Raw genomic sequence first — 72089 nt, 5'->3', positions numbered from 1 at the left:
GGTAAATCAACTATATAAAATATTCTACAAGCCCGCAAAACAGAAGTGATCTCAAATCACATTGGCTTCTCGTTAATTACAGCAGTTTTGCAACCACTAGTATACTGAACTCCAGAACTTTTCAGGTTGAACAATGGCATCGCACTCTGTAACTTCAACCCCTAAACTCTTCATGTTGAAAATAGAGCTGTTGAGATAGTCAGTTTTATTCCTTTTCTAACTTTAAAAACATTGGTGCCTGTCGATAGCTCTGATTGAGACATGTGATTAAATATTCACACGTTGATGCACGTGGAGCAGCGTCAGTCAGTACTGTCCACCCATCCTCATCCCAAGGCATTATCACATTCTGTAACAATAGAACCACGCTATTAATGATTAGATTTTTGACTCATAGCATCAGCCAGGAAATATAAAGATGAAATTTTTCATCTAGGTGGTCTTGCGTTGCATCATTGTACAGATTAAATGCCCTCCTGTTATTTGGTTTTTGGAGCATGATGTTGTAGCTGGTACCTCATTGGGACAGATCATGGGCTGTCTTGATTTTGTATTTTGTTAGGGTGGCATGGCTTTTTAAGAGTTCTTGTGGGAAGGGCATCCATTTCATATTGCTGGCCTAGTGCTCAAGCTACTACATAGGTTTGAGGCTGGAGAATTCAGCTGCGACTCAATAAGTGGCACTCTCACATCTGAGTCAGAAGGCTGTGGGCTCAAGTTCCACTCCAGAGACTTGAGCACAAAAGTTAGCCTGACACTCCAGTGCAGTACTGAGGGAGTGCTGGAGTTGCTCATCTTTTGGGTGAGACTGTGAACTGAGACCCCCATCTGCCCTCTCAGGTGGTTGTAAAAGATCCCATAGGGTTTTTACAGGAGCAGAGGAGATCTCTCTGGCGTCGTGATTAATATTTATCTTTCAAACAACATAACTAGAATGTATTATCTGGTTATTATGCATTGTTATTTGTAGGAGCTTGCTGTGCATAAATTGTGTGCCATTTTTCCTACATTATAACAGGGGCAACACTTAGGAACTTTGGCTGTGAGACGCCAACCTGATGTATAAAAAATGCTGTATAAATGCAAATTGCTTATTTATTTCTAAGTCCAGCTTCAAACATGGTCCTTAGTATCACTGACTCTTAAAGGGAAAAATCAGATGGCCATCCCATACAAGTATTGACTATAACCCTGCAGACTAACAGTCAAAGCAACACCGACTGGGGGTACATTGCAACCGTTTACAAAAGGTGAAAACTGAGGGTGCATTCTACCTCCTAACCAGGTGGAGATTTTGTTCAGAGATGGGACTGAAGGGTAGGGGAAGGTAATCAAACTGCCAGGTACTATCAATGAATGCCAATCACTGGAAAACCAGTTTTATAATTAAAATCCTTTGGAAGACATTTCTAGGAACATTGAGTATTTCAGTGGATGCTTGTACTGCCCTTTAAGACCTGGGTTTGTATCCCACCTGGATCAGGAGGATGAAAGCCACATTGTTGAGCTGCAAGGTTCCTTTGTTTCGGCAGAGTGAACCTAGTTCCCTCTCATTCAAAGAAGCCACAGGCTTGTCGCTCTGGGAAACAGAGAAAACCATAAAGATCCAATGAGAGGCATCCCTCTTAGCCACATTGTTAAGCTGGGATAAATTAGACTTTACACTGAAGCTGGTTGAGCTATACCTGACCCACAGTGTTCAAAGTTGACACTGGGTTAAAAAAAAACACTTGTGACGCTGTCTTAAGCCCAGCAATACCTTCTGATTAGCAGACACCTTGGAGCTCTCAGCCAAACTCAAATGGCAGAGGATATGGGAAACCAGCGAGGTCAAGAATCGGGTTCTGATCATTGACTTCTTAGATCAGCCGCCTGTCTTCACCATGGCACAGAGAATAACCACCACTGCAAACAGTATCCGAATAGATCAGGCTCGAGGGGCCGTATGGCCTAATCCTGCTCCTAATGCTTATGGGTGGAATTTTATGGACCCACCCGCCACTGGGATTTTCCGGTCTCGCCCAGGTCAATGGACTTCTGAACAGCTCGCTGCGTTTTGTGGCACCACCACTGCCACAATGGGGCTGTATAATTTTGCCCTACTGCAACCAGCTGCTACATTAATGGAAAATGAAGGATAGCCCCATTCTCAGCTGTGGAGAAGATTTCTACACCATGGACCATCTTATCAAACATTGCCCACTAAGTTTTACTCCCTGGAAACATCACATGGGCACTGCAAACGCTTGCTGAAGATGAATTGGTGGCATCTATTATTTCCTGGTGGAATAGATTCTATTCATTCCAGGCCACAGAGAGGATTTTTAAAATATTTATTCATTCATGGGATGTGGGCATCACTGGTGAGGTCAGCATTTATTGCCCTTCCCTAGTTTCCCTTGAGAAGGTGGTGGTGAGCTGCCCTCTTGAACCACTGCAGTCCATGTGGTATAGGTGATGACATATAATGCTGCTTCTCAAATTGGCACAAGTAAGAAGAAAAGTAGGCCATAATATCTGGGGGGAAATGATACATGTGTTGTTTTCTTATTTTAACAAATTCACAATTCATGCAAACATTTAAAAAATATAATAGGCCTGTGCTTCAGTAATCTCTCACTTTCCCTAACACAATTTTTAAAAATTCATTCACGGGATGTGGGCTTCGCTGGCTGGGCCAGCATTTATTGCCCACCCCTAGTTGCCCTTCAGAAGGTGGTGGTGAGCTGCCTTCTTGAACCGCTGCAGTCCATGTGGTGTAGGTACACCCACCGTGCTGTTAGGGAGGGAGTTCCAGGGTTTTGACCCAGTGACAGTGAAGGAATGGCAATATATTTCCAAGTCAAGATGGCGTGTGACTTGGAGGAGAACTTCCAGGTGGTGGTGTTTCCAAGTGTCTGCTGCCCTTGTCCTTCTAGATGGTAGAGGTCGTGGGTTTGGAAGGTGATGTCCAAGGAGCCTTGGTGAATTCCTGCAGTGCATCTTGTAGATGCTACACACAGCTGCTACTGTGTGCCAATGGTGGAGGTCGTGAATGTTTGTGGATGTGTTACCAATCAAGCGGGGCTGCTTTGTCCTGGATGGTGTCAATCTTCTTGAGTGTTGTGGAGCTGCATTCATCCAGGCAAGTGGAGAGTATTCCACCACACTCCTGACTTGTGTCATGTAGATGTGGACAGGCTTTGGAAGTTCTCTAAGTCACTCACCATGGGTGACACAATGGGTGTACCTACATGGACTGCAGCGGTTCAAAAGGGCAGCTCACCGCCACCTTCTGAAGGGCAACTAGAGGTGGGCAATAAATGCTGACCCAGCCAGCGAAGTCCACATCCTGTGAATGAATTAAAAAAAAGTATGTCAGGGAAATTGAGAGATTATTGCATCACACACCTATTATCTTTTTTAAATGTTTGCATGAATTATGAATTTGTTAAAATAAGAAAATAACATATATATGGGGAGTCAGGAGTTACTCACCGCAAAATTCCTTTTCTGACCTGCTCTTCTAGCCACAGCATTTATATGGCTAGCCCAGTGCAGTTTCTGGTCAATGGTAATAAGAGGATGTTGATAGTGAGGGATTCAGTGATGGTAATGCCATTGAACAATTAAAAGAATAAGCGCAGTCCACTAGGGACCTGACAACTAAGCATGTCAAAGTGAAAGATGAGAATACAAGTGGAGTCTGTCAATCAATCCTGTGATCAAGAGTTCTCCAATATACTGTGGATGGAGTCTGCTATTTCTGAGGTCTTTAATGTGAGCAAAATGCAGACATAATCAGTGGTTTGTTCTTTCAGAGATTTAGCCCATTGACCGATCCTCTAGGTTGCATTTGTGCTGTGAGCTCCTAGTGTGAAGGAACAGGAGCAATTTCCACATCACACAGCTCCCAACTCCCTGCCCCAGCACACTGATGTGCATCTGTCAGAATTCCTGGTATTCTTTCATTTTTTGAGTTTTCACTCCTGGAGACTTGATTCATACTAGTACAAATTTTTACTTACACGTTACATAGGATATACAGTATAGAAACAGGCTATTTGGTCCAACCAGCTCATACCAGTGTTTGTGCTCTACTCAAGCCTCCTCCCATTTTTTTTCTCATCTAAATCTAACACCATAACCCTCAATTCCCTTCTCCCTCAGATGTTTGTTTTGTTTCCTCTTAAATTCATCTATGTTATTTGCTTTAACGATTCCCTGTGGTAGCGAGATCCACATCCTCACACTACTTTGGGTAAAGAAGTTTCTTCAGAATTTCCTATTGGATTTCTTGGTGACTATTTTATATTAATGGTTTCCAGTTATGCTTTCCCCACAAGGGGGAACATTCTCTCTGTATCCACTCTATCAAAACCTTTCATAATTTTAAAACTTCAATGAGGTCACCCCTCACCCTTCTTTCTTCAAGAGACAAGAAACCCGGTCTATCAGTCCTTTTCTACTATGTATACCCCAGCATTTCTGGTAGAATCCTTGTAAATCTTCTCTGCACCATCTCCAATGCCTCTTTATCCATTTCATAAGTGAGTGCTTAGTTTTCCAATTAGCATTATTTTCAATGAGGTAACCACCAGTGTTGATACAATACTGATTGGAAATGCTAGGCTTCAATCTCAGAGGTCGTTCCACAAAGGGGTTAACACCAGTCAAGTCCAAACCCATCCTCACTTGCCACCCACACACGATGGCAGGATTCACTGGATGTTGCCAAGAGTAGGAGCAATAGTGGATTTGTTTTGATCCCTAACCTGATCAATGCTAATGTCAATTGTAGTATCCTTATTGCTGCTCATACTGAATTCAACACCATTCGGGAGATCCAATCTAGAACCTTCCTGTCTAGATAACCTCTCACTCATTAGATAGTACACTACCAACTCAACCATCAGGGAGCTTCATACATCACAGAATCACAGAAATGTTACAATGCAGAAGGAGGCGATTTGGTCCATCATGTCTGCACTGGCTCTCTGATCAAGCAGTTCACTTAGTGCCATTCTCCCGCCTTGATGTGTGTGTTATTTAGGCTTCTTAAAATATCCTTTAAGAGCTCCTAGCACAGCACAGATCTCAATATCTCATAGAATCTTATGGTGTAAAAGTAGGCCATTCAGCCAATTGTGCTGGTGCTGGCCCTTTGAAAGAACTATCCAATTATTCCCAATCCTTTGCTTTGCCCATAGCCCTGCAATTTTTCCCCTCTAAGTATTTATCCAATTCTCTTTTGAATGTTGTTATTGTATCTGCTTCCGCCACCCTTTCAGGCAGTGTTCCACATCATGGTAACTCAGTTCATAAAACAAATTCTCCTCATCTCACCTTTGACACTTTTGACAATTGCCTTACATTTATGTCCTCTTGTTACTGACCTTTTTGCCAGTGGAAGCAATTTATCCTCATTAACGACATCTGAAGCTTAAATATATAAAATTTTCTGCTTTACCTCTCCTATTATCTATTGCATAAGCTTCTCTTTCTTAGATTAATGCAATTACCATGACCCCTGATACCTAACGTATTATTCTATCTATATCCCTTGGCTTGTTTTTATTAAAGATTGATGCTCAAATGCAACTCACTTAATATTTATCTGGTTGTACTTTGATAAAGCCCACTCTGATAATAAAATGTTATGACATGCCAGAAATTCATCATACAATGAGATTGCATCATTGCTAAAACTAGCTCCACCCAGCACAGCTATACTCAGCTGGTTTGACAGTCAAACTGTGCCATAGTTAGACTCACTGCTTAATTGTATTTGTGGCATAATATCTTGGAACAAAATATTAGTTTTGGACTCGTAACTTCATGACAGGAAAAGAAACATTTTGGGACCTAAAATGATCTGTGGATTTATGGCTTATTTTGCAGTTCAGAGAATTTCTAAAATGTCATATCTGGCATATTTAGAAATGGATAAAAAAATATTGTATTTATATAATGCATTATCATGTCTTTCCAAAAGTGCTTTATAGACAATGAATTTCATTGAAGTATACTATCGATATGTAGACAAGCATTGTGGTCTGTTTTGTTTTATCATTATCACATGCCATACCATGGAAGTGAATCGGTATTGCGCCCTCTTTATTGCCTCAACATGCTTCCTATCACGTGGACCACATAACAACACACCACTTTAAAAATATTTTCTTAGGATGTTGGCATCGCTGGCAACGTCAGTGTTTTTTGCCCATCCCTGATTGCCCTTGAGAAGATGGTAGTGGACAGCCTTCTTGACTGCTGCAGTCCACCTGGTGCAGGTATTCCCACAGAGCTTTTTTCTGTCGTGGTTTGATATAACTGGGTGGTTTGCTATGCTATTTCAGAGTGCAGTTAAGAGTCAACCACATTTCTGTGGGTCTAGAATCACATTCCTGGCAGCACATTCCAAACCTGTGACCTCTACCATCTAGAAGCACAAGGGCAGTAGATGCTTGAGAACACCAGCATCTGCAAGTGCCCCTCCAAACCACTCACATTTCAGACTTGGAACTATATCGCTGTTCCTTCATTGTCACTGGGTTAAAATCCCTAACAGCACTGTGGGTGTTCCTACACCACATGGACTGTAGCAATTCAAGAAGGCCTTCTCAAGGGCAATTAGGGATGGGCAATAAATGCTGGCCTAACCAGCAACACCCACATCCCATGAAAGAATGAAAAAACACATATAGGTCAGACCAGATAAGGACGATAAACTTACCCCCCTGAAGGACTTAGTAAACCACATGGGATTTTATGAAAATTCAGTAGTTTCAAGATTATTATTAAAGAGATGAGCATGTAATGCAGAATTATTAATTAATTGAATTTAAATTCCCAGCACAAGATCACCTGGTTCCTGAAACTTTTCAAAAACAGAATTACCTGGAAAAACTCAGCAGGTCTGGCAGCATCGGCGGAGAAGAAAAGAGTTGACATTTCGAGTCCTCATGACCCTTCGACAGAACTAGGTGAATCCAAGGAAGGGGTGAAATATAAGCTGGTTTAAGGTGTGTGTGTGTGTGTTGGGGGGGGGGTGGGGGTGGGTTGGGTGGGGGGGAGAGAAGTGGAGGGGGTTGGTGTGGTTGTAGGGACAAGCAAGCAGTGATAGAAGCAGATCATCAAAAGACGTCACAGACAACAGAACAAAAGAACACATAGGTGTTGAAGTTAGTGATATATTATCTAAACAAATGTGCTAATTAAGAATGGATGGTAGGGCACTCAAGGTATAGCTCTAGTGGGGTTGGGGGGAGCATAAAAGATTTTAAAATATTTAAAAATAATGGAAATAGGTGGGAAAAAGAAAAATCTATATAATTTATTGGGAAAAAAAGGAAGGGGGAAGAAACAGAAAGGGGGTGAGGATGGTGGAGGGAGGTCAAGACCTACAGTTGTTGAATTCAATATTCAGTCCGGAAGGCTGTAAAGTGCCTAGTCGGAAGATGAGGTGTTGTTCCTCCAGTTTGCGTTGGGCTTCACTGGAACAATGCAGCAAGCCAAGGACAGACATGTGGGCAAGAGAGCAGGGTGGAGTGTTGAAATGGCAAGCGACAGGGAGGTTTGGGTCATTCTTGCGGACAGACCGCAGGTGTTCTGCAAAGCTGTCACCCAGTTTACGTTTGGTCTCTCCAATGTAGAGGAGACCACATTGGGAGCAACGAATGCAGTAGACTAAGTTGGGGGAAATGCAAGTAAAATGTTGCTTCACTTGAAAGGAGTGTTTGGGCCCATGGACGGTGAGGAGAGAGTCTGTCCGCAAGAATGACCCAAACCTCCCTGTCGCTTGCCATTTCAACACTCCACCCTGCTCTCTTGCCCACATGTCTGTCCTTGGCTTGCTGCATTGTTCCAGTGAAGCCCAACGCAAACTGGAGGAACAACACCTCATCTTCTGACTAGGCACTTTACAGCCTTCCGGACTGAATATTGAATTCAACAACTGTAGGTCTTGACCTCCCTTCTCCATCCCCATCCCCTTTCTGTTTCTTCCCCCTTCCTTTTTTTTCCAATAAATTATATAGATTTTTCTTTTTCCCACCTATTTCCATTATTTTTAAATATTTTAAAATCTTTTATGCTCCCCCCAACCCCACTAGAGCTATACCTTGAGTGCCCTACCATCCATTCTTAATTAGCACATTTGTTTAGATAATATATCACCAATTTCAACACCTATGTGTTCTTTTGTTCTGTTGCCTGTGACACCTTTTGATGATCTGCTTCTATCACTGCTTGTTTGTCCCTACAACCACACCCCCCCTCCACTTCTCTCCCCCCCCACCCCCCCTCCCCCCGACACACACACACACACACCTTAAACTAGCTTATATTTCACTCCTTCCTTGGATTCACCTAGTTCTGTCGAAGGGTCATGAGGACTCGAAACGTCAACTCTTTTCTTCTCCGCCGATGCTGCCAGACCTGCTGAGTTTTTCCAGGTAATTCTGTTTGTGTTTTGGATTTCCAGCATCCGCAGTTTTTTGTTTTTGTTTTTATCCCTGAAACTTTTCACTGCATAAAAAGAGACTTGACTTCTCCCTGCATTGAACCCGACAGCTATACATTGAAGTGAACCAGCCTGTTCAAGTTCACTGAATTCACAATTGAAAGTTGTGTCCTTGCCCTTTCTGGCCCATGAACAAGCTTCTCAAGGAGCTTAATGGGCCTTAGTTGGGGACGAGTGGGTTTCCTGTTCCCCCCGTCTTGCCCTCCCTTTGAAAATTGGATCAGGCCCTGGAGTTGTCGGGTTGCAGAGATGTACTCTAGGAACGTGATTTTTAAATTATGCCCACTCCCATTCCTGACCCTGCCAGCAATTGAAAATGGAGCATGAATCCAGGCCTCCGAATCACTAGCCCAGTAAGATTACAACTAAACTGCTATCCCCATTCACCCCGGAGCATGATGCAAAATATCAGCATTGTGAAGCTTTACATTTTAATCAGCATAACTGCCTGTGCCCCATCAAAGTTAAAGAATATTCCATACAGGATATATGGGTGAAACACCATGACATTTTCTTACATCTGCCTCAAACATTTATATACTTTTCCCTAAGAGATGCAATGGTCACAATAATAGTCATTCCCTATGTTAAAACAAGTTCAAACAGCTTGTTGTTTAAAAGGATTTATCCTAACCATGCTCCTTCCTTTCTTAGTAACATTTGCAAACTGTCAACCACTGCCATGCAACCCCCCCCCCCAAAAAAAAAACAAAATGACTCCTCCAAAAAGGAGCAATTATTTTAAATGCCTCCATTAAATCCTCTTTTGGCCTTTGGCAATCCAGTGAAAATAATCCCAGTATGTCAAGTCTCTCCTGGAGTTTGCTACCTGAAAGGATAGTGGAAGCAGGTTCAATAGTAACTTTCTATAGGAAATTGGATAAAAATTTGAAGGGGAAAAATTTGAGCAGGGAAATGGAACTAATTGAATAGCTCTTTCAAAGAGCTGGCACTGGCGCAATGGACTGAACTGCCTCCTTCTATGCTCCCAGATTCTATGTATTACACTGATGAAATGAAAAAAAAAACAATTTGCAGCTTTGTTCAAAATAGATTTATAGAATTATTACCTTTTAACAAAGTATAGACTGTACAAGTTCCACTGTTCAAGAAAGCAGTTCACCACCACCTTCACAAAGGCAATTAGGGTTGGGCAATAAATGTTGGCCTAGCCAACGACACCCACATCCCATGAATAAAAATGAGAATGTTCACTCTGGTGCCATCGTTTCCAACAGACCACGTTCAATTTTCAAAGTTATACTCACTTCAATTCTAATAACTACAGCTGAATCTTCCCTGAAGATATAACTGTGCGTGATTCTTCCTTGACCCCAACAAACATACTCATCTATGCAGTGATCAGGCTGCACTGGACTGATTTTCCCCTTTGTCTGCTGACTTTGATCTGACAACAGAGGTCATAACAAAAACCTGCCCAGTTGCAATTCATTGGTTATATATCCACAGTCCTAATAGGACTTTACCGACAATTGGGAACATTTTAAAAATCAGCAAAGGATGACCAACAAAAAATAAAGAGGGAGAAATTAAAATATGAGAGTAGACCAGCAAGACATATAAAAACTGACAGTAAGAGCTTCTACAATATTTTGTAAAGGAAGAGAGTAGCTAAAATACATGTTGGTCCCTCAGAAGATGAGACTTGGGTATTAATAATGAGAAACAAAGAAATGGCAAAGACTTTGAACAAGTATTTTGTATATGCTTTCACAATAGAAGTAACTGAAAGCAGTAGTAGAAAATCAAGGGACCAAAGGGAGGGAGAAGCTTAAAACAATCACTATTGCTAAAGAAAAAGTACTAGGAAAACTAATCAGACTAAGGGTTAACAAGTCCCCTGGACTTGATGACCTGCATCCTGTAGTGGATACGTTGGTTATAATCTTCCAAGATTCCCTAGTTTCTGGAAACATCCCAGCAGTCCAGAAAGCTGTAAATATAACAAAATGATTCAAGAAAGGAGGGAGACTGAAAGCAGGAAATTATAGACCAGTTAGCTTATCAACTGTCATTGGAAAAACACTGGAATTCATTACTAAAGGAGTACTAGCAAGACATTTAGAAAACCATAACACAATCAAGCAGAATTAACATTGTTTTATGAAAGGGAAATTGTGTTTCACAAATTCATTAGAGTTCTTTAGGGATAAAACAAACTGAGTGGATAAAGGGGAACCTTTAGATGTGCTGTATTTGGATTTCCAAAAGACATTCGATAAGGGACCACATAAAGGTTAGTACACAAGATAAGAACTCATGGCTAAGAGTAATATATTAGCATGATTGGCTAATGGGAAACAGAGTCAGGATAAATGGGTCATTTTCAGGCTTGTGAACAATAACCAGTGGGGTGCCACAGGAATTACTGCTGGGACTCAACTATTTACAATCTGTATCAATGACTTGAACGAAGGGACTGAGAGTCTTGTAACCAAGTTTTCTGATGAGACAAAAATAGGTGATAAAGCAAGTTGTGAGGAAGACACAAAGAATATGCAAAAGGATATAGATAGATTAAGTGAGTGGCAAAATTTGGCAGATGGAGTATTATGTGGGAAAATGTGAGATTATTCACTTTAATAGGAAAAATAGAAGAGCAGGACATTAGTTAAATGGAGAGAGACTGCAGAATGCTGTGGTAAAGAGGGATCTGTGTGTCCTTGTGCATGAATTACCAAACATTAGCATGGAGTTATAGCAAATAATTAGAAAGGTAAATGGAATGTTGGCCTTTATTGCAAGAAGGAAGTCTTGTTACAACAGTGTAAGATGTTGTTGAGATCACGCCTAGATTACTGCGTACAGTTTTATTCTCCTTATTTAAGGAGGGATATACTTGAATTAGAGATAGTTCAGAGGAGATTCATTAGCTTGAGTCCTGGGAAGAAGGGGTTGTCTTATGAAGAAAGGTTGAGCAGGTTGAACCTGTATACTTTATAGTTGAGAAGAATGAGAGGCAGTCTTATTGAAATATATGAGATTCTGAGGAGAGTTTGAAATGCAGATGCTGAGAGGATGTTTCCCCTCATGGGGGAATCTAGAACTGGGGGCACAATTTCAAAATAAGGATCTTTCATTTAAGATGCAGATCAGGAGGAATTTATTCTGTCAGAGAGTTGTTAACCTTTGCAATTTATGACCCCAGAGAGCAGTGGATGCTGGGTCATTGAATATATTCAAGGCTGAGTTGAACAGATTTTTGATCTTCATGGGAGTCGAGGGGTAAGTGGGGCAGGCAAGAAAGTGGAGTTGAGGCCACAATCAGACCAGCCATGATTTTATTGCATAGTGGAGCAGGCTCGAGGGGTCTCGAGGGGCCTACTCCTGCTCCTGTTTCTTATGTTTCTATGCAACATTCCAATGACCACCTTTGTTTCAATTTATTTTAATCCTTTAAGACTTTTCTTTATCAATTTTTTGTCCTGCTCTTTTAAAAAGTTAATCACCAAAACGACTGTTGATAGGAGTCAATTGCAACATCTACGCCCTCTGGTTTTCTTTTCCAATCTGTAGTTTTACTTGACGTTTGCCAATTTGCACTCCAGCCCTTGTTGTGTGATGACATTTTAATTTAATAAAACTGCAATGCATTATTTATACTGATCGGAATTTAAAGATCTGGATCAAGTTCCTGCTCAGTCTTTTCTCTTTTGAAAATAAATTAATTTCTTAACCTCATTGCTTAGTTTTAAGTACTGGAATCATCCTTGGCATTTTCCTCTGAACTCTCTCCAGTGTGCCAATACCCTTTTGAAGGCAAGATGCCCAAATTAGTCACAATGTTGCAGATTCTTTTTAACTATTTACTCTTCAGGGTGCAGGATGTAAAACAAAAATCAACCTGAGGCTGAAATGCTTTCCTAAATAATGGCTCGGATTGACATTAGGACATAACAGCTTCACAGATCAAGATGCGTATAGCCTGAGAGAACAATTCAAAGCTCAGGGTGATCAATTCTTCAACTATGGGAGACGGAGAGGTTATTTTTTTTCCTTGATGTCTTCTTTGAACAGCTTCTTGTTCTGCTGCCTAGAAATAGTTATAAGATGGCTGTTTTCATACTTTCTCTCTGCTGGCAAAAGCCATTGCCAGTAGTTTTCCCCTCTCTCTCTCCCTCTCTCTCTTCTCAGATGAGGTTTGAGAAGACAGCTATCTTTGTCATGGTGTCCCTATCTCTAACCATGTCCTTCAAAAATAACTTGCAATATTTTCTTTCTTCAACGTTCTGAAGCAACAGTGCTATGCATGAACTAGGTGAAGCTTCCTAGCTTGCCTTCTGATTTTGGTTAACTTCAACAGTTAAGTATTCATTCCTTTGTTGTTAGCCAAATTCAGCGATTTTAGCAAGTAATCCCTGGTTTCTAGTTCATTTTTTTCAGCCTTCCTTAAAAACTGGATTTACAAGTTCATATTTTAAAATTCCAAAATGTATTCATGTGCCATTTTCAACAGGTTTACAGGATTAAAGCAGGTGATTTAATTGCATCATCAAATGCCCTTGACATGAATCTGGAACTTGGTCAGCCTTGTCATTAGGAGCCTCACTTTGGCCAGATACAGAAGCGCAGTTAATAACCACACCCACTTGCCGCTTCAGTGAACACCCATCCAATATGGACCCATGTTCTCTGTTCCAGTGTGCATTTTTTCCACATTAGAATTTAGCTATCATTCCTTAGTCTAGCTGTTTACATTGTCTGGATCCTCCCCAATCGATCTTCCCAACACAACTAACCTGCTCATATCTAATATATAGCCCGGTATCCGCAGCACATTTAATATTACTGGAATCTCAGGCAGATGGCCAATGGCTTGTCTGTTCGATTGGCTTTTCTTATTTTAAGAGTGTCATACTCGGGATGTGATCAATGATCTCCTGATCATTCAAACAAATTATATCCCGAATACCTTCATCCATCAAATGTTACTGCTAGATTTATCGATTATGCATTAGCTTCCTATCATTTTAGGTAGAAAAGCCTAGAAATTCACAGTGGCTCTGCTTGGATCTAAAAAAGAAAAATTAGAAAGTATTCTAATTGGATCTCCTCATCGAATGAAAGATCTTTTTTCTGTCAGATGTGATACCTCTGTGCGTTTCTACCATCTTAAGTATTAATTTCACATTTTGCGTGGTACAATGCATAGTGTCAGCATCGTATCGATGTTTAGGGTGAATTCATTTCTGGGGCTGGCACTACTTTGCTGGAGGCTAGAGTTTGTGGCAAAGGGACTGGACTGGACTCGCTGCAGGAACAATGCACTGCGATGAATGGAGTCTGTACTGGGATGGATTCACTATGCATGTATTTAGCAGGAATTACATAAGCACTCATTCATGAGTGGCTCCACATGTCCTGAAGTACAATAAATACTCTGCTTTATTGTATTATAAGCCGAATCGTTGAACTGCTCAAAGCGACGTGTGTTCTCCCGAAACCTAAAATGGTTAACGCGAATTAATGCACACATATCCTGATGGCAGGTTAAATGATCAACAATACACATCTCCCTGGTACACTGTACACTGTATAAATTATAGAACACCTCTCTCCTTTCTTGAAAGCACAAATAATATTGGCTGACATGGAAAGTGAAAGCAGCTGAAATTTATTTTTTAAAAAAAAAGGTTGACATGAAAGTGTGTTGTTTTGATGCCTGATGCGTTTTATGCAATAAAAGCTCAGAAAGGGCAGGTAGATCAAACGGCCCCACTTCTGGGCGGATTTAATCCAGTCCGGCGTTCAGCATCTCCTGCTAAACATAATAAAGGTCGTTATTGAAAAATGTGGGAAAGGGAAGGGTCGGAAATTAATTAAGAATTTCATCAATTTATCCGCTGACAGCATTTCTGTTCTAAGGAGGCAAATCACGAAAAACATTAGTGAACAACAACACCACTTCTTTCGGATTATCTTTACGGGTTTTTTTTTTAACATCGCCTAACGTTTATGGCGGTTTGATATGTTTTCTTAAGCTGCTTAATAGCTTAATGTGAATACTCTGGTACACATTTATAACCCCGACTGGGCCATGTCTCCTTTCCTCCTACAAATATTGATCCGGAGAGGGTCTGTGTTCTTATCGGGATGGCCTCCAAATTGCCTCCATTGTACCGAACCGTTTAAGCAACGAAAATTCAAACGGTCCCGGGGCCACAGCTGCACCAGTGACAATTTGGGACACGATTTGTACAAATTCAGTCACGGCTGGTTGACATAATACTTAAAACAAAACAAAAATAAGCAGCGTCCAACGAATAAATAGATTAATTCAACGCAGTTACTGCAGCGGATTGATGTTTCCCAGGAATTGGCGTTCCGCACCCCCCCCCCCCCACCACCGCGCCGTAAAGATAGGAGGGGGAATTGGGGAGCTGGCTCTTTAACTGAAGAATTACAGAACTTGGCAAAGTGCAGAGGGGGCGCAGTTTCGATCTGGAGCAGAATAGGACGTTTAGCATTGGAGGGGATAGAGCGCGGCGCTGGGCCATCTGCTGGTGCCTTGCCGCTATTGCAGCCTGTCAAAGCGAGCCTGCAGTGGCCACAGTTAGAGGGAGGGCAGCTGCAAACAGGGTAAACATCAAGGTGGGGGTGGGGGGGGCGGGGGCGGTGTGGAAGGGTGGGGTGTTGCTGGAAGAAAAAGGTCTCTCTGATCTGACTGTGTACCGCCAAGCAACTGAGAGATAAGTGGATCACGTTGGAACGGATAAACAGACAATACGCCCGGTTGTCTAACCTGCCTGGATTGTAATCCGAACCATCCACAAAAATATTAAATCTGAACTGCTCAACTATTGAAACGCTGGCTTTTCTCGATAACATTTCTTCAAACCCATATTGTAAGAGAGAGAAAATAAATAAATAAATAAATAATGCGACGTAGCAGTCCAGTTCTCCCGAATTATTTGCAAGCACTTCGGCCGGAGAAACTCAAATTTTTGAGAATAATTTAAATGTTTGTGGGTGAAAGCCATCTCTTAGGACATGACCACTTGAGGTCAGTTTTGAATACAATAAAACCAATCCATCAGTTATGTCATCAGGATATAGTCCCGAAATTCCACCCGATTTAAACTTTGTAGCTAAACTTTGCAACGCATCTTCCTTTATTAAACTGCATCAGTTTATTTAATTGGTTGATTCGAGGTCCCAATCTGCCCCTTTAACAGAAATAATGTTGAATATTCAGTCACTCACTAATCCAGCACATTATCGATTATTACAGTGCTCTGATGTACGGTATTACAAAGCCGAAATGTCTCTTGATAAATTCCTGCAACAATATATGGCAGGTAAGTTGGTATAATGAAAACCTTCTACATTTCCCTGGAAGATGTTTATGATACAGTTTCATGACAAATTGGAAGAGGGGGATTGGTCGCGCCTCCATTTGCAATCATTTACAAAAGGAAAACTTATCATCAAACCAAACAGCCGGTTATCTAAAAACAGCTAAACAAACGTATCTTGCTATTCTGTTATCTAGTTGTTAACAAAATGTTATCAGGCTCCACTAAACATCAGCATTACTCTCAAAGCCTTTATCAGGAATGAAGTATTGGGCGCCCATCAATTAGTCCAAGGGCGTTTATTACATAAAATGGGCAATCAAACGCTTTTCTAAGCCGCCCTGTCAAAGTTTTATTAAGAAAACAGGGAGAAAGTGGTTGTAATTGTCTCCTTTAGCAGCTCCCATTCACCCCCTTCCCCCGGTACTCTGACAGCCCCCATTCACCCCCTTCTCCTAGTACTCTGACAGCGATATCATTCCGAAATAAGTTAGGGACCCAACAATAAGGGCAGGACTCCTGTTAAAGTCCGTTCAATTGCTAGAAATTAAATGTACAATGCAAGAAAAACGAAATGAACCATACCAGAAATTATTAAAATATTACGTGCAAATAAATCCACTTCAGCGTTATGTTTTACGAATACATTGACACACCTTGACACAGCATCCATCTTTCAATAAATAAGATTATTGACAGTCGCAACAGTGGCTATTTAAAAAGCGCCGGCCGCTTAGTACCAAGATGCCTGGAGATAAAGATACTGTAAGAATACGTATGTGTGTATACGTGTGTATGTATGCGTCTGCGTGTCTATGTGAATCTGTGCCTGTCTGTGTCCGTATGTGTATGTGTGTGTGTGTGAGTGTGAGTGCCTGTGCATGTGTGTCTGTGTGTATGTATGTGTGTGTGTGCGTGCCTGTGTGTCTGAGTGTATTTGTGTATATGTGTCTGTGTGTGTATGTGTCTCTGTGTGTATGTGTCTGTGTGTGAGTATGTGTGTGTATGTGTGTGTCTATGCATCTTATATTTCAAACTCCACCAGGTACTAATAAAGAAAAGTAATTATGTTTATATTGCATTGCAATATTAAAGGCTCGTACAACAGGTCATTAAATAGTTGTGTTTAATTCCAGACTTTTAGAACATCATTTCCATACTGTAAAGACCAAACAAACTATTTCTTTGCGATGAATAAACTGATCATTATGCACGAGCTTTCTAAATTGCTGTTTGTTTTCCCTTCTGTTCTGTCTTAAAAGGCTGTCACACTTATTTATTGAAAAGATGCAAAATACATTTATATTTAGAGGGTTTGTGTGTGTATCTGTGTGTGACAGGGAGGGGAAAATAAAGCCCAGCGTATAAACCTGTTCAGTGGCCGATGACTTTGTGACGACCTTTTTGAAAATGGCCTATGCATGCGGAATAATGGTCTCCTTACAGACATGGAAATGGCTTAGTCCTATCGCTTTCTCCATGGTAACGATCAAAGTCATAATCTAGGAGGGATAAATGAGTTATGAAAACGCAGAAGTGAAGACAGGATTAACCCGATCCGTGGTGCAGGATGTCAATCAGAGAGTCTTGCGAGAAGAAATATAACGTCGAATTTGCTTTTCCCTAAATCCTATCGGTTAAGTTCGTTATTTGGGGGGAGAACCCCTCTTCACACCCCAAGGGTGCAACTTCTGCAACTCTCATCTATTTCTAGAGCTAATCCTGCCGCTTCCTCACCACTGGCTCCAACCCCTTACAATATGCCATGTAAGCCCTTTGAACGACATTAACTCCAATATGCCTACAGATTTGCCGTTTATTTATTTAAGATTATTTATATCATTTGACGCTGGCGACATTTAAATCCGACGGCGCTGGGAGACCATCATATCCCCAAACTCGATTTAACTCTTTGAGCTTTGCAGTCGTATGTGGCTCCAGTATGTTGGAGGCAACAGAATGCAAGCATTGTAGCCTCGATCTTGCCCTAAGTACCTATATCACAAACCCGACATACCTAGAATACACAGTACAGATGAAGACTTTCTGTTCTCCCCGTTTATATCCCTAATCCTAGATTATAGTATATTGTTAGATTTTGAACCATTCATTGATGGTCGGTGGTAGATAACGTGCGTGTTTTGAGAATGGACCACAACACATAATAACTAGAAAGTTAAATTTCCAGTCTCGCTAAATGGATGCTCCATATGTTGCAAATGCCAATGGGTGGGAAGCACGCTCCGTGTTCTCCCCCAGCTGGGACACTGGTCCACACCGTGAGCTTATGATGGAGAACTTGAAATCTTTGTTTGTTCTGTTAGTTACTTCTGTTTCCCTCTTCACTATATTGATCACTGGCAACTTCACCAATTCTGGGTCTAAACTCCTTCCAGGTCTCGAGTACAGAGTACCGCAGGAATAATTAATTAACATTTTAAATAATTTAAGATATTTAAACAAGACAGTGTGCACATGCGTGTGTTCCACTAAACACATTTTTATCTCTTAACAAAATGATGTACATGTGTGTTTCAGTCGAGTATATGATACATTTAATTGTATCTATTCCAATGAATATTCATGCATTCCAATAATGGAATAAATCTATATGAGTCATATGACAAAGAGCTCGGTATGGAAGTTTATTCCAATATTATATATCTAGATGTATACTTCGAGCTCAGAAAAATCCATCTTCCTTTGTCAAGAGTCAGATCACAAACTTCCAACAATACAATGTTATTACTCCTATGTCAATATTTAAACTTTCGTCCCCATAAAGTTGTGACGTTGTCATTGAACAGTTGCTTCTCTGTCCGCGTTTTGTTTCAGTTAATGAGGCCAATTAAAATCCTGAAGAGTTCGTGCCTTTCAATTTTTTTGTCGGGTGGGGAGGTGGGGGGGCGGAGAGGAGATATGGGGATTTGGGGCTTCAGGGTTATTTAAGCAGAATCCAACTGAATACACAGCGAGAAAAAAGTTAGCGAAATTTGGTGACCACCCCCGCTTCCCCAACCCCCCCCCCCCCTCCCCCAAAAAGCTATTTGATATTTGGTCGTTGACACTCATTGAGGACCTCGGAGCAGTAAGTAAAATTCGGACAACTCATTGCTGTAACCAAAGCCTTGTGAAATGAGGGCGATCAGTAGAATCTGATAGCTTCAAAGTTGGACTCTGTAAAGAGTTGAGGACATTTTAGCCGTGTGGAGAGGCAGATTTCCAGCAAGCCACCGACAAGACGTCGCCAGCCGGGGTGTAAACGCTAAACGACATTTATTTGTTCCAGCGATTGTAGTGAAACCGAGTCCTTTTTTTGCTGGAGTCCCCGAATCTCCACAAACAGCCATTCACTAAGCCGCTTAAAGACTCTCTAATAATACTTTAATGAATTCCCGAATGGAGCAACACTAAAAGCAGCCTATATTGTGCAGAGAGTAGCAAAAGTAAAAATCGCAGCATTGTTCGTCTTGCACCAATCACAGTACAGTTTATTATTTTTAAATACTGTTTAACTTTTTTTTTAAAAAAAACTTAGTTTATCAATAATACACTCAATGCAGGGCTGGACTATGTTTAAAATCGCTGATAACAATTAGCTTCTCATATGTCGCATTATTAAATATATGCCAGCGCTCTGATTGTATTAAATATTATTTAAATTCATTTGGATCTTGTAAAGGCATTTAAGAATGACCAGATAAAGAAAGATTAAATGACAATGAAACATTTATCTAATATGTGTGTGTGCGGTAGATGCCATCGACTCGAGTGCATTTCCAATTCCAACTCCAATTCCTGAACGTTTCCAGTTTTATTCCAACCGCTTTTAGTTGTCCATGTTTATTAAAGTTAACTTGAACGTTCCTGTTTGCCTGCGAATGATACAAACTTTTTTTTTACAGAGATGCACAACGTTTAATAATATAAATATAAATATACAAAAATACAAATATAACTGCCGTGCAAAATTGCATGTCCTTGTTTATTACTGTGCTTAATAATAAACCTAGGTACATTGGAGGTGGCGGTCAGGTCGTTTTTCCCCCCAGTATGATTGGAATTCTTATGAAATTATCACCCTCATTTATTAAATAACCCCGAGTTTGGGATATCCCTCTTTGCAAAGATCTACAACTCTGTCAGCTTCGTAAAGGTGAAATCGACCAACCAGCGACCCCTGTGGAATCAGTCTGGTTTGGAACCGGATCTGTCAATAAAATGGATCTTCTCCAATATGAGATTGTCTCCCCTTACAATGTAAGAAACGGGGGGGGGGGGGGGGTGTTGGCGGGGGAACCAAGCACCAAGATGGGGGGTGGGACAGGGGCTCATGCTGTCGCTTCGGCACTAATGGGGACCAGGTACTCTTCTCTTAAAACACTGAGATCCTTGCTGGCTAAATATATTTCATCCCCAATTCGCGCCCCCTCCCGACCCCGTGACTTTTACACAACTATATTTAATATCATTGTGTCTCTCTCTCTCTATACAATGACTGACGTCGAGTAGCACCTGCTGTGCAATCTCCTTTTGAATCATAGGCCAAGCTAGACTGTCAAACAACGTGGAGTGCTGGGAGGACTGTCTGATGAGGCTCAATGCAGATCAATGTCTTTTGTACTTTTAAAAAAAAATCAAATACAGTGAAAACTTTGATATCAAAAATCAACTGCTCGCGAGATTACTCTCACGGAGGCTCGCCTTTGTTTTAAATACAAATGAGGTCTCCAGTGTGAGGGGAGGGGGACTGGGGCGAGGGACGTTGGGGTTCAAAGCGGAGGCGAGGGAGACAGGGAGAGAGAGGGAAGATGCGCTTCCAATAATTAAAGTTGCAAATAGCATGCAAATTTATTGCTGGCAAATGGACGAAAATTCGGGTTAAATACGTGGAGCTAATTTTAAAAAGTGGAATGATTATGTGGGCATGGATAATGAATAAACATATTCTCAAGTGTCGTATTTAACGTGTGGGTGAATGTTTATATACGGTCCAGTGTCAATGCAATGCTTCTTAATTCGGTCAATTTGATAGGGAGCTAACGGAAAGGGTTAAGATTTCTGAAGATTTTTAATTGTTCCAAATTCTTCTCCTCCATAAAGTCACTGGTGATGTTAGTGAACAAGAAGCGCTGAAATGTGTGTGGGATCCCGTTACCCACAGACCTGGGTGCTGAATCACGAATGTCTATGCGACAAATAGAAACATGCAACTATTATGCAGAAAGCCACGTTTAAATTTGCGTGGAAATGCTTAAATAAATGGCTAATTATGCAGAGGATAGGGGCTGAATGCTCTATATTCGACTCTTGCAGTCCTAGATTGCTTTGCTGTTCAGCCAGTACATGTACAGCCAACAGCAGCTTTTGTCCACACACCTAATCAATCAGGGAAGAAAATGCGAACACGATTTAAAAATGTGTTTATAGACGAAAGCTTATGTTTAAAAACACGGAGACAGAATTTCCATAGGCGCTTGTCTCTCAGCTATTCTGTGCAAGGGCTTCCTTAACAGGATCAATAGATCAAGAAACAAAGGAACAGGCAGTATGTTTTCTTCAATAAGTGCGGCCACAGACTTGTCCAATTTTTCACAAAAGCCTTTCTCCAGATTTTCCATGTATTTTGACAATCAGTGCCACAATACTCATATATGTTTCCCAGTGATCACCGATGTCGTGTAAGGTACGCATAAAGATATCCAAGAAACGAGACTCTCTCTTTCTCTACATATATATATAGTATATAGTATAGAGAGAGAGAGAGTCCACATAATTAATTTGTGGAGCTTCCATTAGATTTGTGTCGTCTTTTGGGGATGGGAATGTGATGATATTTGTGGAATGCAGTAAACCGTGTGCTTCCTATTTACCCTCAAAACTATTCCTTAAACGTCTGTCAGTGTGAATGAACGTCCGGGGAAGAAAATAAAATATTTCGTTGCTTGACCACCCTGGTTTTCAGATCTTAATGATGCGCCGTCCCTAATGTTTATGATAATTATCATTGTTTTTTTTTAAAGGAAAAAAAATAGCATTCAAGACCTGCAGTCTGATGAAAATATCTTGCGGTGTTTTGGGAAGGGGGGAAAAGCGCCCAATTTCAGGTCGATCCAGTTAATTTCAGGCTGGAAATTGACACACTAATTAAACAGCACTAGAGCACTCAAAGGCAGATTATTGCCCTTATCAGATCTACTATGTTTTCCCAATTAAAATCCTAAGACATTTCACTACCCTATGGATGGGAAATAGGGGGCTTTACATCGCATTTTTACATCAGATTCATTGTGATGTATTAGATGCAATAAATTACCCGATGTAACAAAACATTGCGAGTTGAAAGGCTGATTATCTGCAGCGCTGAGATAAGGCTGCATTATTCGAAATCATTATGAATCCGACGTTGGCTCTGACTTCTTTCTTAATCAGGCCCTTCTTATCCTGGCTCCGTGAGCAGCACAGATAAGGAGCAAGTCATTTATAATTCGCCACCTTCACTAATATTTAAAAAGTCAAAACCAAGAACGCCATAAAAATAAAACTAACGCAGCCCGGATGAAAAATTGTCGGTATTAACACAATTTAATTAAATTTTCAGCCTCCCCGACACGGGCAGGAGGGGGGAAAAAAATTAAAATTGACATTTTTTGTGTGTGTGTGTGTGTGAGAGTGACTAGTTATCATTTAAGTTGTGGCTCGGTTGCCGCTCGGAGGGACATTCAGATGATATTAAGATCTCATTTCATCAATCAGATGCCCACGGTTGATTATATGATTTGCCCACAGATGACCGCGGTGTTAGATCAAGATGAAATATCAGGAGGGTTGGATTATTCGCGGGGTAATATCATTATTCGTACTTTTATCTTTCCAATTCTCCTCGTGCCTCTTCAAATTATTCCTTTTGTTTACAAAATTCAGTGGGTTTGAGGATGGGCTATTTAAATGAAATTATAATCGTGTTTTTTTTTTAAACGTTCCTGGGATGGTTATAAGTGGTCTTCAATCATAAATTCTTTATACCAAAAAGTTTCCAATAATTGCTAAAAGCCCCCGCTTGGTCGTTTTGCTATCGCTTGCTTGTGTTTCATCCATTTAATAATAACATTACTAATGCTAATTAGCTCATATGGACAACCTTACTCCTACTTCTGCAAAGGAAATAGCTCTGATATCATGGTCCTACATGCAGAGTCATCTATTCGAGAGATGAATAGAGAACGATTCTTATACAGTTTTTAAAAATTAAGGTAGAATTCATGTTGAAGTAAATCTCATATGTAGTTGCAGGTTGTAAGTATATAATCTTAATCCATCCTTATCCACGAATATTACATTAGGACATTCATACATTTCGTTATTGTATACCTTTACAATATTAATCTGTTTCAAACTCTTTCACTGTGCGGTAGAGGTGAAAGTATGTTTCAGATTCCACTTTTTCTCTCGCGTGTCATGTAATGTCCATTGGAAACACCCAAAATGTTTTTTCTCTCTCTCAAAAAGCAGATAAAAAGCAAACAAGGCTGACGGATTAGTGGGCGGTTGTCACAACACAAAGGAGCAGTGCCTAGTGTATTGGATACACAGTGACAAAAATCTTACCCATATTAATTTAATATATGTCAACTACTATCAGTCAGGTCACCCAAATTGGCTGTTTTTTTAAACCATATTGCATTGACAAAGTAAAACCCTTCACTGCCTCTGGTCCCATTTGCACCGTGAAACCTTTTTGCAGTTTTTCGCTCACGCGTTGAAACACTAGCCCTGAACTGTATTCGTATTCCGTCTCCAATGGTTTCCATAACCCGATCAATTCAAAAATGCGACTACAGTGAACAGGAAACGCATCAAACTTATGCCAATCACCTTCTGGCTCACAGAAAGAAAATCATTTATGAAAAGTGTTGCGCATAATTAATACTTATTAAAAAACACGGCGTGTTTTTTTAAAAAAAAATCTTAATTGTTCCGTTTTCATGACCTTAGTGTGTAACTCGTCGTTTTATGATATCAATCCTAAAAAGACAAAGTCGATATATGATAATCAATAATTGTTGTAGCTGCAAACAATAGAATCCGGAGAATGCGCTCATCTAACGGAATCCGCCACTCGGTGCGTCACCTACAATTGTTCTTCATACTGAAGAACATGGAGGGGGAGAAAAGATGCTTTCTTCATGGTAACATGTCCTGCAATAAACCTGAAGTCGGGTTTCTCCATGTCGGCTCGTGACTTGCTCTGATTCCGCCCCCCGCCCCCCCAACCCCCCCACAACCCCCCAACCCCACCACCATTTTGAGGGGGAAAATCTGCAATTCTCTTCATTGTTTCTGAATTTGTATGTAACTTAATTGTCTTCAATCTATTAGTTTGACTGAATTCGCTTAGCGAAGATAGAAATTGCAGCCGTCTTTTCACGTTTAACATACAAGTCGATACCAATGAGCGATATTAACGTTCCTTTCATCAGTCCGGGGGTGGGGGGGGGGGGGGGGGGGGGGCGTTAATTAGCCTCCTCCCGATTTATTGCTCCCAGTTATAAAGTAGCAAATATAAGAAACATAGACTGAGCAAAATGGGCTAACATTTGCCGTTGGGGGACGAAAGCTGGTGTGAAAGGGGCTGGATATAATCAGTACTTGAACCAATATGAAATTTATCATTATTCTGATCACACAAAAGGGAAGGTGGGGGGAAAAAAACCACCTTTTATTGCTCAAATTCAGCTTTAATTTAGTGTGAAGAAAATTCTACTCTCAGTGTAACAAAATCTTCACGTTTTGCAAAGATACCATCAGTCAGCAACACTTCTGAAAGATTATCTTTTCATTAAAGACATCGATCCAAGCGCTGTACATTAGGAGTATTCCCTTGTCCTGTCTGACGGATACCTCCTAGTGACCGTTGGCGAGACTGAATGTTGAAGTCTTGCGGCGATCAAAAGCGTGGTCACACTTCCAGTGCCTGATTGTGATAAGCTTAATAAGAAAGTTGGCGTGTGGATATTCAGGTAAAATTGATCAAACAAAAAAGGAATCGACCCGTTTGATCCATTCATTCGTCCTGTGCATCTAGTTTAAGGTAGAGCGAGAGTTCCTTTAAAGAGCGGCAGTGAGATTTAGAGATTACATTGAAGCAATCATATTTGATTTTGTGAAATAATCTATTTCGCTAATGGAACCTAGGTGAGAACATTCGTTTCTGGACATTGAAACATTTGTTTTAATGTTTTGAAAATTGTATTGCAGGAAATAAACAGCATGAAATAATTGGTATCAATCAGGCAGATATTAGTCCTTCCTTGCATTACAGCCGCACTTACATAAAAAGGCTTGATTTTTCTCCCCTTTCACCTCGAAAACCACTTCAACTGCAAAGTAATTGATTGACCACCGAGCCGATGGCCAGTCCTCTCTTTGACCTGAGCTACCTTAACAACCCGGAAGAGAACTCGAGACGCTGCCTTTACGTGAGCAGACACGGCTGAATGCAGAGTTATCCCTGGTTGAAATAGCGAGCCGGGCTTTAATTGCACATTGCCCGTCTGTCTGTCACTGTGCGATAAGTTTTGGGAGAGAGATCAGAAAAAACACACACACACACAACCCACAGCGAGCTGCCAGCGCCAGACTCCACACAAGAGCTCAAGAGGTCAGTAAATATTTATATTTTCTCAACATCTTCTCCACGTGGAGTGGGGTCAGCTCCGAAGGCACTCAAACGGGGGGCTGGGGGCTGGGAGGGTGGTGGGGGGGTGGTTACATTAATAACAGTTCGCTCCTTACGTTAGATAAAGAATAATATAGGATTAGGAAACGTCTCCGCTTTGACAGCCGCTGGGGTCGTAATGCTGGGGGCTGTATTCTCTTTTCCTCATGTCAACCCGAATTTTGTAATGAAGTTATTCTGTCAATGCGCTGTCAATCAAATGTCGATTTAACAGTTTGATCGGGAATGCCTGGATTATCAACCGTTTTGCAATTCCACTAAATGATGTGGGGGGTGTTGGTGGGGGAGTGGAGGGGGTTTCACGTATTCCGGTTTCGATTGGGATTAAAACACGATCTTCAGATATAATGGAAGGAGGAATTTCAAAATGCAAGTTCATCTGGGAGAACATAGCAACCGGGTCTTGGTATCATTTTTATTAACCCCCCCCCCCCCCCCCCACACACACACACACACACACACACACGAAGGGCTGATTGAGTAAATGTGCGTGATGTGAAACCGGACGGGGTTCTGACCTTTGAATTAAATCTCGTCAGAACTTAATTTCAGTCGGAATTTGAAGACCCTCCCTGAAATGCAACTGATCTCATCAATATCCATTGTACAAAGTGGGATGGGGGCTGGGGGGTGGGGGGTGGGGTGTGCAGTACGGTGTATGAAACTAATCAAAATTAATTCGTATCTACAGGTAACCATTAGAACTGGAGGAGTTGCTTGGGAATGGGGCAGTCTGGTCGTCTATATATAATTGTCCGATTTCAGATAAACTAGAAACGTTATATGGCGCTGAGACCAAGCAGAAAATGATCATAACTGGGGTGAAGTGGGTTGGTGGGTGCGCTTTCTACTGTGCTGAATGGAACACAATCAGTGGATATCGACGGGCGACATAGAGAGCTACAGATGCAGAATGAACTGTTATAACAGCATAGAAGATGAAATTGGGCTTCATTAAACCCGCTTCGAATTTAAAAGGTGCAAGAAAACGATAGGAACGCGACGAGAATCGATGCGCATCGGTTATTTGTTAAACTAGATATTAATTTAACGGCAACTTCAATACAGGTAAATATGCCCAGGCTCACTGTAACTTAAGTAACGGCAAGTTCTGTTTTTAGTGGATGGGGTTTGTTAGAATCTTTCACTGACCAATCGATGTGGTGTGTCACAGTGGAATTTATTAACGGAGTGTGCTGTTTTATTTGGCGGGGGAAAGCGGAGGGGGGGTGGGCAGAGAAGATTGGGCAGGTAAATTGCAAAGTAGCTGATAATCCAGGCATTGCTGACGGCAGTGGTAAAACGCGCTACGGTTTTGTTCGGGAGCCCTCTTTGAAACATCCGTGCAAAAAAAAAGTTATTTGTGGCGATGAATGATATTCGTTATTTCTGATCGGGTCGGCGTTGTGGGTAACTCTGTGGAACGCTGGTGGAGCGGAGGCACCCGGGAGAGGAGGAGTATCACTCCGCAAGGTCCCGATTTAACAGCCGCAGTGCTTCTTTTCCCACTGAAATGTACCTGATCAATTTCATGTCAATTCCACTTTTCAGAAAGACGCTCCCTAACTTCTCTGGGCTGATTCATCAACGAGATCATCTGTAAGTGGAATGCACATATGCTTACCTATGTGGTTGTGTATGATACGCGTTTTTTCTTGTATATGCGTATTTGTATGGGTGTTTGGACACCTGTCTATATATATCAATATGTACACATAAGTACGTAGACCAATGTATGTGGATGTGCATTTGTAGCAGTTTAAAAATATTACCCCTAAGGGTAAAAAATGTGAAGTGATTTTTTTTTAGAGAGGCGATGGCACTTTGCATTTTGGGGCGATTTGAATCTCTCACTATTTAGGACAATAATGGCTTATCACTTTTAACATAACGTTGCTCATCTATCAGGTTACTTTAGAGAATAAAATTTATGACCCGTCTTCAGCATAGTATCGAAAGGCCGTCCATCACCTTCCTCCGTTGCGCCCGGTTCTTAACCATGGTCTCAGACGAATCTCATCGCCTTCAATTTACTCTTACTTTTGTCTCATCCTTTTTGCTCTCTATTTTGAGTCGCCGCAATATGAACCACTTTTGTGACATTACAAAAGAGACGCAGCTTTTTGTGATGCTATTTGTGGAACTGCAAACTGACTGCGGCGTGAAGATCAAAATGGGAGGGAAATGAATGAACACAAATGCATACGCGGGTGCTTCCTTTGAAATCAAATCTTAGCACAGATAACGATCAGTTCGCCGTGTGCGCTGCGTCCCAGGTTTAGCTGACTATTAAAACGCTTTTCGTTGAAATGTTGAAGTATTTCTTGCTGGATCTGAATTTGGACTCAGTTGAAATGTTAAAACTAAGCGCGTGCCTTAGGGAACATCGAAGGCCGGCGTGGATGGGGTTCCGGGGTCCCACTACACTTGTCAGAGAGGACAGAGCGATAAAGTGCTGTCTAGTTAACCAGCTAAACTTTGCGATGAAACATGAGATGTCTCCCGAACAATGTGGCCGTTATTTTTCCTTCACCGCCCCGTGGAATTTCTACTATTAAGGAAGAGAAGGTACAGCGCTTCGCAGAGAGGGGTGGGGGGGTGGGGGGTGGGGGGTGGTGTAGTTCTGATGATGAGTGTCGGCGCTTTTATTCACACACTCCTGCATCAAACATACACACAGCGTCACCTGTGAGAGGCGATAGGTCCTTCCTGATACTCAAAGGGGAAACACTTGAGTTCAGAATCGACTGTTTCAGTTATCTCCCGCACAGTCATTGACCACTATCTCAGTGTGTACCAGGTCGAGTGTTCTACCTGACAAAGCCAGAGATATGTCAATAGCTCAGATCAACGCTCCATCCCTCATTCTGTCAAACGTCAACAGAATGGTTGCCTACCCCATGTCGGTAAACCGGACGACTGTTAAAAGATAATATCAAGCCTTCTAACGGGGGCCGAGACACAGCGCTGAGGGACAATATTAACGTCCTAGGATGTAACTTACTAGACAGCGTTTAGTTTTCCAATGAGTTCCCACTTTTCATCAAAGGCAGGGTGTCAGGAGTAGCTCTGGCTGCAATGAACGCTGGCCACATGTAGCGACCAGCACCAGAATCTACCCCCATAAGATTATATCAGGGAGGGAGGTGGGCTAACATATTCTCGCTCTGTCGTAATGCAGAATGTGATCTTATTCTTAGTTTAAGGCACTCGCCATTGGGCGAGGATTAATATTTAATGGAATTGTGAAAAATTCCCTCCAACAACATTCGAATCAGTTTCACGCTTTTCCCTGGCTCGGCCTGAGGCTTTTCTTTAATAGCTAATCCAACGTCGTGTGTGGATTCCTTAAGCTTCTAGCAGAATTTACAGAACGTGTCTTGCACAGAGTTAATCAGTCCTGTCCCATCAAACTTTGAGAACAGAACGCGACTGACCGGCACAGTGAATATGGCCACAATTGCAGCTTTATACTACCGACTTAGTCCAGAGAACCCCTGACGAGTTTTCTCCTTACTAACCACACGTTGCTCAACCCAAAATGGAACTGACCTCTAAGCTCCCCTCACTTGTTTGTTAAGATTACTTTGGACAACTGAAGCTTAAGTTAACTTCGGGTAATAAAAAAAACACACTCAGGTTTTGTTGGAGTAACGCTTTAAAAGCATATTGCTCGTATTCAGAATCTGCAGTAAATGAACGAAAAAAATACCCAGCAGTAAAAGGAAGCTAGCTGTTTTAGAAACCGGCCTGGGTTAGTTAAAGAGTGGAACTCACCGGAACTTACCAGCTTGAGATCTGAAATTGACATGTCATTGCCCAGCATGTCCACACACGCGAGGAAGGGGCTTAGAGTCCCACCAGACACTCACCCTGCATTCAGACCCCAGCACATCAGTGCAGCCACGTTTTCAGAACACCTTGAACATTTTTTTCTCTCTCTCTCTCTTTGCGAAAGTCTTGTACAATCACCGATTACTCATTTTGCACTGTGCAGTTTTTTTTATATTTCGCCTGAACATCGGATTGATCAATTTTCTGATGAAAACGCATTTCCCCTCCACGTGTCACCCCCTAACTGTAAATATATCAGCACCGTAACACCTTTACTCTTTCTGTAAGTGATAAATCTGATAAGAATCGAATTAGCACTTAAATAAGAATGTTCTGGGGAAGTGAGGAGAACGATAAATAATCAGCTTGTTGGTTGTACCTACAGATGTCTGGTTTCCTTTATCCAAACCAATGGGAACAGTTCCATAAATCTAGCAAACTCCGCGTTTATATCACAGTCGATTTAGAAAGTGATCTGTCAGTAGGCAGGTTACCAAGAATACGTTGTAATTGAGATTTGAAATAGAATACATGGCGCTCAGATAAAGACTAACGGATTCCATTATCTTATTTTGTCTTAAAAGCTTTATAAAAAGGCTTTTAAAGCGAAAGAAACTGATTATAATCCATTCGCATCATTCAGTATCTAGGTTTAGGGTATTTCCTAGTGTTGGTTCATCACGGACCATTCACATCCACACGCATATTTACTGGTTTGAATCGACCTCCATTACTAATACGAGTTAGTCTGTATATTTTAAGTTTTTGTTTCACGAGCGAACATTTTCCTCTAATCATATAAGCTGTCCGCCTTCAGGCTGCGTGTCCTCAGTGTAACCCTGTACCTTAGCCAGAGGGCTTATTTATACAACTTTACCTGCAGAGGGGCGCGGTGATTAAACCAAACATATATATATATATAGAGAGAGAGAGAGAGAAAGAGACAGAAGATCAAACCCGACCACAAGCAACACAGTGCAACTGTTAGCCGCTTAATTAAACAGTAATTTCTGGCTAGTCAGGATCTGCCCGGTTACACGTGGTCTGTCTCCGATGCGGTGCGTGATCACAGTACAACAGCCAACATGTTCTAGGAGGAGATCGATGTGAATCGACGGATACTGTAATGTTCCCCAGGCAGTTTTTTTTTCTCTCTCTTTCCCTGCTGTTTTTCTCTCCCTCTTTCAATCGCGGTGGCGCGCCTTTTAAAATCCAAATCAAATGAAACGCTGTTCCCCCCCCCCCCACCCCCTCCCCTCAATTGTTCTTTTTGCGCTAATTATTGAAACAGTGGCGCTCATTAGCCCGGCTTCTGTCAATCAGCACACACCATGAAACTGGGCGGGTTTACAAGTGACAGCTAGAGCATAATAACCAACAACAACAACAACAAAAAGGTCTTCTTCTGAGACTCCACATTTGTTAAAGTTACAGTTGCGGTGTAATTAAAATATTCAACGGTGATATTTAATCAGCATTGACGCGTCTCAATTGACTGAACCCGTTATTTTACCATAATAATTTTCCCCGAACCGCGCTCGCGCGTGTGTGTGTGTGTGTGTGTGTTGGGGGAGGGTGGGGAGGAGGTCGCCCTCAATAAATTATGGTCCATAAATTGTAATTATGGTACCAGCTATTCCCCTGTCTTTACTCACCCACAAGCGTCCCTTTAGTCAACTACTTGGACTTGTTAAGCTTTGTTAAGATCCCACCTGAAGTGTTGGGATGGGGTGGGTCAGGTAAACCTCAAGTTGGTCATCTGTTATGAAGCTGTGCATTTGCGAACGGGGGAACTATTGGCCCATCTTTAATATTGAACCTGGGTCAGACCCGGTTTCAGTGGTGTCAGTCAAAGGCATGACACAGTCTTCGATGTTAACAACATTTCACCTCATACATTTGCAAGCTCGGTTTGGCCTAGCCAAGTGCTCGTTGAAACTTGTGGTTTCGTTAAGAAACAAAACAAGGGAAGGAAGGTGAGCAAGATAGTCGGGGGAGAGGGATGGGGGTGGGGGGGGGGGGGCAAAAACAAACATTATAATGGACAAGCACAAGAGAAAGTATTCGGTTCCTTTTAAAGGGAAGGCGTCCATTTTATTGTTCAAATAGACCGAGCTTTGAAAGCATTAAATATGACATCTATGCATGGATGTGCCCTGATTATTATTGTTTTCGGTGAATTAACAAGGAAAGGAGTTAACCGCAAACTTGTGATGCAGAAATCGATCGTGATATTAATCACCTCCTACACGGAACATTCAAATTCATGAAAAAAGTGAGAGGTGGAAGAGGGGAGAGGTGGGAGAGGGTACATTGAAAAGCATGTGGTGCCTGATCATTAAACTTAAGTTCCTGACAAACCTTGTCATGCTTTATAAACAGGAGCTTCACGTTTAGGGCTAGCGATACAGTGATTGAGATCAAAAGGACTCGCGACCTTATTTGGAATACGGTTGGGTTGCAATTTGGTGGAGACATTCAGGGAGTCTGATGATGAAAAGCACAAATGCATTTTCGGCTTCAATTGTTTCTGTCAGTTCGCATTGGGCGAATTGTAAACTTCAGCAAATGATGTAGATGGTAACTAACAAAGCATGTAAGCCTGTAACCTTAGATTGTCACCCAGAATCGCCAGATATTAATGCTTCAGCGAGGTTGTGACTGCAAATAAATTTTTTTAGGAAAGTGATCATGTTCAGGACTTTCGCTCCAACTTTTATTTAAATCGCCCCCTCCCCACCAACTCCACCGCCACCCCCCACCACCACACCCCCCCCCCCCTCCAAAAAAAAAAGGCTCAGAATGAACAATTTTCACTCTCTGACCCTATGTTATGTATTTTGTTTCGGTTGCATGTCGCTTCCGCCGGCATGTTCTAGCCTTTTAAATGTGAAATTCCCTGTCCGCTCCCTCATTGTAACCCAGATCATTTCCTGACTATTTATTCAACTAATGACGTCACGTCAAGTGGCGTCGGCGTGGCTGGCCATCTCAGTAAAATGCATAGCATCAAAAGAGCAACCTCCCATTTCCCAATTACATACTGTCAATCTGTGAGGCAGAACCAGCCGAACTGGGAATTACACACTAAATACCAGCCCGCGGCCCTCCTATTCCGATGCAATAAAGTGGAATGACTCCCGAAGGCGAGGCAACTCTGCCTACCTGACGCGATGCATCCAGAGAGAATGGGGAGGGAGGGGGGGGGGCGGCGGGAGCTGATCACCTGTTGCCACCCTTCCCTATATATGAAATATAGAAGCACTTTCCAATTTTGATTTCGCCCCTCCAATCCCACCCCCTTTAGCACCCCCCCCCCCACCCCCCCCCACCCCTCGATTTTAACCGGACCTGCTTTTGGGTCCACAACGTCTTGAGCTCTGGAATCCCCTCCCTCCATCTCCCCCCCCCCCCCCCCACTCTCATTAAGACTCTCATTAAAATGTACCTCTTAGACCTTTGCTGTTGACCTGCCCCCTAATATCGCCTGAAGTGGCTCGATGTCGAATTTTGCTTTCCTGGCCAAACGTCTTGGAGGACGTTTTAACTTAAAGGGCGCTGTACAACGAAAGTTGTTGTTTACTTAAGAGCTGACTGACGGATCTGACATGCATGCATCACTCCCCGAATCTGGTCTTCATTTGCTAATTGTTACCCGCCGTTTATAATATGCTGTTCCAATGTTCATGTGTATTTCATAATTGCTCACCCTTTCGCGTAAACGGGAATCTCTATTTCTCAATTCCTGCACCTCTCTCGTTACATTTTTACTGCAATGCTGCTCGCATATAACCCAACTGTTTTAAAATGAGAACATTGATACGTTTTCTCGTAATATGCACGTAAAGTGTATGTTCGATGAGTTTTGACTCAAAAAAATCCCAGTATGGACACCTTATTTTTAAATATATTTGACATTTTATGAAAAATGCGCCTTTTTATTGACTTTTTTTGGGGGAAAAGTTGGGAGAACTTAAATTGCGGAAGCGAAATGATTGGCATTTCTACTCAACCAATAGCCTTCTGACTTCTCCAACCCCCCCCCCCCAACCCTTCCCACTAATCAGCCAGGACCGTGTGGGCGGGGACTTCCTCTGATTGTTAAAAAAAAACACACGGTTGGCTCCTCCTCATTCGAACCCTGTGACAATAGTGCCCAGGGATCAGCCAATGGGGTGGTTCTAGGGCGGCTGCGGGTGGGGCCTAGGGCGCATAGAGTCCACCAATGGGCAGCAGAGCGGGGGCAGAAGGCTGAGGGCGGTCTGACCAATCGGGGGGGGGGTGGGGGGACGGTTAGGGGCGGAGCGTGGAGCGTCTGGGAGAAGAGGAGAGGAGGTCTCTGATTGGCCGCGAGGGGGTGGGTTGTTTTTAAGTTCCGACGCGCCGTGCATTGAGCCGACTGGCGCCATCCGCCAGTTCAGAGAGAATGCCTCCACTGTAAAAAAAACTGGGACATAAACACAATCTGATCAGTCAGCTCTCCAGCCAAAGCCAATGTGCGCGACTGACAAAACTCTCTCAGCCAGCAAAGAAAAAAGGTTTGCCCTGCATTCTGTTTTTTTTTTGTTTAAATTTTATATATATATATATATATTTTTTTTTAACGAAACAACAATCCATTCATGTCACCCCCAAATCTTTTTTAAAGGGCGGATTTGTTTTGCAAAACGTGAAAATGTCAAATGTTGCAGAGCCGCAGTGCAAAAGATGCTTATACGGTAGAACTGTTAATATTGTAATTCAGTAGCAAGCCGCGTTAAAGTTCATATCGAGATGACAATTATTGATCAGGTACCTACATGGTTAAAGTCGCGGTTTAACTGAAGTTTCTCTGGAGGGTTTGGAGGTAATCGTGCATTCGATACCAAGTGGATTGAGGAGATAGGACTAATGGCTTTTTTTAAAAAAATATATATAATTTTCCTTGTTAAGTTAATAACTTTATTCTCATTCAGCGACGCGGGGCATTCGGCAGTGTACGTCGTTTTAAATTAGTTTCGATTTTAGACTTATTTGCTTTTTATTCCCACCTCTCTTGTGCTTTATATAGGGGGGGGGGGGTCAGGTGTCAGTTTCGACTAAAGTAATCTTCGCTTTCTTTTTCTCTCCCCTGCCGCACAGGTGGATGAGATAGCAGCCGCGAAGGATCACTTTGTGGATTCTGTAATTTAGAGAGAACAACTCTCGGACTTTAATATATATATCTATATATATATATATAGATAGATACGTTGTAATACAAGTTCGTTCGAAGTCTGATCGCGATGGAAGTTGACCAGCCTCGCTGGATGACACACCATCACCCCGCCGTGTTAAATGGGCAGCATCCTGACTCTCACCATCCCGGCCTTGGTCATGGGTACGTGGACTCGGCGCCCTACCTCCCGTCCGAAGAAGTGGATGTACTTTTCAACATTGACGGGCAGGCCAACCACGTTGCATCCTACTATGGGAACTCGGTGAGGGCAACCGTGCAGAGATACCCCCCTCCCCACCACGGTAAGGCTCCACTATTCGTCTGAACTCTCGGGGTGCGCTCTCAGTTCCAAATATTAACCACCCGGCCGCGCGCACACACACGTCTCAGAAAACTGCGCATCGCGAAATGAAATAAGAACACTTATTGCTTTTTCCAGTGACATTTATTTATTTTTTTTTCCCCCTTTAAAAAAAACTTACATTAACAACCTTCATGAGGAAGGCGGAACAGTGCAAAGCTGACTTATGCTGAACATTTAAAAACTGTTTTGCCATAAGGCGAGGTTTTGTTACTAAATCAGGCCTCAAACTCCAGGGATAGAAATAAAAGCTTCGTGCTGCATTATTTGATCTGAAGTGGACATATTGTTCGAGATCAGAAAGAGGGGCCATTTGGGCTATTTAGTGCGAGTACTTCCCGGATGTAATAGGTGCTGTTCCAAACTATTAGTTTTTTTTTATATATTAAAAAAAGCATATTCAAGATATGATGCCAATTGAAACCAAGTTTTCTAATCCGTTAGGGATTATCACATTTATTGTTGCTTATCGTTAAAATTGACATTTCAAAGCTTGACTGGACACTGGGCACATAATGTTCTTTTTTTGGTGACCATTAGCAGCGTGGGCGTTCATTTTGTGACTTGTTGAATAGCTTTAAAGGCTGTCACTTGCGGTGTTTGTTCGTGACAGGTTTAGTAGCTGGCGGAGAAAGCTATATACATTGTAAACTGAAAGTACCTTTGAGGATTTTTATTTTTCCTGCCACTTAGCGTTTTTGTGGCACACACGTCATTAAAAACAATTCTTAATTTTTATACAGAAAATACAGGAAAATTTGTATCTAAAAGCATGTCTCAGGTTTTCCCTCCTAGATTCCACTCTGCACACTCCTTCCAATTAGACTAATACACTATATCCACTGCAGTACACAGTTTACATAAAGAATGTCTATGCTGAGGAACTTTAATGCTTTCACACCAAGCGCTTGATATCGTCTACAAAGCTTCAGCTTATTATTCTTGGTCAATAGTTGGGAATCCGGGTAGGGATGAGCCTGGACAATTAGAACAAATGGGGTCACTACCAAAGTGGGTTTGTTTTAAGATAAATTGTGGCATCTCTGATAAGTAATTAAAAAAAAAAATCTGTAGGGATTCTGAAGTGTTATGTTGTATACTGATCCACACTTTTATTTTGTCATTTTAGGGAGCCAGGTTTGCCGCCCACCTCTGCTTCATGGCTCTCTGTCCTGGCTAGATGGAGGAAAAGCCCTTGCCTCTCATCATAATGCTTCTCCTTGGAATCTGAGTGCATTCAGCAAGGCTCCACTCCACCACAGCTCCCCGGGAGCTCTTTCTGTCTACCCTCCTTCCTCATCAGCATCCCTCTCAGCAGGACACTCCAGCCCTCACCTCTTCACCTTTCCCCCTACCCCTCCCAAGGATGTCTCCCCAGACCCTACCATCTCCACCCCTGGATCCACCAGCTCCAGCCGCCAGGAGGACAAGGAGTGCATCAAGTACCAGGTGTCCCTGGCTGAGGGCATGAAGTTGGAGACGGGATCCTCTCACCCCAGAAGCAGCATGGCATTAGGAGGGTGCTCGTCCTCAGCCCATCACCCTCTGGCCTCTTACCCACCTTACGTCCCTGAATACAGCTCCAGCCTCTTCCCATCTGGCAGCCTGCTAGGAGGATCTCCCCCGGGCTTCCCTTCCAAAGCAAGACCAAAAGCACGTTCCAGCACAGGTAAGTGTCACTCCATTCCTTACTGAACAAGACATCCAGTACTCACCCTGGTGTTGCTCACTGAAACACTTGGAGGCAGTGTGAAATTGAGGTTACTGTATCAAATTGATAATCCTTCCCACAAATTTATCATCTAGATATTAATTGCATTTAGTTAGATAGTTATTAGTTAGATATGACTTAATCAGAAATACTTAAGATAATGTGACCTCATGATTGGAAAAACAAGTGCTTTACCATTGCACAAGGAAACACAAACAATACCTTAGAAAGCTTTACACTAAATAATTAATGAAGGCATTGTAGCCTGTATCCAGTGGGTACATGCAGCACATACAAAATATGCCACTTTGAGGACCTATGGGTCCCAATCTAACTTACATTTGAATTAAACTGATTTTTTTAACCAAATGGGAATTCTTTATGAATTCCAATTTGTAATAAGTAAAACACATGCACTCACCAATAGGGGTTAGTGTTAGCTTATAAGTAGAACAAAAGAGCTGGGGCACATTTGCAGCAAAACCTGCAATCCTGTGATTATATCACTACTAGTAATTAAACCTAGAAAGGAACATTCATGTTCTGAATATGGCTAAAAGTTGATTCCTAAAACTCCTTCAAAATACACGCACACACACACACACACAAAAACTGAGCCTGGTGCATGGAAAAAAATACTACACTGGGGCCTGTAAAAATAGCAAACTAAGCCATTTTACAAAGGAGTACTGAAATAGGATATCACTGCAACATTATTATATTATATTGACACAGATTTCAAACTAAACACTGGAAATAACCTATCTGTATTAATATCAAGTCACACCTCCCATTTCCTTATTGAGCAGCGCAGGTACAGTAGTTCACAGGTTGGTTATCAACTGTGATGGGAGCTTAGATGTCAGTTTGTTACTGTAGCAATCTGAAAAATTTTAAACAGAAGGGACCAGCAGTACCTTTCCCATTCGACGTGCACTTTGCAATACAAAAGTATACCCGGTGATTTTTGCAATCCCTTTCTATTATGTACCTTTTATTGCTGAGTGTGAACTCAATTTAATCTAGTGCTGCTTCCCTGGGAAAAGCCATTCCAGCGATCTGGTGATTCTGATCAGGTTTCTGGAGCTGTATCGGCGGAGCCCTGACTGCGATTGGGACAAGCAGACTGGCACTTTTCGCATTTCGATGTTTTAGTTAATCCAATTATTTTCAGACTGATGCACTCGATGGTTACATTGTTTGTTCAGTGCCGTGAACTTTAATAGATTCCGGATGCGGCAAGACACAGGCCAAACTGCAGAGCAGTCGAGAGAGAGAGAGAGAGAGAGTTGGGGTGGGGTTGGGGGGTGGGTGGTTGCGTGTTGGGTGGTGGGTATAGGCTTCTACAAATGAAGCCTATAGCCTAACGCTATACTGTCGGTGATTGAATAACCCACACTTGGCAACATTGATCTAATTAATGCATGAATCAGACGTTGACAGCACAAGAGCAAATACAGAAGTGTACATTAATGAGCAAATTGAACGCAATCAATAAACACTGCCTTCACCAAGACCTCAGTTTTATTTATTAAGTAATTTATTAAGTAATAACAACTTGGGCAATGGGTAAAGAAACCACAGCAGGTCCCACAAAAGAACATAGAAGTGGTTTCTCTGCTCAGCATTTTTGACATTGTTATTCCTTTAATAATATGCATGTTTATGAAAGCGTTATGAAGAGCGCTTCTAAGCGTTGCCTGGACGGTGTTTCCAAAATACCCTTCCACAATTATATTATGTATGTTGGTGGGATTACTATGAGATTAATAACTATTTGTACGGCAGATCAGGCCCTAGGACTAATTTATTGAAAATGACTTGCATCAGCTAGATTTCTACAAAGCGGTTCTTGTAGTGTTGTATGTGGCAGCAGACTAGGCGTAAGTTGATACGCACTAGGTGAAAAAAAAAACTGTTTAAAAATAGGTCACTTTTGTCGCTCAGCCTGATGTATTTTTTCTCAGTATTTATGGGAGACTTTTTAAATGCATTAGGCCAGGTATATGCGGTTTGGAAAAGTCACGCCGAGAGAAGATTTTACGCATCTCTTCCCTTTATAATTTTTTCTTTTAAAAAAACGAAATGGATGCGAATACTTGGAGGTAAAGGAATGGGAACGTGTTTTGGTTCAAAGTACCGGTGCCTTGCCCTAGACTGCGTTCTTTTCTGTAAAGAGTGTGTCAAGCTGCAACTTTTGGAAAAACGGTTAGAGCTTGTGGTTAGGGTGCGGATGCCTCTTGTAAACGTACTCATTCAATACTCTGCATGCTCTTTAAAGATTCGCTGTAACGCTGAAGAGAGACGAGGCTAGAAAAGAAACGTGTAGGGGGAGAAAGTTGAGAGGAGAAAGAAAAAAAAGTAATAGTGACTTAGAAGTTAGTGCAGAAAAATTAAAGGACGATAAGATTAGTAGTTGTGATGTTACCAGTTAACTTAACTCTTGCGGTTATCACCGCGTACACGCGCCTAGCTGAATGTACAAGCGTTGCTGCTCAGACAACGGGACGTTAGTTTCCTCCCCCACTGTACACCACCCCCTTCAAAAAAAAATACACATCTTCACTCCGTCCCTTAAAGCTGCAGTACCCCCTTTGCAAGCTCACTTTGTTTTCAGTTTGACAGTTTTTATGATGACTCCCCAGCTCCCCAAACCAGAGATTTATTGACCTGTCCCTTTAACTTTTAGCTCAGCTCCAAGTAGATTTCAGTTTGCGGCGAAATTTGGGCTTGTGAAACTGATAATGTTTTGAATTTGAAGACACCTCAGGCTCAGTCAGGATTGATCACAATATTCCTGCCCCCCCTTTTTTTTGAATGTTTATTAAAAAATCTAATGCACAAAAGTCCCTTTTAATGTGTCTGAGTCCATTCTTCAGACTGGCATAAAGAATAAATAAGCAATGCATTGACCGTTCCCCTTCTGTTTTTTCAGGGGATCGCGAAAAAATACTTCGTGACTGTAAATTGCACCATTTGGAAGTTGACCGATCAAGCTGTAGTGAACTGGGGATATGTGCATTCGACATTTTAATAGGTGTGCGACTTTATGTAGGTCAGGACATTGTCCAGTGAACGGCATATGATTGTCAAAAAGATGTCAACTGTCAACAGCTAGGAGTGCTCACATAGTCGTCACCAATAGTTGATGTGCATTTTTTTGCTATACTGATGGAGACAGCCAGCGTTAGCACAGTTGACACTTTTGTATCTAGAAATTAAGATTTTTTTTGCAGTATCCATGGCATATTGTTGTCTTGCAATTTATTGAAAACTGTGAAATGTGCAATTAGCCACTGTTTTAATATTTTTGTGCGTGTTGGTATGTACATCAGTCAAATTTTAAAGGATATTCTATAGAATCTGTTTACACATGGTTGACCCTTATGCAGCTGACCCAAATCTGGCAAATTTATAACTGGGGAATATTATTTTTAAACTTCTTTGTCCCATTATGCGAATCCACGAATGCATGTAAAATTACTCATTTAGTTATCTATTGACCTTCCAATAGACAGCGACCTTTAAAGTTTCGTTATAACCTATGCTAGCGTTTACAAATAGCCCTAACAAGATATCCTAACCTGCAAGCTAAAGACTGCACTCAGCCTAATGCAATTGTGTCCTCGTTGCATTGCAAATATTTGCCTAAAAAGTGAGATAGAACACCCTTTATCGTACGTTAATGTCCTCTGTGGCGCCAGGCACATTATGTAGAAATTAAATAAAGGATCATTTTAAAAGAGCAATGAAGATGACTAACCATCAGAAGTAATGCTAGAGCATTTCACGAGGACTTATACAATGTGATGTGCTGAAAGATAAACAAAAACAAAGAGCCCTGCATGCATGCAGAGAGGAAAGGCCATAGCGTGGCAGAAGCAGATCCTACAGGAGGTAAAGATGCCAAAGCAATCCAAATACATCAAACTTGGGTTACAGAGGTAGCTTTGAGAACGGACTATTCCACTCTTGGCTTTCAATATTATAGCGCAGCCTTTAACCTTCTACAAACGTAATTCTCAAAATCGGTCACAATTTGCCCGTCTGCGTTACAGAAGGTGGCCAACCATACATTACATACATGTTCATGGACATCCTAATATTATACACACATGTTCATAGACATTCTAGTATTATGCACAATGTTCTATAATAATGCATACAGTTGAATATGCATTCAGGCATAATATTCAGGCAGCTGTTGAAGCTGTTTCACAGGGATGTACATCCATACAGAAAAATAGATAATACACTTTAGAAATTATAGCTATGCTTGTTTATTGGCTACAGACACTTAGGCCTCCGCACGTTTACTCTAAGCCTGTGTTGTCCAATGGAATTGCTGATCAGACACCATTGCCACGCACTAATTTTAGTAGAAACTACCTTAACACACATTTCACATGTGTATATTTACTTAACAAACATCCGTCACCATTTAGTAGCCAAGGATGTAAATTACACTCTGGCATCCTTTGCTTTCGATTTATTTTACCAACAAACGCACAAAAAAGGTTAAAACATTTGCGCACGAAATGAATATTGAGATCACATGCCTAAGTACGGTGTCTGTTGTTCATGTTTTATTTACTAAGTAGAAAGGCAATTAGCCACATCTGGATTTCCAATTAGCCATATGTGGCTAGTGGTTAATGCATTGGACAGCACTGCTGTAAATCGCCACAAATGCATAGAGTACAGCATGCATTCCCAACCGAATAATTCATCTCATAAAGTGTGGCGCGTTAAAGTGGCTGGGAAGTGACAGGCTTGTGATTTTGTTTCAGAAGGTCGAGAATGCGTGAACTGTGGAGCCACCTCTACTCCCCTGTGGAGGAGGGACGGCACTGGGCACTATCTGTGTAATGCTTGCGGTCTGTACCACAAAATGAACGGCCAGAACCGACCTCTCATCAAACCTAAGAGGAGACTGGTACGTAGCAGGGGATCAAATGATCAAACAGCAGCTTTTCATTTCCTGATCTGAGTAAGATTTTTTTTGGGGGGGTGGTGGGGGTTGGGGGGTGGGGGGGTGTTGCGGAAATTGACACGACACCTCCAGTACACTGCAACCAGCTCTTCAAATGTTTTGGCAGGAAAAGCGGCTGTGAAACGGCGCGGCTATTTCTAGTTATTTTGGTGGTATTCTTGAAGAAGAAAGCCCATTCATGTCAACGCCTGCCACGCATCTTGTCCCCTTTTCGTTCTCAGAGGCCTCAACTCATTACTGAAGACATCTGAAGTTGAAATGGAAATGAAAGTGGAGTTAGTTTTTAAAACAAAAAAATATATATATATAAGTTAAACTGAGCTCTTAGCAACCAATACATCCCTTACTCTACACAGTTAATCGCACCCTGACTTCCTGGATGGTATACAAAGAAGATTCTTATTGGTTTTCCGTTGTCAGTGTTGCTGCTTGGCTTTTTTTTTAAAAAAAAATCGCATTGCATCTACGTCATTTAATCGGAGCCACCAAGAACCCCTTTGATATACTGCACACACACCTAGACACACAATGTTCTCACTCCAGTTGAAACATACGGTAGAGCACGTCTAAGTGACAAGCCCTTGTGGGCCCGGAACCGTTTGACAGAGACTCCCCTCAAGCCTATGGAAAACGCCATTCCTGCCGGCACCTTAGCCAAAGGTACACTCACTGCTGACTGGTGACATCTCTGTTTTACAGCCTTCATTTAAACCTGGCTTATCCTTGTCCTTCAAGACATCGCTGAATATCGTTCAGTTTATCTCCATCCCTCCCACCGTAGCAAACAAAGAAAAAATCGTTGATAATAATTCACTGCTAATTAATCAGCGCTTATTGAATGTTGTATCAATTGTACTCCCCTTGTCCAAACCATCCCCCACAGGGCAGCCTTGTGAAAATGTTGATTCTAATGACTGACCCCTAATGGAATTCCAATCTTTCACAGCCTCGTTAGAATAGGAAAACTTTCGAGGGAGGGGAAATGTTTGCAGTGCACTTATTTGGCAGCCGATCTCCCCTTTCTTTACACTCTCTCCCCCATCCTCCTCCCCTGCTCTCTAATGTAAAAAGCTGACTTCCTATGAAAAGACGGCCGGATATCTGCCGGCTCGAGATAACTGCTTTCTACAACAATATCACTTCCCGACCGCAAAACACAAAGGTGTTTGAACAAGGAATGGCTTGGAGAGGGTGGGGGGGTGGTTTGGGGGCGGGGGGAAGAAATGGAGTGATTCAAGTTTGGTGCAGGGAGTTTCGGGTGGCTGTCTAAACAGGATCAGCTCGAAGTCTATGTCATCAGCAGAGAAATATGTGGCACCCTATTTAGTCCAGACTGTTCTGTGTTCTTAGCACAATAACACGTATTAAGAATTATTCAATCCAGGCCTCTTCTGAATTGCGTCTGTTGCTTTTTTAAATGGATCAGTGCATGTCCTAAAAATACATTTCTGCTGCTGGGAAAACGAATCAGGGAAATCGCAACAGAAAACGATGGGTCCAAATGAGGGAACTATCATCGTAGGTAAAGGCAGACCCTCGGATATTGGGAAAATACAAGGGTTTCAACCCACCCACCCCCTCCCCCGCAGGTTCACTTCCCCTCCTAAGCAGACACATGTCATTCTACTGTCTAAACCTGCACAACTATATTACAGAGAATGTCAATTTCTTTAATATAACACCGTTTGCTTTCTAACAAAAATTTTATCCAATGCGATGGCCTAGTGGTATTGTCACTGGATTTATAATAGAGAGACCCAGGGTGATGCTTTGGGGACCCGGGTTCGAATCCCACCACGGCGGAGAGTGAAATTTGAATCCAATAAAAATAATGGGAATTAAAAAGTCTGATGATGACCAACCAAACCATTGCTGACTGTTATGAAAACCCACCTGGTTCACTAATGTCCTTCAGGGGAGGGAAATCTGGCCTGGCCTACATGTGACTCCAGACCCACTAGCAATGTGGTTGACTCTTAAATGCCCTCTGATCAAGGGGCAATTAGGGATGGGTAATAAATGTTGGCCTAACCAGCGATGCCCACATCCGCGTAACAAATAATAATAATAAAAAAAGTACCTGCTTACCAAAGAACACAGGAGTTCTGCAGAGCGTTTATTCCAACCGGCATAAAAGCAAAAACAAAACTGCGGATGCTGGAAACCCAAAACAAAAACGAAAATACCTGGAAAAACTCAGCAGGTCTGGCAGCATCTGCGGAGACGAACAGAGTTAACGTTTCCAGTCCGAATGAGCCTTCAACAGAACACCGCTTAATAAACTGATTCCCGCATAAACATACAATGGCGATTTTTGTTTTATTACAAAGCAGCGCGACCTTCATATATATATATATAAAAGAAACTGTAAACACACAAAAAAGTGGCATTTACAAATATTGAAAGCTCAGTCCTCGCCCTGCAATTGTTTTAATGATTTGTGGAACATTTGACAGGCCCGGCTTAATTTTCTGTTCACTTGCCTGGATGTTACTCATCCATTTCAGGGCCTTGTAAGGTCATCAAAGTTACTACAGGTGGTATTTGTGCAGATTTCGGTTTTCCGGGGTTTTGGCTTCAGTGAGTAGATCCTTATCCAGCTATCCATTTACCTTGCACTCTATATACAGCGAGCTTGCAGCCCGACCATTGCATTCCCAACCCAGTTAGTTAAAATCTCCCATATCAACTGTCAATTTAGAGATAAAATACAATTTAAAATGAGCAGTGCATTTACATGGCGCATTTGGTGGCGTTCCAAAGCGTTTTATAATAAACGAAGTACTTTTGTAAGGTAGGAAAGGGGGGTGGGGGGGGTGGATACAAATTGCGCGTACATGCTACATTTTTAAAATATATTTTCGGCTTGAGATGGGTAAAGAAAATGGAAGAGACCAAACATATACAAGGTTTATTACAAGCTGTTTAAGTGAGGAATTGCGCTCAAGCCTTGTGGATTTGCTTGTACAGATTTCACGTGTGTGTGTGTGTGTGTGTGTAAGTTTTTAAGAAAATCCCTTTTGTGCCTTTGTTACTCCAGTCTGCTGCCAGGCGAGCAGGAACGTCCTGTGCGAACTGTCAGACTACCACCACCACACTGTGGAGACGGAATGCCAACGGAGACCCTGTCTGCAACGCCTGTGGGCTCTACTACAAACTCCACAACGTAAGTACAAAAGGGACCATTGCCCCGCAGCGAGATCTATTCTGTCCCTGTCCCTGTCCCAAACTCCTTCAGCAATCGGTGCCCTGCTCCTTTCGATTACCTTTAGAGTGGGGGGGCGGGGAGATAGTACAACTATCGAAATCCGCGCCAGTACCCGGCACGGGCGCCATGGGATCAATAGCTTCCCGCTGTGCTGCATCATTTCACGGCGGGAACTTGTAATTTTAACACCCAGAAATTGAGGTACTCGTTAAGGGGGCTAGTGCAGAGCAAAATACCGCCCGATGCTGGAAATACTCAGCGGGTCAGGCAGCATTTGTGGGGGAGAGACAGTCAGTGCTTCAGGTCGACGACCTTTGGTCAGGACTGAGATGTGACAGATTTTAAGCAGGTACAGGAAACAGGGAAGGTGTCTATTGGAAGGTAAGAGAGATTAAACGTGAAAAGGGATGATGGTGCAAGGCGTAAGGGATGTATGTATTCCCAACAATTGCTGTTTAGGTTTACGTGGGTGAATTGAGGCATTCTGCTTAAACAGGGTGCACCTTACAGGAATCACCCACCCCGCATGTATACCGAAGGAAGATGGCTTGTGAAGATGGCTAATCAGAATTGTAGTGCGAAGGGGGCAAAACCCACTTAAAGATGCAATGGAGACCAGTTACTGGCAATATAGCCATCCCAGGAGAGAGAAAGTTAAAAGAAATGAGCTCCACTCCCAGACACACCCCATTAAATTCGGGGATCAGCTGACGGCAGCGTGTATGCAAAAAAAAATACCATGACACAAAATTTGAATCGAATACGTTAACAAAAAAAAACCATGCAGATTGGCAAGATAATGAGGAGGTAAGAAAACAAAATGGGAATGGGCTTACTATTGTGCCTGTAAACTTGGAAAATCTAGGTGCAGAAAATTGGACAGAACGGCAAAGTTTGATGTACTGAGCTGTCGAGTTGAAGAATAAACATCCCCATGTAAAAGGCTGACGTAGATGTCAAAGCAAGTTAAAATAACACCCTAAGTTTCGTTATGATATTGCCATTCGTTGGAAAGGGCGCGCCAGAGAGAGAAAAAAAATGACCCCAGAAAACCTGTAATAAATACATCATTTAAAGCCATTAATATGTAAATTAATCCGTACGGGGGAGGGGGAACAAATGATGTGTTGTTTGGTCAAACTTGTGCAGTACCATTTCAGAAACTATGCACGTTAATGTTGTGGAATAAATCCAGCGAGTCAAAATAGGTAGCCGATTATAAAACTGAAATTGAAGGCAATTCAGTTGTAAATGAGATGGGACTGAAGTATCGCATGAATGTAATTGACTTGAATTGGTTGACGTGTTAATATGTGCGCCGTGCACTTTTTAATCAAATTCTATGGAGTGGAGGTTGACAAAAGAACGAAATCAGAAGTGCACGGTTTAAATTGCAAGTGATACCTTTTGATTGTGTGTCAGCCGTGAAACGTGAGCAGGATGGTTCGGGGGGTGGGGGGCGCGGAATGGGAGAGACCACCTCTGTTGTCAGTTTATTGGGGAGGATTTAAGGGCCTGTAGTAATTGTCACGTGAGTGGCGCCAGTCTAATTCAATCAATTAATCCTTACGGTGCATCAGTGTGGACAGACTTCATCTGGTGTGCATTTATCTGGCAGCTGCCAATAAACTTTAGCCCACAGGCTTTTGAGTCATGTTTGTTGATTTAGGCTCTGCCCATCTCTGTCCAGTCTTATTATTAGCAAGTTTACAAGAATGTTGCAAAGTGTTGCATTGAAAAAGATAATGTCTAGCCTCCAGTACTCGTTTCTAAGAGAGTGCAAGTGTTTGCATCAGGGTTTGCATCACTACAGATCTTTGATATATTTGCCAGTAATTTTGAACAGGTATTGCACTCATTTTCTAACTGGCAATTCACACTTCAACAAACATTTGCTTTGAACTCTAATAAGTGATGCTAACTTTGAAGGGCAGAGATTAGTTTAATGTTCACTAACCAGTCTTGATTTCTTTATCAAATCATTTGTGATATGCTCAGTAACTCTACATTTCTTCTCTCTTGTCTAGATAATACCTCATTAAATCTGTACTAACGCTTGTCTATGCCCTATGGTTAGCCTATGGGCAATATGGGCCACCTAGTGCAAGCTAAGTGTATTTGGACCAAGTTGTAATATACTTTTCTTACCATTAAACCTCCACAAATTTAAAAATTCAATAAAATATTACATGCTGACAATTTATTGAGCAGAAACAGTTGAATGTGCTCCAATTTTAATTATAATTCAACAGATTTGAATAGTTAACTGTACTAACAAACTACGTAGGTAAATAAGTTGTTGGAATGGGTAGTGGCTGATTTGTTGTACATTAATACAATTTCTGTTCAAGGAGCACATTTAGTCAGTTGCTGGCTGATTTACAGCTTTGAGTTAAAATACATAGAACTGGCAAGCGTTTTAGTCGGTAATGAGAAGAATGGTGTTAACTAGAATTGAATTAGGTAGGCTCAGTGCAGATTTGGCAGCCAAAAGTGAACTTGGTAGGAATGGATGTAGTGCCGAGCAGCATTGCCTATCCCGGTGGCAGAATAGCCAAAGAATGCAGAGAACATCAGAGCATGTGTTATGTTTGGGGTGGGGGGGTTGAATGATAATGAGGAATAAAAAGGGGGAATGATGGCACCATTTAAGCAATGGCAAAAGGAACAACATGTTCTTAAAAAGCCTCAATAATTTCTTATGGTTAATGGCCTTCCTATTAAATTAATCAAAGGCATAAATTAAAATGTGTCCATTCCATTGTAATGTGTTCACTGTACAGTTTGGGAAAATCATAATTTTAACATATATGTGATAGACAGTTCAAAGCACTTCACAGAATGAATTATTCTGGAGTAAATTGACTGTTTTGTGTAGGCATTTGGATCTGCAGAATCCATTAGACATATTTCTTAGTCTGGCGACTGTAATAAAATAAACTAAGTAATGTATCAGATCTATAACTGTGGAAGAGTTTGTTTATACTAAAATAACTATTTTTGGTCACACCATTATGACAGCATTTTGTTCAGTTAGGTCAGGGTTGACCATCATTTGGGCAGGTTTGGTGGATTGTTCCCCACTCATAGTACAATTAGAGAATTCAGTCAGTGCTGCTCAGTCTGATTATGATGGCAGTCTTCCTATTGCAGCCTTTCATAGTGGGATTGGGAGAGGGAGAGATGAGGCCCAACCTATAAGACGGAAGTAGAGAATCAGAAACCACGTGAGAAAGCTGAAAGATCAAATCCACCAGATGAAGGTTTGCTCTCTACCATACTGGCTCTGTGCGGAACTTGCTTTCAGCTTTTATGCCAGACCCTGGTTTAGAAAATGAATGCTCAAACTGGAGTTTGGAAAACAGACAGATGCCTAACCTAGTCTTTGCAGACATGGATCTTGAGCCAGAGAATGGAGTTGGACTATATCCACTGTAAAAAGTTTATCGTGCTGAGGAAGGGAGAGGAGAGTGTGGAAATTGAACGGCTGAGAAAGCCAGAGAATGGGGGAACCGGTTTAAGATCAGAAGGGCTTGGACTTTCTTTCACTGGGGCAGTAAGCCAGTGAGTGAGAACCTTGAAAAAGTTTCAGTTGACCTGAGGGATAAGTGAAGCCCATTCACCAACCTAAATAAGGAACTTTTTCAGTTAGTCCTTGGTTTCTTTGCTAACTGGCCAGAGATTTGTTTTAGTTGGAGGTAATGGATGGGTGTGAGAATAAAGATGATATGTTTACGCACTGGCTCACATGCAGAACAGTTCAAATGTTGTACACTGAAAGCTGACGTCTGATTGAAAACAATAGTTTGTTTCTAGCAGCCAGAGAGAAGTATGGACATTTGACGTCTTTCTGTTTTTTAACAATAAACAGTGTGCTTTTCCAGCAAGATCTGTGGTTTCAGCCATCGGCTGTGCTGAGTTAACAGTTTTCAACAAGGACAGTGGATGGGGTGGTGAAGTTGGCTTCAGCTGCCCTAGGCTGGGGAAGGGGAAAATATCAGCAAAGATTCCACCTTATAACCACCACCCCAAGCTCAACACCTCCTCAAGGGAAAGTAACTAAGTTTCATCATTGGGTGAGCCCAGGATTAGGTAAGGCTGTGATGCCCTTATAGTGGAATAGCTGGGGACCCATTTGAGGCCTACATATAGGTGCTCGGGTGAGATGCCTGAGGCGGTATAGAACCCAGCAGTAACCAATACTTCTAGGAATGGAAGGGAAGAAATGGAAGAGGAATAAGTTTTGGGGAGTAAAAACTGAGTCTGGTAAGCTGAATGGGTTTCATTGGGTTTAATCCCTGTTAACCATAATTTTCAGCCTGCAACAGAAAGGTTAATACAATCCCATGATTTAAACCTTTGTTTACTTAGTTCGTCAAAAAAACTTGTAAGTAGAATGCTTTGAAGGCACAATTGTAAACTGAACAACCTGTGCTCACTTTAGCACTTAACAGTCACCTCGCATGTAGGTAGGGTTGTTGTGTGTAGAGTGCAATGTTTGACTCTGTGCTGGATATAATACAACAGACTACAGCCATGACCTAAGGGTGTGAAGCAAAAAATAAGTGTTCTAAGATCTGTGATGTACGGTGCTGGAGGCAGTGTTGAGATCAGCACTTTGACTTATCCATTTGAGTGACTTGGGTGTGATCAGCAATTTGTACTTTTATGAGTGAAGAAAATGAAACTATTTAAAGGAGTTAAAAAGCACACAGCAGATCAACAATCTTTTAAGAGCGATGGTTCTGTTTTACGCATTAAGTGCACCCTGGACATTCTGAGGTTTTAATAAGCTCGATGAGTTAAATTAAAATTGGGGAATAGTTACAGCACAGAAGGAGGCCATTCAGCCTATCGCATCTGTGGGGGTTCTCTACAAGAGCGACTCAGCTAATCCCACTCCCAACTAAACAATATGTAACTAAGATCCACTTGTATGAAAATGTAGTGCCCACATCAAAGCAAGAAACTCTTTCAAAGGCGCATTGTGGCAGGCTTCAGGTAAAGAAGCTTGTCTATTAATTCTGTACATTTGCCTAAACGTCATTAGAGATGGCCAAATTCACTTGGCACAACCTAGTTGGAAGAAAAAAGGGGGAGGCAACTATTGATCAATTTTTTAAGGAAAGAATGGGGCCCATAAAAAACCAAAAAGGTAACCTATGTGTGGGGGGGTGGAGGGTATGGGTGTAGTTCTTAATGAATAGTTTTCACAAAAGAGGGGGACAATGCAGATATTGTTAAGGTGGAGGATTGTGAAGCATTGGATGTGATAAATATAGGGAGAGAGGAAGTATTAAGGGGATTAGCATCCTTGAAAGTGGATAAATCACCTGGGCCGGATGAAATGCACCCAGACCGTTAAAAGAGGCTGGGGGAGGGGGAAATAAAGGATGCTCTGATCATCATTGTCCGATCCTCACCGGATGCAGGTGTGGTGCCGAAGGTTTGGAGACTGCTTACTTTGTACCTTTGTTTAAAAATGGAGGAGGGATAGACCAAATAATTACAGGCCAGTCAGCCTGACCTTGATAGTGGGCAAATTATTGGAATCAATTTTGAGAGACAGGATAGACTATCACTTAGAGAAGCCTGGAGTAATCGAGGACAGTCAGCATGGATTTGTTTAGGGAAGGTCATGTCTGACTGACTTGATTCCATTTTTTGAGGAAGTAACAAGGAGGATTGATGAGGGTAGTGCAGTTGATGTGGTCAATATGGATTTTAGCAAGGCTTTTAACAAGGTCCCACATGGCGGGTTGGTCAAAAAAATAAATGCCTGTGGGATCCAGGGGAATGTAGCAAACTGGATACAAAATTGGCTCTGTGGCAGGAAACAAAGGGTAATGGTTGACGATGTTTTTGCAACTGGAAAGCTGTTTGCAGTGGGGTTTTGCAGGGCTCAGTACCAGGACCACTGCTTTTTGTGTATATATTAATGATTTGGACTTATGTAGGGGGCATGACCAAGAATTTTGCAGACAACACAAAAATTGGCCACATCGTTGATAGTGAGGAGGGAAGCTGTGGACTGCAGGAAGATATCAATGGACTGGCCCAGGGGCAGAAAAGTGGCACATGGAATTCAAACCAGAGAAGTGTGAGATGATGCATTTGAGGAGGTCAAACAATGTGGGGGATACTGCGAGGTGTAGAGGAAGTGAGAGACCTTGGAGTGAATGTTCACAGATCCCTGAAGGTAGCAGGACAGCTCGATAAGGTGGTTAAGAAGGCATTTGGAATACCGCCATTTATTCGCTGAGGCATAGAATATAAGAGCAAGGAGGTTATGCGGGAGCTGTATAAAACATTTTGAGGGCACAACTTGAGTACTGTGCACAGTTCTGTTCACCTTATTACAGGAAGGATGTCATTGCGTTACAGAGGGTACAGAGGAGATTTATGAGGATGTTGCTAGAACTGGAAAATTGCAGCTATGAGGAAAGGTTGGATAGGCTGGAGCTGTTCTCCTTGGAACAGAGGAGGCTGAGGGGAGATTTGACTGAGATGTACAAAATTGTGAAGGGCCTGGATAGAGTGGATTGATAGGGATTATTTCCCTTAGCAGAGAGGTCAGTGACTAGGGGACATAGATTTAAAGTGATTGGTAGAAGGATTAGAGGGAAGATGAGGAAAAACTTTTTCACCCAGAGGGTGGTAGGGGTCTGGAACTCACTGCCTGGCACTGCCAAGTGCTAGAAAATGGGATTAGGTTGGGAGGCTCATTTCTCAGATGGTGTGGACAAGATGGGTGGAATGGCCTCCTTGTGTGCTGTAAATTTTTCTACATTTTCTAAATTTCCTGAATATCTGAAGAGGTGAAATGTGTAGGGACATGCGGAGAGGACTGGGGGCCGGGGTGGGGGGGGGCGGAGTAGCAGTCCATGAATTGCTTCTTAGGAGAGCCAACACAGACATGATGGGCTTAATGTGACTTAATGTGGCTTAATGATTCTATGATTCTAATTTGTTTTTTAAAAAGTCTGTTTTGTGTACTTCTTTTTGGTGCTGCACCAGTGTTATCGAGGGAAGTGTTTAAAATGTGCAATCATTTCCTGACATTTACCACAAGAGGTATTATTGTTTTAGATTTAGTGCTGTAAGATTTCGAAGAGGTTGAGGCTCTTTGTGATTCTGTAATTAAAGGCCCATCTGCCTGAAAATCAGCCGTGCAAATCCTTGCTGTGTTAACTCTTGAAGGCGTTAGTTTTCCATTTAAAACTTGATTGACAGCTGTTGAAATTACCAAAGAATCTAAAGACTGGAATTGAGTAACGGACTTGTAAATGAGAATGAGTTGGAGAGCACTCAGAAACTTGAGAAGATTCCTTGTATCATATCGCTTTCTGTGTTCATTTTGCCACACGGTATCAAAGAAGCTGACAGACAAAAATAAGGATCGCCTCAGGTTTAGACAGTAAATGTTTTTGTTTTGATTGCAAATAGCAGAGGATCTATTTTGATGCTCCTTGTTCATATGTACAATACATAGCATGTATTATTGAAAAATATTGTTACAACAAAATTCAGCAAGCTGTACTTTCCTTGTTGCAAATATATATAAAAATGGAATACTTTACGAAGAGGCTACATATAGTTCAGTTCCAAGTACTAAGTCTGTGGTGCGTTTGCTCATCTTAACTTGGGTAGCACTTGGGCTGTTAGAATTAGCCTCACCGCTCTGATGTTAGGAAGGGGAAGGAAGAGCTGTTTTTTTCACTTCTGATTGCACTTCAGCGAATGGTGCTGGAAAGTTAGTGTTTCTGTATATGTGTGTTGTCTGAGAATAGGATTGGGTTCAGCTTTCTGTGGTTGAACAGCCTGCCAACTTTCACAGCCTAGGCTCACACATGAAGAAGGCTGGCTTCTTTTGTGAGAATCTGAAGAGCTGCCAGTGCCCAGAGTACCATGCCTCAGCAGAAGTCAGAAATTACGAGGGAGAAGATTTTAGGTTTGGGCAGGGAGTGTGAAAGGAAGCATAATCGTTTAAAATATCTCTGTTCTTCCACCTATAGATTAATCGACCACTGACCATGAAGAAGGAGGGAATCCAGACTCGGAACAGGAAAATGTCCAGTAAATCCAAGAAGAGCAAAAAGACCCACGATGGTCTGGATGAATTTTCAAAGAGCCTCATGGACAAGGCCAGTTCTTTCAGCCCCACAACTCTCTCAAGACACGTGTCCCCGATTCATCATATTCCACCCTTCAGCCACTCAGGCCACATGCTGACGACACCAACAGCAATGCATCCACCTTCCAGCCTGTCCTTCGGACCTCACCACCCCTCCAGTATGGTCACTGCGATGGGCTAGAGATCTCCCGCTCAGAGCTTGGGGCTTGGGGCTGCAGAGCAAGCCTGCTTTGCATTAACAGTTTCCAAACGAGACAAAAAAGCGAGCAATATCAGCCCGTTTTCAGATGATAGGAAGCCTCTGAGACTGGACGACCATAAACTATACTTCTGTTAGTAAGCTTCGCTTCAGATAAAGAGTTTCCCTAGACATCACCTGTAAGGAGCTCAGTATGCTGTGTATGTACGCTCCACCACTGAATTCTCAGCCGCCATTTGTGAATACGTCATTGTAGACTCATCACCCGTTTATTTGTGAGACAGGATCTTGTGCTGTGAAATATAACTTTAAACAAGATACCACCCCCCACCTTCCCTACCCCCCACCCCCCACCCCCCCCCCACCCCACCCCACCCTCCCCTTTACCCCCATCCCCAATCTTGCAAGTACCTGTAAAATATACAATGAAGAATGGGTCAACTGTGAGACTGCGTGGGGCTTCTTGTATGTACCCTGATCAGCCATGGATGGTTGGAGAGAACCCTCAGACAAAGAGGGGGATGCACAGAGTTTAAAAGAGGAGACAGCGAACTGACAGAAGAGAGCCAGACTACTCCTCTCTGCTCGTAAAACTGCCGAAAACAAACTCCCAGATCTACTGCCTCACACCAGTGGAAGTTGTTTGATGCATTACCTTGTAGACAGACCATTTATCTGGGCTTCAGCCTCCACATAGGAAGTACTATCAGTTGCAGGCAATCAGTGTTATACACGGATATTGCCAATGAGGACTCCGGACAGCTATTGTCCCTGACTGAAATGCATTGTGAACAAGTTCCTGTAACTGTTGTTTGTATGTAAGTAATTCAGACTACCAGAAGACGATGTAGAAGAATTATTTCATTACACGCTATACAGACTGAATGGTTGTATACATTTAACAGAATTATAATTGCTAGTGGAAAAAAAAAGACTGCTACAGTTTTGTTCGATTAATTTTTTTCTTTTAAAAAAAAAATAAACTAGATTTAATTTTGTTGATCTAATGCGGTTCTGCTTGAGAGGGTTTTTAAATTTTGTTTTGGGTTGCTGTTGTTTGGATGGTTTCCTGGCACCACAGCGACTGTTTTTGCTTGTCCCTCTCACCACAAAATTTCTGCTTTTGTGGGTGTACAGGAAATATAAAAATTGCATGTTAGCACTATTGGCCTCATAGCCTGAGGCCTAGTGACAAAATACTGTGGTTCTGGTAATGTGTACCTCCTGTGATCTTCAGGTCTTGCTCTGAGGGTTTCTGTAGCTTTGAGAGTCAAGTACTGTAACCGTCGTCTCCTTAACTTCACATAAAACATTAAAATGATTATTAAAAAAAACTTAGCTCCATGTACAACTTTTAACTGCTACAGTCTATTTTATTTTTTCAAAAGAGATGTGAATAAAACATTTACAGCTTCTATAGTCTATTTACAAGCCCTTTCTTAAAAAGGAAAAAAAAAACTCTTTTGCTTTCAACTTGTCCAATCTCTTCTACCTCAACCACATGAAGTTAATAAAGGACTAAATAACTGTAAAAACTCATTAAATTCAGCACATCTGGGAGTTAACAAGCAGGTTATGGTCAGTCCTGTTAACAGTGCAGTGCCAGTAAACCACCCAAAAACACTGATGGTGCTGTGCACCCTTATCCATGGCGCAGAGCATACATATTATACAATAACCACTTGTGCATCTTTTTACTGGCTGGTTTTAAACACATGTCATCCATTACACCTCTAAATTTCCTTTATTTTTCGTTGTAAAATAATTCCTATCTTGTTCTTATAATTTTCAAGGTACTGACAAAGCCAAAAAAAGATGTGCAATATGACATAGAAAACTGGCAGCGTAGACAAATGTAACAGGTTCTAAGTTATTTGTACATTATGCAGTACCTTTCAGATGTGGAGCTTTAAGGATACAGTATTTCTCTTTTTTTTCTAGTAAAGTAAGTTATTGGTGAATAGATATTACCTGACCTGTTCCAATCCCTTGTAAAGAATGGAATCCTATGCTACTTGTATTAATAAATGAACAGAAGAAGTATACGAGTTTGAATCTGTTGTCTTATGTAGTGATCTGCCTTTTCGATTTGTAAGCTCTGCATTTAGAGCTGGATGGAACCTGTTAAGAATTGAATAAGAGTGGGTAGGCCATAAATTTGAGTCTGATATGCGTGTCTTTCTTCAGGGTAAACTGGCTTGTCAGCCTTCAGTGCTTTGGTAATCTGTCATATGTGAGCACGTATATATTTGCAAATATGTACATGTGCCTTAAAGTGGACACACAGCAGCACTATGTCAATATATTACCTACAACATTCTTTCTGTGCAAAGGACCCCCTGTGATATTGACCCTCTCCTGGGGATCGCACACAAATGTTGACATGCTTCCAGGGACTCCTTTTCCTTAGCTCTGAAAGTTGATGTCAAAGTTACTCAGAGGAAGAACAATGCTGCCACTGCAGGAAATTATGAGCATACAACGACATAAATAATGTGTTACGGAGTAAGCAAACGCAGAAGAATACTAAATTCTGTGGAACACTTTTGCACCATTTGTAGGTTTGCAAGGGTGCAGAAACCTCCTGCTTGAAAGTCTAGGTAAGGATAAAGTATTAACTATTAGATTAAATTCAATTACAACTTAATTGGCTGTAAAGTGCTTTGGAAACTGAGGTCACGAAAGGTGCTATATAAATGCATTGTTTATTTAACTCAATATAAATTTCCAAGGCAAAATTTAACCTTTACATCACAGACTTATAATAGCATCTGAGAACTGTGAGTTCAACTGAAACTATTCTGGGAGAAGGGGAACAATTATAAATGACACAATTGACTTAACAACTGAAAATTGACAGGTGAGATATTATTTTAATACCATGGAACGATACTGGCATCTCAGCAGCTGCATCGACCTTCACTAGAGTGACTCCTTGTTTAACTTTGACAGGTGTTGAATGAAGAGATTCTTTCGATCAGTTAGGCAAGTCCCTGCTCTCTGTAGTGACCTCTGCCATGTGGTGATGCCAGCTGACAATTGACATGCGTGGCATAGAGCCTGCAGCAGAAAGGAACAGAACACTCATTCCTCAGGATAGCCTCTGTTTATTTGGGGAGGGGTTTAGGATCTGTAAAGCAGGGGCCCACACACATGCAGAGCTGGGCTTGACTCCTGTGCAGTATTCTGGTAATGCTGCACTGCAATTAACAAGCCAATACTGAACACCCTTTGGTGTACAATTCTTCTATTAACAGCTTGTTGTAAGAATTGAAATTTTGCTGCTTAGATTCCAGATACAGTATAACTGGAAGCAAACCATTGATGGAATCTCCTCAATTTTTCCATTTGTCACTGAGTTCATTGCTTCTGCAAATCATCCTTTTACTGCAGTTGACTCCCGTCAATGATTGTTAATGCCAATTATGCTGGCTTCTTAGGAGGCCAAGGTGGTGGGAACAGCAATACATGCAGGTGGTTTACAACTGAGAGTTAACATGCTTCTCTACACCTTAGTCGCCACTGCAGATTTTAGCATGTTAATAGCATGTTGATGTTAATGACACACATTCCACAGAGCTCCTTAACTAGCACATTAAGAGCCGAACATATTTGATTAACATTAATATAGCGATTGTTTTCTGCCTCCCTTGCTTTTGTGTGGCATAAGGTAATCAATGCTCCTGTTTTGGATTCCTATCCTGTGGTCCCTGTTACAGGGTCTTTACTGTGAAATCCTCCCAATGAAACACCCTGCCAATACTGGCCAGGCAGATATCCAGAAGTGTCCTTTGGGCAAGGGGTTTGAGGGCTGATATTGGCTGTGGATCCAAGCCACAGCAAGAACTGCCATTTTCAATGAAGATGGGGAAAAATCTGAAAGCCTTAAAAGGAAACGTACCACTAATCATAATCATAATCATAGCACAAACATGGAGCGGAATTTTACAGCCCCATCACAGCGGAGGTATGGCCGTAAAATGTGACGAGCCGTTCAAAATTCCATTGACTTCGGCGGGACCGTAAAATCCCATTGGCACTAAATTCCACCCTTAAGGCTGGTATGGACAAGGCATACATGTTTCCGCTGGTCGGGGAGTCTGAAACACGGGGGCACAGTCTCAAGATAAGGGCTCGATGAGGACTGAGATGAGGAGAAATTATTTCACTCAAAGGATTATAAATCTTTGGAATGAATAGATTTAAGGCTGAGATAGACAGATTTTTGTTCTCTCAGGGAATCAAGGGATATGGGGTGTAGTGGGAAAGTGAATTTGAAGCCCAAGATCAGCCATGATCATGTTGAATGGTGAGGCAGGCTCAACGGGCCATAATGGTCTACTGCTCCTATGTCTTGTGTTCTTGTGTTAATTCATCCACTTAGAAAGGCCAGTGACAGGAGTGTTCTGAATTTTATTAAGTGTGATGAGTTGTACATTTAGTGCTACTGCCCAACGTAAAGTTGATCAAAAGTGATTTTCATTTAGAAACATTTAATAATTAACAGTTGATCTTTTGAGATAGAAATTGGCAAGTTGGCTGTTGTAAATAATGAGAAGTGCGTTGGTATTGAATGAAAGTCATTAGCAACTACATATGTTAAAGTGATGCAAAGATGCCATTTATACAGGAGTGATGTGACTCTTACTGAACAATTAACCAAGTCACAAAAGCACAATTATGCTGCTGGTAACATTAGTTGACATGTGGCTTGTACTTTGTTCTGTCATCGAAAGGACAATTTTTCTTTTTAAAAAAAGGCAGTGCTGGATTAGATAACTGATTTTGCCATGTTTGGACTGTTGACCTAATGTACCTGCTCCTTCCAGTGATGGGAATTATTTGCAGTGTTGTCAGAAAAAGGTCACTTTAGACAACCCAAGAACCAACTCTTGACTACTGCAGTATGTGATGTAGACCCCAATAAGAGGGTCATTTTTGGATTAGAATTCGGGATGGCCTGGATAAACCCTTCGCCAGCCAACACTTTGATTTTCATTTCAGGTCCTATTGCATGATATCTGGGTGAAACAATTTCCTATTTACCTCATTAAGAGGTTCTAGTAATAGGAAGAGGTCTCGAGGTCCAACAAGTCTTACTCATATACTGAAACCGAGATTGATCCTTTTTACCCACCTTTCCTCCATTTTCATTTGCCATTCTTCCTCGAGAAACATGTCCAATTGTTTTTCCAGGTAATTCTGTTTTTGTTTTGGATTTCCAGCATCCGCAGTTTTTTTGTTTTTATGTCCAATTGTTCCTTAATTTCATTCAGGCCAGCGAGAATTTTGTGAGCTTTTACTGTTCCTTCTTGTAAGCAAATTAATTGGAGGCAAATTTTGAATTCAGTGGAACTGTTGCAGAAAGATGTCCTCCTTTTTGCAGAACTATTGGCAGCCTCTGCTCTGCCACAGAGCTAAGCTCTTTGATCCATTCAAGAGTGTGGAATGATTAGCATTTTGTTCACCTTCACTGTGCACCCCTGCCTGTCTGCTGAATTGGGCAGCCCTTTTGGCCTCAGTATGTTTTTACTTCCTCAGTATAGCATGTAGATTACTCTGGGGGTGTTTGTGTACTGATTCTGGCCAAGTCTCATTCCTGCATAGTCTGACGTGGATCTTGTGGCCTGTGTTTTCTCAGGGTAACTTCAGAGTGCACTGTGTTTAGTGGATCAATGCCCCTCCTACAAGTGAAACCATTTCCTGACATCAGACACCCAACTAAGGAGAGCCTCTTGGATCATGCACCCTGTTGAAATGGAAGCCATTTCAATATGAGCAAGCACTGAAACTCAAGGCAAAACATTACAGGCTCAGATCGCTCCATTTTAGAGGTTTGTGGGCTCTGTGAGTACAGTCGCTTTAATAAACTCACTCATCAAAAATGTATGTTAGAAGGTGATGATGAAAAATAATCTCAACCTCCAGGATTTGGAGGGAAAAGGGCAGCTGCTTATGGGATTTTTTGTCCCTGCCATACATGAGGCTTCAGCGTGACACAGAACAACAGAAAATGTTGGAAATACTCTGATGAAAGATCATTGACCTGAAACGTTGGGTGGAATTTAATGCCTATCCTTGTGGTGGGGAAGGGGGGGGTGGTGGGTGTGGCATTTAATCTGGGGGCAGGGGGTGGGTAGGAATCCTACCACCTTCAAGCCTCCACCCTGACTGAGTACAAGGTGGAAGCCCTTGGATGGCCTTCCTGCCCCACCAGCTATTGAGGTCATTAAGCAGACAATGGATGCCCACTTAAAGGGTCGCATTCTGCCACTGCTGGTAGTAACCCAGCAGTGGATGGGAGGCTTGCTGTGTTGGGGTCATGACAACAAACCCATATGGGGTTGTTTCCCAGCTCCTGGGGTGGTCCCTTGTTCAAAGGCACTCTGTGCCTGAACAAGGAACCCAGCATTGGGAAAGGTGGAGGGGTTGGGGGGGTGGTTCACCACTGAAAGCCAACCCCTTGCCCTTCCTGCCAAACCCCCTCACTCCTTTCCATAGCTGCTGACCCCCTTTTAACCCTTCCCCTGCGACCCCCATCCTGCTAACCCCTTTCTACCATCCCTCACCCATGGCCCAGGCTCCAGCAACAATCCTAGGCCTTTGGCAGATGTCGCATCAGCAGCAGCTGTCAACTCCCCAGTGACACAGCCATGCAATATTGCTGTCGGCCTCTGATTGGCTGGCAGCTCTCGATGGGTGGGACTTCTAGGAAGGCCAATTGCTGCCCAGTTAAGTGCCTGACTGGCGCTTAATACAGGCTTTCCTTACATGATTCAACACAGGACTCTCACTGGCTCTCCAGCTGGTGGTTGAGACCACACCCCACCCCCCCTCCACTATCCTCTATTCAATCCGCCCTGTTAACTCTGTTTCTCTCTCCACAGATGCTGCCTGACCTGCTGACTGTTTCCAGCATTTTCTGTTTTTATTTCAGATTTCCAGTATCTGCGGTATTTTGCTTCTGTGATGAGACAGTACCATCCGTGTTCCCACGTGCATTTAAAATAAGATTTTATCAACATTGTGGTTCAGCTAGGAACAGGAGTCGGCCATTCAGCCCTAGACACCCATTCTGTCCTTTAGTTTGTGTGTTTGCAGGGCTCGGGTGGTGGGAAGATGGGTGGTGAGCAGGCATGAAGTCCAATCCTGCCATCTGTGGCGAGTGTAAACATTAACGCATTACAACAGCATTTTGCATCAGTATAAGAATGAATAAAACCGAGACCATTGTATTACATTAGTATTTTACAACATTGTGGAATATCATTTCAATCTAGGCGGATTAAGTGATTTATTTTTAAGGAAGAAAGACATTTGGCCTGTAACCTGTAACAACACCATTCTTTATTAGTATGTCACTTAAACTTTATTTTTAAAAAGGACCTAACAATCAAAACCTTAAACACTCTTGTACTGTGAAAGATAAAGGGAATTAACTGAATAAAACTTTCTACTAAGGTGTCACCTGTGCTTCCATGTAAGTATTCACACGAACAGGTTTTTCCTGCATTTAATGCTTATATATACAGATGGAGTTGCTGAATAGGGCAATTGAGCATAACTTTTAACTGTGAGAAGTCTGTTCTGGAGAGACAGGCGAAAGAGGGAGATGCTTCAGCAGCATTGGGTTGAGAGGAAACAACTTTAAACTCTCTTGAAAGTGAAACACTTTCTGCTTAGTTTGCTGTGTGTGTCACTGGAAAGGCCAGCATTCGTTGCCCATCCCTAATTGCCCTTGAACTGAGTGGCTTGCTTAGTCATTTCAGAGAACCAACCACATTGCTGTGGTCCTGGAGTCACATGTAGGTCAGACTAGGTAAAGATGACGTGGATGAAGTGAGAGATCTTGACGTAAAAGTACACAGGTCCCTGAAGGCAGCAGTTCAAGTAGACAAGGTTGTAAAGAAGGCAGATGGAACGCTCTCCTTCATTGGCAGAGGTATAGAATATAAAAGTAAGGATATAATGTTGGAATTGTATAAAACACTGGTGAGGCCACAACTGGAGTATTGTGTGCAGTTCTGGTCACCACATTACAGGAAGGATGTAATAGCTCTGAAGAGAGTGCAGAGGAGGTTTACAAGAATGTTGCCAGGGTTAGAAAAGTGTAGCTATGAGGAGAAATTGGATAGGTTGGGGTTATTTTCCTTAGAACAAAGAAGGTTGGGAGGTGACTTGATTGAGGTGTACAAAATTATGAGGGGAATATATATAGTGGACAGGATAAAATTGTTTCCCTTGGTGGAACCAGGGGACATAGATTCAAGATAAGTGGCAGAAGGTTTAGGGGGGACATGAAGAACTTTTTTACACAAGGGGTATTGGGTGTCTGGAATTCGCTGCCCAAGTTGGTGGTAGAAGCAGAAACTTTAAACTCATTTAAAAAGTACCTGGATCTGCACCTAAAGTGCTGTAAGCTACAGGGCTATGGGCCAGGCGCAGGAAGGTGGGATTAGAAAGGGCACCTGGGTGTCCTCGGGCTGGCATGGACAAGATGGACCGAATGGCCTCCTTCTGTGCTGTAACTTTTCTATGGTTCTATGACAGATTTCCTTCCCTAAAGGACATTAGTGAATTAGCTGGATTTTTAATCAAAAGATATAAGTTATCGGGTCACCATTATTGAGGCTAGCTTTATATTCCAGATATATTGATTGCATTTAAAAATCTACCAGCTGCCGGGGTGGGATTTGAACTTATGTCTCCAGAGCAATAGCCTTTGGACTACTAGCCCAGTGACAGAGCAAGGTTCAGATTGCCAAGGTAATTGTATAAAAAAAGCAGGCCAAAAAATTCTTACCAAACTGGTGTCTTTCAAACAAATAATCTCTTCTAATAATAGAATCATAGAAAAGTGCAACATGGATGGAGGCCTTTCAGCCTACTTAGCCTGTGCTGGTTCTTTCAAAGGGCAATCCAATTAGTCCCATTCCCTGCTCTTCCCCCTATCCCTGCAATTTCTCCTCCTTTCAAGTAGTTACTCAATTCTCCTGTGAAAACTGCTATTGAATCTGTTTCCACCACACTATCAGACAATGCATCTCAATTCCTAACTGCTCCCTGTGTACAAAAGATTTTCCATGTGTTGCCCCCGATTTTTTTTTTGTCAATCGCCTTAAATCTGTACCCTCTGGCTGTCAATTTATCAGCCCTGAGAGACAGCTTCCCTTTATTTACTCCATCTAAATCCTTCTTGATGTTGGACACCTCTATCAAATCTCCCCTTAGCCTTCTCTGTTCTAAGGAGAACAACATCAGCATTTCAAATCTATCCAATCCTGCATCCCTGGAAGAATTATAATGAATCTCTAATGTCCAAAACCCCACATCCTTCTCAAAATGCAGCGCACTGAATTTTCCAGTTGGGGCCAACGTAATGTTTAATACAACTTCAAGACTACGATTCTGCGATTGGGCAGCAATTGGTGAACAAATCTGAGTGCATTCATAGCTATTCTAATTTAAGATAGTCAGTCGAGTTCATAATGTGGCTCATTTATACCTGCTAGAACAACATAAAGCCATATGCAAGAACCCATTCTCTGCAAACAAAGGAATGTGTTCAAACATTGTGCCTTTTTTGAAACTGGAAACTTGGGGAGCCTATAATTCCCTTTCGCTTTCTCTGGTCTGGCTGTCCCCTCCCGTGGAGCTCAGGGGTGCTAGAGTCTGAGTGCCAACTCTCAATGATGCTGGAGCTGGCCAAGGGAGTGAAACCTGGCTGCTTGGCTTGAGTGCCTTGTGGGTCGAGGGTCACGATTTGAATGTGCCCTGCAAGGTCTTCCAGAGAGGCCTGGGGTTTGCCAGGCTGCAATGACATTGCAGGTAGAGAGTGGACAAATCAATGCTCCTCTATCCTTTCAGGAGAAGAGAAGCCATAACACCAATGAGACAACTAAGACAGGCAGAGGCCCCCCAAACCTTCTCATTCTGACGAGGTACGAGGTGGGTTCCTTTGGAGATGGAAAGCTGCCACTCACCTCAGTCAGCCAGTTGTGGAGAGGCAGGGGTCTCTGATGAAGGTAAGAGTGCAAGTGCACAGAGGTGAGAGGTTTGGGTGGTGCAAACAGTCTTGTGTAGTCTCATCATTAATGAGAGCCTCAACTGGATTCCCCATTGACGATGGTACCATGATGCAGATCTCCATGGTCTCACCAGGGCACCTGGCAAGCACAGTGATATGTCCTTGTTCTCCCCTAGAATCGCCAGCTCGCCCATGAATGCAGGATCCTGAAGAGCCACCATTGATACCAGAGGACCAGTGGGCTTCAGATGCACCTGTGTCACACCCCCTCTCTGCATCAAGCACCAGTGCAGATAGCAGCACCTGGGTGGGCATTAGATCATTGGCTAGAATCTCAGTGCAGAGTAGTGAGGGCACTTCACACTTGCTTGAGGAGCAGGTGGAAGCAGAGAGTGCCCAGGGCACTGGCAGTCGGAGGACTGCTGGAGACCAGGATGATACTGAGTCTAAGACAGATGATGAGCCTCTGGAGTCGTTCATTAGGCGGCAGATGCTGGGTGTCCAGTGGGATGTGTGGGAGGATCTGGTGGAGATCCATGAGGGTATGCGTCATGGTCTCTGAGGTGGAGGAGTTCATGCAGAGCATGAGCATTGCGTTGACCCTCATGGCCGAGCGTACTGCCTCCTTCATTAGGAGAGTGATGACTCTCATGGAGAGGCAGCTCCAGGAACAGAATCGGGGGTCCTGGGGTTGCGCTAGGACCTGCAAGCCCTCAACTCAGGTGGTCAGTGTCTATGTGTGGGAGATGGATGAGGCACCCAGTATCCCAGCTAGGTGCCCATCCATCAATGGTGAGCAGGGAGGTCCAGAGCAACTTCACTTTGGCGCACAAGTTGCAGGTCTCTCGGGCTTCTCTTAGAGCACTTTGGATTATGGCAGCAACTCCTCTGCCCCTCTGCCAGTGACCGTGGCATCTGAAGAAGCTGCAATGCTTGTGGAGTGCCAGGCATGGCACTGGCCGCTCCTTCCTAGACAGGGTCAGCACAGGCTCTGTTGGCCAGAAGATGGCTGCCATGGTCATCAAGGCCAACAGGACAGCATAGTCAACAGGCTGCCTCTAATGTCGCTGCCAGCGAGGGGGTGCAACAAGACGCAGCACTTGCAAACGTAAGTTTAAGGCACCATGAGCACAAGAAGGACTGATCACGGGTGATCATCTGCTGTGTAATGTTTTGTTAATATGTTTACCAGTGTGACCATTAACACCGTATGTTGTTATGTTCGTTTGATGTGAGTGCTAACATGATAGAAATTTTGCTTTTGTCTTAATGGCCTGAGTATGCTTCACCTTTGTATTTTATTGGTGCAGAGTGCAACAGTATCTCATGCTGGTTGTGAGTGGTCCTAAACTTCATTGTCCAGGCACTGAGTGCACTTTGTGTTCAAAGGACAGGGTAATTTCAAACATCTGGGATGGAGGCAGCAGCCCTGGAATGAGGTGGAAGCAGGTCTTTGGTAGCCTAGCTGAAGGAGCGTTGGATCAAGGCATCCCTGGTGTCCCTGCCTCCCTGAAGGATACAGAGGTCGGCCTCCACACCCTCAGCGTTCTCCTCACCATGCTCCTCTTCTGACTCACTACTGGATTCATCATCTGTGGCCTGTGGAGCTGCCTCAAGATCCTCTTCCTCCAGTGGGTCCCCCCTTGCCAGTGCCAGATTGTGGAGAGCGCAGCATGCACCCACTATCAGTGACACCCGCTCTGGGGGGTATTGTGAAGCTCCCCCTGAACGGTCCAGGCATCTGAAGCGAATCTTCAGAAGACTTATGGTTCTGTCTATAACCTCCTGTTATAACGCTGCTCTGCCTCTGTTCTTGGGTGGCGGAGAGGTGTCATAAGCCACCTCTTCAACGGATAGCCCTTGTCACTCAGCAGCCATCCATCCAGTTGAGCTGGAGCAGTGAACAGTCTTGGCACCTGTGAGTGTCTGAGGATGTAAGTATCATGGGAGCTACCAGGGTACCTTGCACAGAGTTACTGAATCTGTCACACACTATCTGGACATTGATCAAGTGGAATCCCTTCCTATTGACGAAGGCACCCGGCTGACCTGTTGGTGCCTTGATGGCCACGTGAGTGCAGTCGATTGCACCCTGGATGTGGGGGATCCCAGCAATCACTTCAAAGCCTCTGGCTCGCTCAACCTGGCTGGCCTCGTCCATACAGAAATCAATAAATGTCATTACCCACCTGAACAGAGCTTCTGTTCACCATTGAACACCAGCTTGATGCACCTGTGGACAGCTGATTGGGACACAAAGATACCCCTTGATAGAGCCAGAGGCATAGAAGTTGTGACCTTCAGAGCCACTGGCATGGGGTGTCCACCCACACAGTTGGAGCTGATCTCAGGCCAGATCTTCTTACAGATGGAAGTCACTGTCTCCCTGGAGTGGCAAAGCCTCCTTCGGCACTGAACCTCGGACATATTGAGGTAGCCGCTTCGCCGCCTGTAAACCCTGGCAGCAGGATAGTGACATCTTTTGTGGCGCCTTCCGCCTTGGACTACCTGCTGGCCCAGCGCCCCTTGTGCCTGTGCCTCTCCTCCCACAGGTCCCTCTCCTGGAGTCTGCATCGGGACACTTGGCCTGTTCTCCCTTCTGGCCCTTTCTTCCTCCTCAGATGAGGCTCCAACAGCAGAGACCACAATCCCCATTACCACGGTAACAGAAGGCTGTCTGGTGCCTGGAAGGGCCCACACGGTCAAAATCCTCCGGGGGCTTTGGAGACACTAGTGGGTCCTGAAATGAAGCCTGGAAATGCTAAGACTGAAGCTCAGAACAGAGATGAATCTGTCAAGTTCAAATAAGCAACCAGCAGGAAACTATCTCCTAAACCCCTCACTACTCACACCGGCAATGCTGCTGACCCTTTTTTATCCCGCACTTGGATGAGGTTTCATTAAAAGTGGGCTGCCCGCTGGCCTGACAATCACATGGGCAACGTAAAATCGGGATCAATTGCTTTTTTAATGACCTTAGGTGACCCTGTAATTGTTTGCGGGTGCAGCTCCCACACCCGCAGGTGCCCGCTGACCTGGAGATTGCTCGCGTGCAGGACGATGTCAGGACGCTTGCCCGACATCATCTTGCGCTATTTCACGTCTGTTTGGGTTGGACGCGTGCCCGCCTGCAGAACATAAAAGTGCGGCCGATACAACATAAGCAACTTCCCCTACACCCCCGCCGCACGGTACAAGCAGTGCGGTGCACTGCGGCATTTCACCAAACTTCCGACAGCGCCTTCCAAACCCGCGGCAAGGGCAGCAGACGCAAGGGAACGCCACCACTTGCAAATTCCTCTCCAAGTCACACATCATCCTGACTTGGCAATATATCCCCATTTCTTCCTGGTCGCTGGATCAAAATCCTGGAACACTCTCCCTAACGGTACTGAGGGATTACCTACACCACATGGAGTGCAGTGGTTCAAGAAGGCAGCTCACCACCACCTTCTCAAGGGTGACTAGCAATAAATGATGATCTCACCAGCGAAACTCACACCCCAAGAATGAACAAAGCAAAAGATGTGTAAGCTGCAAATAAATCCTGAGAGTCTTAATTGTGCGACTGCATTTTCCTTGTGAAATATTCCCACAATTAATGGACTCTGACATGCCATTTTATATTTATGTTCACTCCTTTGCTGCACCTTACTAACATGGTCAGTTAGAAAACCTTAGAGTGAACAATAAAAATTTCAATAAACGCAGTGAAAAAAAATACACATATTCTCAAGGGAGTGGTGGGAGGGATACACGCCTTAAAAAGAAAAAAATAATCACCAGGATGGCGTGATTGCAAAAACTCAAACAATTAACTTTGATTCTGCTGTGCAATCCAACATGGGCTTGTGGAGCAAGGAAAAGAAAAATAGACATTACGGGCATAAACCATGTATATACAGCCCTTTTAAACACATATACACGGAAGAGATTGGAAAGTAAACATTATGATTGCTCAATAGCTGGAGCAAAGCTTTGGAATTTTGTTTCCTGCCCTTCTGTAGATTGCAAATTCCTAAACTCTTTGATTGCTGCAATTAGACAGGGGAAGCGCCTAAAACTGCAGGCATTGAGCCTTTGCGAAGGGCTCCTTTACCTCTTGGTGACCTTTCTTGGCACAGGACATTGAGTATCAAGGCGCTGGGAGGCAGGTAGGGTGCCTCAGCTCGGCTTATTGACAGATGGGGCGATAAACAGTGGCAGACTGTATTTTTCACTGCCGCTGCAGAGGCTACAAACCAGTGCCTCAGGTAGAGGCTGCAGAGTGTGTGATTCATGATGCTTGCTGGCTGCTATTCCCTTCAAGGTTTTTACTACATCAGATACTGTATGGTTTTGTGGAGGGAGGGAGATGCACACCTAAAGACAGGTGCAGAGTGAAAAATAAAATGACTCAAGCATTGCCTCAAGTCAGCTCCAGTTTCAAATGGCATGTTTTCAGAAGGTGAGGTACATGCATTAATGCATTTAAAGGGCCTGCGCTTTTATTTATTGGCATTCACAAGCAAGGCTCATATCAAAAATAAAATCTTAGGTACCATTACATTTAATGCACACTTTCTTTACAAGTGACACATGTAAAAAAAAGATTCATTTGTATCACCTGACAACACTAAACTGTGTGCAATATGCCTGCAGAGGAGATTGCCTGCTTGATAATTGTATGATTCCTATATATGTAGTAGCAGAGATGACAACCATTTTGCAACTCAGCTCATATTTTTAGGCCTGTTAAGACAGAAAGATATTGAGATGTTTAGTTAGCCAGCAGGTCCAGTTTTGATTTCTAGTCCGCGCCTCCAGGACCTGGTAAACTCCTCTAGGCCGTCTACCCTCTGAGAATTCGATGGGCAGAATATCGCGCTCGGCATGCGGGCGCGCGCCAGACACGCCCAAGCGTAAAAAGATGCGCAATGGCGTCGGGTGTGCATCCCGATGCCGTCGCACAGCCTCATAACATTTCGTTTGGCGACAATTAAATTCAAGTTTACGCTGCCCATCCAACCTAACAGCTGGTGGGCAGGTGAAGAGGCCAATGTGACCTTTACCTTTTTCTGGAAACCTCATCCACGAGCGGCATGAGGTTTCCTAAAGCAAATAAACATTAAGCAAAAACTTTATTTTTGAATTAAAAACATGCCCCAGCTCACATGACAGAGTCACATGAAGGGACATGTTTTATTAAATTTTTATTCTCTTCATTTTTTTTCTTTTACACAGCGCTTCAATCTCCCCGAGACAGATCCGTGCCTCAGGGAGACTGAAACGCTCTTTCTCGCGCCTGTGCGAAATGCCCAGCTCTCCCTCCTCCGCCCCACCCTGTCCGCACGGGCAGCGCTCAGTGCACCTTACTAACATGATCAGTTAGAAAACCTTAGAGTGAACAATGAAAATTTCAATTAACGTCGTGAAAAAAATACACGTATTCTCAAGGGAGTGGTGGGAGGGATACACGCCTTAAAAAGAGAAAAAAAAAAATCACCAGGATGGCATGATTGCAAAAACTCAAACAATTAACTTTGATTCTGCTGTGCAATCCAACATGGGCTTGTGGAGCAAAGAAAAGAAAAATAGACATTACGGGCGTAAACCATGTATATACAGCCCTTTCAAACACATATACACGGAAGAGATTGGAAAGTAAACATTATGATTTCACGCCTTAATTGGCCCATCTACGTGAAATCATGGTGCGGGAGCTGATCGCAGGCAGTGGTTGGCTTCTTGACCACCTCTGCTGAGAACCCCTGCCAAGGGCAAAATCCTGCCCTATGTTTCTCCAACATTTGCACCTAATGTTTTACCCACACCTTTACCCTGACCATTGGCAGTTGTGCCTTCAGCTGTCTAGTCCCTAAGCTCTAGAATCCCCTCTCCAAACCTCTCCATCCCCCCCTCTTTCTCCTCCTTTAAAATTCTGCTTATAACTGATCTCTTTGACTAGGAAGAAAGAAAGACTTGTATTTCTTCTCCTTCCCGAAGACTATACATTGATAGCAATGCTGTGTCCGTGTGCTCATTCAACATTGCTGGCCTATTCACTAATGTAACACTCAATGAAGCCATATACATTTGCACTGCATCACGATATCATGGCGATCTAGATATGCCACCATTTTCTGAATCTGTATTCAATGAACTTATGAACATAGCAAATCATGCAGTTGAGTACAGCTTTAGCAACACCATGTGTGCTTAAATAGATGTTGTTGCCATGGGATCCCCTCAAGGCCCAGCTCTCACAAACATTTTAGTTGGTTTTCATGATAAACCTGCCTAACCTCCTACCACTTGCATATTTCTGATACATTGATGATATGATCGTTATACTTGAATATGCAACAGCATGTAAGAATTTCCTCACACACCTTAATAGGCTCCATTCCCCACTCAAATTCACCTTTGAAATGGAGCAGTCAAACCAGCTCTCTTCCCTCATCACGCCAGTTGAGAAATCTGCTAATGGGTTCTCTACTATTGTGTGCTGCAAGCTCACTTTCATTGGTCAATATATGCACCGAGATTCCTATTGCTCCACATGCGATAAGATTGGCCTTATCGGCAATCTCATAAATAGGGCCTGAGTTATTTGCTCAGCATGCAAGCTCGATGCCAAAACAGGACACATCACAGCCCTCCTGGGGGATCCCCCGATCAGATCATTGCTTGCAGTATATCGCACAAGCTCATGAATGGGCCTAAGGGCGCCACATTCAGTCCTGTCTATCTCAGAATACCTGGGAAGGGTAAGGCATCTCAAAAATTTGAACAAGAGGTGAAGCAAGCTGTTTCACACTGCTGCTATGCAGTAGCAACACGAGTGGTATTCACAACTAACAGGATGCTGCTATCAAGCCAAAAAGATGGTCTGCCTACCACACAAATGAGTAACGTGGTATATGAATTCAGTGCCAGTGCAATGCCAGGTATGTAGGCTGTATGTCCCAACAACTGATGGATCATATCAAACAGCATGTCCCCTTGGTTGTTCGCAACAGGAAAAGCACTGACCGTACACAACCAACCTGTGCTTACAAAACTCAGAAGATAGTCTCCAACATTAGATGTGATTCTGTGATTGGACAACACTTACTAAACAATCCCGATTGTGCTAAGAATTACACTAACAACCAATTCAAGTATATCAGTCGGGTTTGCAAAGTGGCTCACTTATCCTTGATAGAAGCTATGTATATTCACACACAAGGCCCTGTTCTCTATAACCAAAAAGAAGACGTTCAGGAATTGCACCTTTTTCAAGTAAACAAAAGCTTAGGGACGACAGTTCCCTGATGCATTCCCCAGGGCAATGCTTCGACCGATCAGAGTCGAATTATCTTGTATGAATTTAAACAAAAGCTTGGGGCTCACTGTTCCTTGGTGCATGCTCCATGCAACACCTGCCAACCAATCAGCACCCTTTTCTAATACAGTACAAATATTTGTTCCCTTTGAAATTTTGTATTCTTGCAATTCTGTCCTGATGAGTGCAAGCTGAAAAGCTTCGACAGCATGTTTCTTTTAATGGCAATGCTCCTATTTATATAACACCTTTCCTGACCAGTGGCTGTCTCCAAGCGCTTTACAGGAATGAAGTACTTTTTTGAAGAGCAGGAAACAGGGCAGCCAATTTGTGCACAGCAAGCTTCCACAAACAGCAAAGTGATGAAGGCCAGATCATCTGTTCTTGTGATGTTGATTGAGAGATAAAAAAAAAAACATCCAGAGATAACTCCCTTTCTCTTCTTCAAAATAGTGCCTTGGGATATTTTACGGGCCATGGGTAGGCGTGGCCTTGGTTTAATGACTCATCCGAAAGTTATTCCTGACGGTGCAGCACTCCCTCAGTACTCCACTGGAACGTTACCTCTGATTTATAAGCTTAAATCCTCGACTAGGACCTGAATCTGGAACCTTGAGATTTAAAGACTAGAGTGCCACGGACTGAGCCATGGCCAACAGGGTAGGCATTTGCTCCCTTGTCCTAATGTCTCCTTCTTTGGCTGGGTGTCAGTTTTTCTGTGATGACACTCCTGTGACGTGCCTTGGGACATTTGACCACTTTGAAGGTGCTATATAAACGCAAATTGTTGCTGTTGAGTTCACTAAGCCTAGCCAGGGTAGCACCAGGAACACATCAGTGTGCCTCAGACTCATGGTTGTTGACAGGTGATTCCTGATGAGAAATGCATTAATGTGGGTGTGGGGTCAGAACACAATCGACACCGTTTTGGTGGAGTTGCTTGCCAGCACTCAGCGAGCAGACTGACAGATGAAGAATGAGTAAGGTATCAGAGAGCACTGACACCTTTATAACTGCACTCCAGCACAGAGGATAAATGTGAAATAAACCCCTACCGTCAGTGTCAGACAGTTCCACATGGCAACTCACCAAAGTTGAGCTATCTCCCAGAATTGGTAAGCTGAAACACAAGATGCCTTTCTATTGTGCATGGCCCTGACGAGTATCGCTTCCACATTCCGGGCCCTTGTGAACCAAATGCAAAACTGCTGGGGCTTAATAAGAATGACCATTGCAGTAACATTCTGGCACCCCCCACCCCCACCCCCCCATCACCCACCCCCCACCCCCACCCCCCCCACCACCCACCCCCCACCCCCACCCCCCCACCACCCACCCCCACCCCCCCAGCCCCCCACCCCCCACCCCCACCCCCCCACCACCCACACCCCCACCCCCCACCCCCACCCCCCCACCACCCACACCCCCACCCCCCACCCCCACCCCCCCACCACCCACACCCCCACCCCCCACCCCCACCCCCCCACCACCCACACCCCCACCCCCCCACCACCCCCTCCTTGCGTTTTAGAAGCTCCTAAACCAGTTTTGCAGTTGCCCT

The 72089-nt window shown here is 42.8% G+C and overlaps 1 protein-coding gene across 4 annotated transcripts; it reads left to right on the top strand.

Moving 5' to 3' along the window:
* Window positions 1–33776: 33776 nt before the first annotated feature.
* On the top strand, window positions 33777–53541 carry gata3 (GATA binding protein 3). 4 transcript variants are annotated; one of them, XM_041203522.1, is made up of 7 exons: window positions 33777–33930; window positions 34514–34891; window positions 36080–36619; window positions 39597–39698; window positions 41455–41597; window positions 44695–44820; window positions 52878–53541. In XM_041203522.1, the coding sequence occupies exons 2-7, from the start codon at window positions 34657–34659 to the stop codon at window positions 53175–53177; spliced, it is 1446 nt and encodes a 481-aa protein (XP_041059456.1). In that variant the 5' UTR covers window positions 33777–33930; window positions 34514–34656; the 3' UTR covers window positions 53178–53541. The 4 variants fall into 4 exon arrangements, with proteins under 4 accessions (XP_041059456.1, XP_041059455.1, XP_041059458.1 ...); XM_041203521.1 differs by having other exon boundaries at window positions 41452–41597; XM_041203524.1 differs by lacking the exon at window positions 39597–39698.
* The last annotated feature ends 18548 nt before the right edge of the window (window positions 53542–72089 follow it).

The sequence above is a fragment of the Carcharodon carcharias genome, chromosome 13, assembly GCF_017639515.1.
Source record: "Carcharodon carcharias isolate sCarCar2 chromosome 13, sCarCar2.pri, whole genome shotgun sequence".
Classification (NCBI taxonomy): Eukaryota; Metazoa; Chordata; class Chondrichthyes; order Lamniformes; family Lamnidae; genus Carcharodon; species Carcharodon carcharias.
Note: the sequence above shows the minus strand (reverse complement) of the source record. Positions and strands in the feature narration are given on the sequence as shown.

Excerpts from the sequence above, each read along its gene's own strand:
- gata3 (XM_041203521.1), top strand. The coding sequence starts at position 34,657 with ATGGAAGTTGACCAGCCTCGCTGGATGACACACCATCACCCCGCCGTG. Across the intron at positions 39,699-41,451 it reads TGCATTCGACATTTTAATAG|AAGGTCGAGAATGCGTGAAC; the intron begins GTGTGCGACTTT and ends ATTTTGTTTCAG. Across the intron at positions 41,598-44,694 it reads TCAAACCTAAGAGGAGACTG|TCTGCTGCCAGGCGAGCAGG; the intron begins GTACGTAGCAGG and ends TTGTTACTCCAG.